At 38.2% G+C, this 72,089-nt stretch overlaps 2 protein-coding genes across 4 annotated transcripts; one reads left to right on the top strand and one right to left on the bottom strand.

The window, feature by feature from the left end:
- Positions 1 to 30,512: 30,512 nt before the first annotated feature.
- LOC311288949 (uncharacterized protein) lies at positions 30,513 to 54,789 on the bottom strand. Of its 2 annotated transcripts, none has more exons than XM_084406656.1 (3): positions 54,736 to 54,789; positions 51,915 to 52,066; positions 30,513 to 34,853 (listed from the first exon to the last, which is right to left on the bottom strand). In XM_084406656.1, the coding sequence occupies exons 2-3, from the start codon at positions 51,997 to 51,999 to the stop codon at positions 33,181 to 33,183; spliced, it is 1,758 nt and encodes a 585-aa protein (XP_084262782.1). In that variant the 5' UTR covers positions 52,000 to 52,066; positions 54,736 to 54,789; the 3' UTR covers positions 30,513 to 33,180. The 2 variants fall into 2 exon arrangements, with proteins under 2 accessions (XP_084262782.1, XP_084262783.1); XM_084406657.1 differs by lacking the exon at positions 54,736 to 54,789 and adding an exon at positions 52,530 to 52,584.
- Positions 54,790 to 55,191: 402 nt separating this feature from the next.
- LOC311288951 (uncharacterized protein) lies at positions 55,192 to 70,261 on the top strand. Of its 2 annotated transcripts, XM_084406662.1 has the most exons (11): positions 55,192 to 55,437; positions 62,009 to 62,192; positions 62,417 to 62,636; positions 62,748 to 63,021; positions 63,112 to 63,289; positions 63,412 to 63,487; positions 63,585 to 63,765; positions 63,923 to 64,171; positions 68,948 to 69,119; positions 69,538 to 69,686; positions 69,806 to 70,261. In XM_084406662.1, exons 8-11 carry the CDS (start codon positions 63,955 to 63,957, stop codon positions 70,051 to 70,053), a joined length of 786 nt encoding a protein of 261 aa, XP_084262788.1. In that variant the 5' UTR covers positions 55,192 to 55,437; positions 62,009 to 62,192; positions 62,417 to 62,636; positions 62,748 to 63,021; positions 63,112 to 63,289; positions 63,412 to 63,487; positions 63,585 to 63,765; positions 63,923 to 63,954; the 3' UTR covers positions 70,054 to 70,261. The 2 variants fall into 2 exon arrangements, with proteins under 2 accessions (XP_084262788.1, XP_084262787.1); XM_084406661.1 differs by lacking the exons at positions 68,948 to 69,119; positions 69,538 to 69,686; positions 69,806 to 70,261 and having other exon boundaries at positions 63,923 to 64,100.
- The last annotated feature ends 1,828 nt before the right edge of the window (positions 70,262 to 72,089 follow it).

Here is a 72,089-nt window from a genome sequence, read left to right as displayed (position 1 = left end):
CACCACAAAACGCACTGACAAACTAAAAGATATGATATATTATGACCCACTGTAAAACAACAACAACATAGTAATTATAAACTTCAGTGTTTATTTTTGTGCAACATGGACTTCAATGTTTAATTTGTGTGACTTTACCAAAGCATTTGATTTGTAGGCATATGTATTCCTTCAGTTGCGAGCCTTTTTCGAGATCCAGATGAGGCTTCTGAGGAGTGGCATTAGGATGAGGGTGAGCCAGAACGACCTTTGTTAATGCAGTGCACAGTTGTTTCGTTGTCGCAATGGACCAGAATGCTTTTAGTTGACCACTCTTTCCCCCATAGGGAAGCTGCGACGACGATCGGATAGAGCTCAAAAAGGGCAGAGGAGGCTGAAGACTGGGGAGTGTCTATGAGCTGGGGGGGCCAGGAAGACGCGAACCAGCGTCCTTGGTAAAATCCCCCGAAGCCAATCGAGGGAGCTGCGTCTGTGAACAGTTTGATATCGAGGGGGAGAGAGATAAAGTCGTCATAGAAAAAAGTTAAGCCATTCCACTGGTTAAGGAAAGTTATCCATAAACTTAACTCGTTTTTGCACTCACAAGATAGAATAATTTGGTCTTCCAGCACGTGAACGGATGACGCGAGGGTGAGGGCGAGGAGATGCGCGATGAAAGGGCGGCCTTGCGGAATTATGCGCATAGCATAGTTTAGGTGGCCAAGCAGCAAGAGTTCGCGTTTGGAACAATTTGGGCAGTCTATGAGATTGGACGCGATTAAAATTTTTCGATTGATTTTTTTCCTTAGGCAGTGAAGCCGAGTGAGTCCAAATTGATGCCCAAAAACTCGATGGATGTAGATGGACCCATTGTTTTCTCCTGAGCTAACGGGATCCCTAGCTCTGCGAAAACTTTTTGCACCGTGAGGAGGTGTGCCGCGGGGATGGCGTTGTACGGTGAAATGATTAAGAAATCATCGAGCAGATGGAGAAAGTAAGGAATTGCGTAATTATTGGATAGAATCCAACATATGGCTTCGGATAGTGTCGAAGATTTTGGGGCTGCTTTTGCAGCCGAAAGTTAAACGCACAGTGAAATAAAACTTTTTCCGCCAGTTCACGCTGAATAAATGCCATGAATCTGGGTGGATTGGCATTACTTTAAATGCCGAAGAGATGTCTACTTTTGCCATCCATGTGCCGCGTCCAGCGATTTTGATCATTGTTATGGCTTGTTCGATATCGTGATAATGAAGAGAATATTCTTCGAGAGGGATAAGACTATTGATGCTTGGAAACTGAGAGTTATGAGGGGCTGAGAGATCAATTATCATGCGCTTTTTTCCTGAAAATGTTCTGGTAGCCACGCCTATGTGGCTAATACGAAATTTGTCAAACAGGGGTGCTTCGAAAGGGCCGATCATGAATCCTGATTCGATTTGATTAGTTCGTCTACTACTTAAGGCTCTGCTAGGGAGGATTGAAGATTATCGCAGATGATGTTTTGAGTGGGCTGACATTCTACACCGGGTTTGAAACCTTGTTTGAGACCAGACAGCAGATAATTTGTAAAGTTGACATCGGGGTGATGAGATAATTCCTCGGCCAGACAGGATACATTCACAGGAGTCGAGAGATAGTTTTTTGCATTTTTATTTACAGACTTTTGTACAGGACATACAGCGTGGGCGTGGGCACCGCCACAGTAATTGCAAACGTGGAGAAAGCGACAGCGTTGTCTTGCCTGTTAGATGTAACATGTGAGGCTCTGCTTCAAAAATTTCTACCGAAAGAGTGCTCCTCTCTTGCCGGTCGCGGAACATAACTGGTAGATTTAATTGGATTCTGTTCTGGGCAGGGAGGAATTGAGGGATTAATTTGAGGGCATGCCGTAGTGGATCGGATCTGCAAATTGCGTATGAAATATTTCGCCATCCGAGAAAAACTCTGTTATGGAGATCAGTATCCAACGCTCCCCAATAAGGACACTGATTCCATTGGGAGATACGTACGGCGCATTTGGCAGAAAACTGTTTGTGGTACGTGTAGAAATGACTACCCCCATATGACAGCGCGAGCTCCGCTATGATGGAAAGATAATCATTCAGCTTGCACCGTCTATGGGGAAAAGCTGAATATATAATTTCAGTAAAGCGGTTGAAAGCAATAAGAAATTCGGCCAATGACAGTGTGCGTGACGAAACCTGTGTGTTGTTTTTTAAAGTAACGGATATATCGCCGCAGTCCACCTGGCGATTGGACTCTGATGGGGGAAACAAGGACAGTAAAGAGCCCAAGTCCACATCCGCACCTGCAAGGATTTGAGCTCTGATGTTGTTCATCATTGGAGGAGGTTCTGCGGCGACAGCGTTTGGAGGAGCTGGTTGAGGTGTTGCTGAAAAGAGAGAGAAGGGAGATTGAGCATGGAGAGGGTTAATAGGAGGGAGGGCCGGGGTTGTCACCGTTTGCGGAGGCATCCTCACGCAAAAGTCGTGCAAAAGTCCACCGGGACAGGTGGAGGAGGAAGAAAAGGAGCAGGGTGGGGAACGGGAAGGGGAAGGAATTGCATCGGCGCTTGTCCAGATAGCGGAGGCATCCTCACGCTAGGGTGAGCACCTGGTGCTGAAAAGTACTGATAGGGGAAAAGGTAGGAGGTAGGAGGAAAAGGGAACGTTTGAGGAGTTGATGCGTAGTTGGTGTTGCAGGGGGCTGGAGCGTGCGGTGCCGTGGTGGGAGGAGCTGAGGAGAAAAGTTGACCCGGAAGAGTTTGAAGCCCTACCGCGACTGGTTCTGGGGCGCGGCCCAGGCTCGCTGAAGGTCTGCGGCGGCGTGACGCTGGGGCAGGACCCGGCCCTGTGTGTGAGGAAGGTTGAGACGCTGCAGGACGAGAGATCGGGGCCCGGCGGGCCTTGCTCGTTCGAGCCGATTAAGTGGGAGCTGAAGGAGAAGGGTGAGTAGATTGCAAGGAGACATATAGATTAAATAATTCTGCTTTATTCAATCTTCGTGAAAAGTTGACGTCAGAATTAATTAGGGCTTCTCTCAGCCCTTTAACAGTCCATTTCCCTATGGCAGGGATGTTTGGATGGACCGGAGAGGAGGTAGACGAAGAGGAATATGGTGGATTTCTCGCCGGCGGTGGTGAGGGGAGTCCTCGGCGTCTTGGCGTGCGTGGAAAGGATCGTGTGAGCCGGTGTCCCCGATTTGAGGATGGAGGCTCGATGATGTTGGTGGTGGGAGAAGGAATGATCCTTGGATCGGCGGATTGCGATGGAGGCTCATCTGTGCCGAAAGAATCGTCATCAGAAGGGAAGAGCTCTAACTCGGACATGACAGCAAAAGGCCGAGGCCAAATACTGTGAAACTTGTCATGAGACAGAGGAGAGGAAAGGCTTTATTTATACCGGCTTCCTCTTGTGCTGATTGGCTGATTACCTGAACGTGCTCCTCCTGAACTTGTTACATAAAACTTCATTTATAATTCGTTGTGGTTAATTATCTATATATAGAGATACAAATATACGGGATATGTATTCCCTTTTTGGGCGATTTAAAATGTGTTGGTAATAATTGATCATAACCAGTATGATTAATTATTAATTATATACAGTGGGTACGGAAAGTATTCAGACCCCTTAAATTTTTCACTCTTTGTTATATTGCAGCCATTTGCTAAAATCATTTAAGTTCATTTTTTTTCCTTACACACAGCACCCCATATTGACAGAAAAACACAGAATTGTTGACATTTTTGCACATTTATTAAAAAAGAAAAACTGAAATATCACATGGTCCTAAGTATTCAGACCCTTTGCTCAGTATTTAGTAGAAGCACCCTTTTGATCTAATACAGCCATGAGTCTTTTTGGGAAAGATGCAACAAGTTTTTCACACCTGGATTTGGGTATCCTCTGTCAGGCTGGATGGTAAACGTTGGTGGACAGCCATTTTCAGGTCTCTCCAGAGATGCTCAATTGGGTTTAAGTCAGGGCTCTGGCTGGGCCATTAACAGTCACAGAGTTGTTGTGAAGCCACTCCTTCGTTATTTTAGCTGTGTGCTTAGGGTCATTGTCTTGTTGGAAGGTGAACCTTTGGCCCAGTCTGAGGTCCAGAGCACTCTGGAGAAGGTTTTCGTCCAGCATATTCCTGTACTTGGCCGCATTCATCTTTCCCTCGATTGCAACCAATCGTCCTGTCCCTGCAGCTGAAAAACACCCCCACAGCATGATGCTGCCACCACCATGCTTCACTGTTGAGACTGTATTGGACAGGTGATGAGCAGTGCCTGGTTTTCTCCACACATACCGCTTAGAATTAAGGCCAAAAAGTTCTATCTTGGTCTCATCAGACCAGAGAATCTTATTTATCACCATCTTGGAGTCCTTCAGGTGTACTTTCATGTGTCTTGCACTGAGGAGAGGCTTCCGTCGGGCCACTCTGCCATAAAGCCCTGACTGGTGGATGGCTGCAGTGATGGTTGACTTACTACAACTTTCTCCCATCTCCCAACTGCATCTCTGGAGCTCAGCCACAGTGATCTTTGGGTTCTTCTTTACCTCTCTCACCAAGGCTCTTCTCCCCCGATAGCTCAGTTTGGCCGGACGGCCAGCTCTAGGAAGGGTTCTGGTCGTCCCAAACGTCTTCCATTTAAGGATTATGGAGGCCACTGTGCTCTTAGGAAACTTAAGTGCAGCAGAAATTTGCCTTGCCACAATTCTGTCTCTGAGCTCTTCAGGCAGTTCCTTTGACCTCATGATTCTCATTTGCTCTGACATGCACTGTGAGCTGTAAGGTCTTATATAGACAGGTGTGTGGCTTTTCTAATCAAGTCCAATCAAACACAGCTAGACTCAAATGAAGGTGTAGAACCATCTCAAGGATGATCAGAAGAAATGGACAGCACCTGAGTTAAATATATGAGTGTCACAGCAAAGGGTCTGAATACTTAGGACCATGTGATATTTCAGTTTTTCTTTTTTAATAAATGTGCAAAAATGTCAACAATTCTGTGTTTTTCTGTCAATATGGGGTGCTGTGTGTACAATAATGAGGGAAAAAAATGAACTTAAATGATTTTAGCAAATGGCTGCAATATAACAAAAGAGTGACAAATTTAAGGGGGTCTGAATACTTTCCGTACCCACTGTATTCCCCTCATTTGAGCTGATTCGCTACAAGACACAATCGCAACGGTCATACACGTCAGCCTTGCGTCTGTTTGCATGGAAAACCAGTGGAAAAGGAGCAGATTGGAATAGAAAAAAGCGTAGAAAAGACTGCACATGCATCAATATGATATTATAAAATACTGTAGCAAAGTTCTTTGGTATGGGAAGAAGAAGGCGGGAACCGGCTAACATTCAAAAAACTTTAATGACAAAATAAAACAAATACAAAATGAAAGTAAAGACAGCAGCCCCTAAAGGCGGGCATACACTGTGCGATTTTCGTCCGATTTTGAGCCAAATTCTGACCCATGCGACTTTTTTTTGGGTCGGGCCGTTTTTTAGCTTTGTTGTGCGTCATTTGTCGTGTAGTGTTCGTGCAGTGTACAGGGTAAAACGAGAGGCGATTAACCTCTCCCGATCGGCAATTGGATGGTCGGATGAATTTCTGGCATGTTAGAAATTTTGGTTGCTCCTCTTGACTATATCGCACAGTTGAAGCAGAGCTACGAACCGATTGGCCTCCCTCACTGCGCCTGCGCGAAAACAGAAGTTTCATCTGCAGCAAAAAAAGATATAAAAAAATCGAAAAAAGAGGGAGATCTTTAAGTTCTGTAGTTCAAACTAGCTACAAATTACTGTTGCTTACCTCCAGTTCGTGTTGCAAAACTGATTAACCATTACCCACTTCTTCCAAGCCACCTGCGATGTACACTTTGCCTCTTTTATTAATTTGTTAAACAATGTTTTAGAAATAAAGCTTTTTTTAATTTTCATTGATGAATTATTGCAGTGTTCTGACATATTATAGACTGTTAATAATTAATGATATGCCTATAATTCATCGTAATCGACCTAAATGTTTTAGACAATTTTCAATGAGGAGGAGTAAGCTTCTATGTAATATTTTATTATGCTCACAGCGCTTTGGTTTTGCGGTGATGCGCTATGAAATTATTGCATGGCAATTTAATTATAATAGCCTATCAATTTAATAATGAAAGTATCCTAGGCCTTCCCTAATAATAATAATAAAATAATAATAATAATAATATAATACATAAATTGGAAATACAAATCTTGATATTGATAGCTGATGCTTGTTTTGACAATATCTCTGGATACATGATATCGTCTATAGGCGCAACCCGGCACAAGGGTTTATCGCGCTGATTTGCGCATATTTCACACGTATAGTGTAAGCAGTGAAGTCGCAGCTCGACGTTCAGACCGTACAGTGTAAGCACATAAATCCTGAGCTTTGGCTTTACATCAAATGCGATCTACTCCTTCATTGTGAGTAGGTACCTTGCTGAAATCGCACAGACATCGCATAGTGTATGCCCGCCTTTATGGACTACTGCTGTCACATATAATAAAACATTAACAAATCACAACATAAATCCAGGCCTGTTCCTCTCTCGTCCTTCACTGTCGTCGCTCCTCCTTTTATGCTTCTGCTCCTCCGTGAGAGATACGAGACTGGTGCGTCGCACAGGTGTCGCTCATTAGTATTCACGCCACCGGCCTTGCGCCATTCTCTCACGGCCTCGCCACAAATACATTTTGTTAATGAGATAAAACACTTACTTTCAAAGCCACCACTTCGTCTGCTCCGCATCGCGAGTAAAAGAAGAAGTCTCTGAGAAAAAGTTGGGCTCATTTAGGCGTGCACAGCATACAAATATCGGTATAAGTACATTTTTTATGTTATAAAATACATATTGTAAATGAGATAAAACACCTACTTACGGTGTTTTCCGTCCTCATATGCTCTGCATCGCGAGTCAAAGAACATGGCGTCTGTGAGAAAAGTGTCAGCTCGTTTAGGCGGGCACAACACGTAAATGTGCCGGATGTAACTAATTACATTTAAAGTGTTAATGGGGTTTAAAGGGGTGGTATAATGCCTTTTTCACAAGATGTAAAATAAGTATTTGATGTCCCCAGAAGTGTGTATATGACGTTTTAGCTCAAAATACCCCATAGATATTTTCATATAGCATGTTAAAAATTTCACAATTTTAGAGGTTGAGCAAAAACCAATACTAACCAACTACAGAACCGCAGAACCATATGTCATAGCATTGTGAAGACGACAGTGCCAGCCTAACAGTCTAATGCCGGAAGTGGGCGGGGTAGCAGTCTGATGCCGGAAGTTGGCGGATTTAATGTAAACATTTAAACAATTAATGAAGATGGAATCATCATGACGGAAGAAGAGAACAAGGTAAAAAGAAGTTCGATCTTTGTTGGATGCAACATAACGTTATACGCTTATACAAAGCAGCTCTACGTATTTTGTAAGTTATTATTCAACAATACTATTGATCTGTCATTGACACTATTATATGAGAACTGAGCTGGAGGATGACATCACTGTTTTCTCCAGAATGGCTATATAGATTAATTAACAACTTTTTTAAAACAGAAATGAATCAACAATGAATTTACTTAAGCTCGATTATGACACTATTTTGTTCTAGATCTGTCGAGACCAGTGTTGGGAGTAACGCGTTACAAAAGTAATGCATTACAATAACATATTACTTTGTGCTGTAACGCAGTAGTGTAAGGCATTACTAATACATTTTCAGTAATATTTTACTCGGTACATGTTCAGTAACGCTTGCGTTACAACACACTTTTAGCCCAAAATTTAACTGTTCAAAAAAAAAAAAAAACGGAGGAAAAAAACATAAAAACCGCGAGACATTAACGAATGAAAAATGCAAGTAAGTTATTACCTGTTCGTGGTCAGTCAATAGCCGCGTGTGGTGTCCAAGTTTGTAAATAAAGACTAAATGACAGCTTCTGATATATTTGTATGGCAATTTATTTCATTCATCTCCCTTTTACTGGTGTACCTTTGCATTGTGTGACATAGTCCAGTAAAGGCGTGTTTAGGGCAGGTTTTACAGGAGTGCCACGAGGCATGATTTCGGTCTCTGTGCTCACGATGGCCAGTGGAAAAGCGGCTAATAGGAGAATATGGTAGAAGACTGTACATTCGCGAGATGGATCATACGGATTACATAAGCAGAGAGCAGTCTGTTTTCTTTCGTTTTGAATTGTTCTGTTTAAAAGTAGACATGTCTGTGAGGCAAGTAGGCGCTGAGTTTCGGTTCAATTATGAGACGGCCTCCAGTTCACGCGCAGACGCCTCCGTGTCCTGATTATCTCTTGTCTACTATATTCTTATTTATTAAGTCCAGGCAATTGGTTGATGAAACATTGATTAAAATTAAGATACAATTAATACAAAACGAAATTCACTTTAAAGAAAGGCTTTATGCTTTCTGTTTGAGGTCTCTGTGAAAGTTTTAAAGCAGTCTTTTAGTGTCGCTTTCAGAGCGCTCACGTCCGTAACTGAGAACTGTCACGTCCGTATAAATTCGAACATTAAAATAAAATGAATATATTATGTTCTGTGGAGAGCCAACCCTTCTTCATCCGGTGGGTAGTATTGCTTTTGGTTTGCTTAGTGTAATTCACAGAATTACTAAAAAATATTTTGCTACCTAAAAGTTAAAGATCACGCCGAAAAGTCACGCAAGCATGCGCATGTCTAGCCTATTTCCCTCATATTAAATATAAAACACATGTGTAGACTGATATTTTTCTAATGTCTGGACTCCTTTATTAAGGGAGTAGCCTATGGATATATAAACAGACATTTCAATATATTGGTATTAAATGCATTTTCTGAGAATTTATATTTCAAGTTTTTACTGCAAATGTCACGTCCATAAAGCTGGAATTGCCCAATTTGAAAGAATTTATCCTCAACTAGTTTTGTGGTGTAGGTCTACATATTTTATCATGTTAACTTCAAATAATACTAATAGTAATTTAAAGGCATAAATTGGATGCCTTTGGATGATCAAAGCATTGGATCTGGACGGGAAGGATAACTCTGGGGGTTGGAAGGGGTGTGAACCGATTCTGCCTTCTCACACCGCGACACAGGTTCGTGGATCTAAGTGTCGTGATTTCGGTTTCATATCGCATATCGTTACAGCCCTAGTCATTTTAGAATGTTAAGTTCTACTCCTGTACTTATTTTGGTGAAAGTAACTCAAAAGTAATACAGGAGTAACGTAACGCATTACAATTCTGAGACAGTAATATTGTAAGGTAAAGAATTACTTTTAAATAACAGTAAGTAATGTATAATGTATTACAGTTTGGAAGTAACTTGCACAACACTGGTCGAGACAAACTTTATCACAGGAAACATGCTGCCATTGATGTGCAGGTGCCACCTAAAGAAATCTGCGACAAGGTATGTTTTTATTGTCTAAAACGGGCAAATGAAAGAAACATAATTTCAAATCATTAATTAACATGCATCCTGATTAAAACACAATGTATTGTTGAGGACACTTCCAATCTCCCCAGGGACAACATATGGAAAATAGCTAGCAGCTAAATGTGGTGCAAACCATCTCTTCTCTTGTGAGAATAATTTCTTTTAAATTAATTACATATTTCATCCCTTTTTTGAACTCTTCTCTCATGAAGAAACTGTTGGGAATTTCTTTTTTTCAAATCAGAGACCAGGAGATGTTTGGATCGCGTTCAAGCAGAAGTTATTCTTTATCGAGCGTTGCTGCAGTTCGTCCAACAATCTAATCTAAAGTAACTTTACATGGTATCTTATAGGCATTTTAGGAGGAGGGACTTCTGGAGGTGGAGACAAATTCAAACAAAGCATACAAAGGTATGGAGGATTTGATTCTATCAAGCGAAAACCGGTTTGGCAGGTTATCTGGCTTGCTCAAGAGAAACAGACCCAATCAGCATAACACTCTATTGCATTGCTAATCCAATCAGCCTAACGATTCAACATCTGGGCCAGGGGCTCCGAAAGCATTTGGGCTCCGAAAGCATTTGGGCTCCGAAAGCCATTTGCAGAACAAAAGGTGAGAGTCTCAGTGATCTGACTCAATTAGTGTTGCAGGGTGCACCGATACTTCAAAAGTATCACGATTCTCGGAAATGAAAAACGTCACGATTCTTACATTTATTAGTATCGATACTTCTAAGAATGACCGCGTTCCAGATTTGTAAGGCCGGCGACACACTGGATGCGTGGCGTGTCCATTTTTATTTCGGCTCCCTTGTTAACAGGTTAGAGCTAGCACACTGCCTGCGTGACACGCGTGCATGCTAGAAATAGAACCAACGCCTATTTTTCACGCGACACGCAAGCGTGTTGGAAGCGTTTCTAGGCAAAATAGAATAGGAAAAGATGTTTCTATGTCATTTTGACACGAATACATAATAATAAATGACATTTTGATGTTTGAAAGTCTCTAGGTTTTGACATAAATGCAGATATAAATGTAATTTAAAAAAAATTATCGATTTTCAAATACTGCACTTGTCGATACAGAACGAAATATTCTGTAGCCTATTTTGCCGTCAACACTGCCGACGTTGTCTTTGCTGCTATATATTTATGTTTAACATGAAGTATAGGCCTTCCACAACTCTCTCCCCATATGTCAAATATATCACCAATGAGGCTTATCATATGTTACCAATATTAAACATTGTTTAATATAATCGCTGTTCAGATTTTTATTCAAAGTTCAGAATCAAGATAAAGTTATTACCGGTAACTCTTATGTTTCTTATGATAACTGAGATAATGCTGCTAAATTTATATATTTTTTTTACCTTGAATGTCATTGCTCTATTTTTTTTTTTATATTTTAATATTTCATATTTCATATTTTGTTCAAATGTTTAATATATCTGCTGTTCATATGTTCATTTATTATTGTGTTATATGATTAGAATGTTGTCCCGGTTTTAAAATAAAGCACAGCAATGATATTTGAGAGTGTTTCTCCCTTTTCAGGAAAAGTATCGAAAAAGTATCGAAATCGCAATTCTTGACTTGGTATCGGTATCGAAACAATAATTTTGGTATCGTGACAACACTACAATGGAGAAAACAGGAATGGCAATTTTGCTGAGCAGAATCATTCGTGTGATATCATCATCTTAACCTTAAAAGCTAAATACAATATTCTTTACCATGATGTTATGTACGGAAGCATATTTGAAATAGATTCTTAAATTTGTAATCCTTCAGTCCCCCGTTTGAGAGTTCTTAAAAACTCTCACAAAATACAAATTTAGACACTTAAAAGTTCATTCTTGTAACTTGTGATCGTTACAGGCACATAGTACTTGTTCTGTGTTGATTTTCTGTAATTGCATGCTGACACAGAAACAAACATGCAATTAGGGTCCGTGAAGTCCTTACGGGTAATAGTCTTTTCTGGTTGGAACTGTTATTTCCTTGTGCTGGACGTGAGTCGTTTGTTGGTTGACACACTTGATACTGACAGGTTTCCGAACCATGAAAAGTTATCTTCAGTCATCTGGTGTAATTTTGTTGAAAAATCAAGAATGTCTTGTTGTATTTTGTTCAGGTTCTCTGATGGATGACTGAAGTTCCCGTAGGTGAGTCTCTGCGTTGTGTATTTTTCTTCTGTGTTGGTTGGCTCGGCAGTGGGTCTAGTTGTTTTCTTGAGGTTGTGGCTTCATATGCAGGTGAGGAGGTCGGTGTATATGGGTCTCGGGACAGCCATCAAGTGGTATCTGCACAGAGGAAGAAAGAAAACAAAAGACAACAGCAGTATTTGTTCAAACACTAGGGTTGTATCCTTTTCTGAGTCTGCTATTGTTGTTCCTTCTTTCCCTATTTCTTAATTCCAGCGACACCTAAAGAACAGTGAGGTAAGGATGGACTAGTGGATGGGGAAGGCCTATGAGGGAGTCTTCACCGCAGGATTGGCCCCCGAAGCCTGTTGCATTCGGTTCTTCCCTGGGCTCCTCACTGGTCCGTGTCCCATCCCCTCCCTGTAGGTGGGGGAAACAACTTTACAGTGTGACACATGAGTCCAGGTTTAACTTCCCTGACACAATACTGCAGCTGCTGTAATCAACATCACTTGATGTGGTCCTTGCCACTTAGGCTCTAATGGCTTGTTTCTGAATGACTTTATCTTGACCCATTGACCTGGGATGATTGTGTGTCCACCTTCTGGTGGAGTCTGCCAACAAGACCCAACTCTCTCTTTGGCACTCTGTACTGCCTTTGTGAGGTTTTCACAGTTAAGTCTAATTTTTCTGCAGCTTGAGCTGAAAAATGATCTGGAAGGCAACCTGAAGCTACCACTTCAGTGGTGGAAGTTACTGCATAACCTGTTCGTCTGTTACCTTGTATGACTTGAGCTGAACCATCAACTAACAACTCAAATTCTGAATTCTCTATGGGAGTTTCTCTTACTTCACTCGTAGGTGGGTATGTAAACGTAACACAATCGTGAGTCATTTCTCCTTCATCCTCTAACACAACTTCAGTCATTGCAGACATCATACATGAGGATGGGTTCATGACTGGCTCACGCTGTAAAACAATGTTCAGAGCTGTGAGGGTAATTAACTTTAGAGGGCATTTTACATTTACAGTCTAACCTAACACCATTACTGATGAATGGCCTGTACTGTAGTATAACATTTAAGGCTGTGAGTCTACTTAACCAGGCTCCCCCAAAGGAAGGCTGAGACAGTCCCTTTCCTTTTGTTCTATCAAACAAAAACAAGTCTTTCATCTCTGTTGTACGCTTCTGGGGAAATTAAGCACTCACAGCCTAAATGGTTAACACCTTATCAAGTTGCCCCACGAGTTTAATGACGAGGGGAGGGGCTGCTTCAGAGTAGCAAGCAGACTGAGTAGAAGCTGAGTAACATTGTTAACTTCTCTAAAGTTCTTTTTGTTTTTCCTGCACTCTTTCATCCAATGCCCAGGTTTACCACAGTAATTACAGCTGTCCTCTCTCTTAGGACATTTGCGTTTCTGTTGATTCTCTGTGTTGACCTTAAAGGATGCTGCTGCAATTTTTACTCTTGCCTTGACATCAGAGTCTCTTTCCCAAGTAGCTAAACTGTCCAAGTTGTTTTGCAGGGTTCTATTGGACCATGTTAATTCTAAGAAAGGCAATGCCTTTCTATGTTCTGACAAAAGACCATCAAACCATGCGCGAACTAGGGGACCATTATCATCTAGCACCTTCTCTGAAGTGTCAGCAATCCCGCTGTGTGCTGCAGCGGTCTGGCAAAAACTTTCAGTGTACTCACACACAGTGTCACCCTTCTTCTGTACACAACTAGTGATCTTTGACCAGTCCACTTTTGGTCCAACAATGTTCTTTAACACTCTCAGAACTCCCTCTCTCAATTCATCTTTTCTGGCATTTTGAAAGTCAGAATTGTTTAAAGCACTTTTAAAATCATTGAATTCTGACTCAGTCAAGATCTGTGATACTAGCTGGGTGACTTCTGCCAACAACATGTCATAGAGACGCATTTTGCTGATCAATGCTCTTCTAAATTCAGAAAAATTAGTGCATGCTGAGGGTAAACTCTGGGATAGTCTCTCTATATCTTTAGGACATAAAGCTGTGTTGACTGCTTGTATGGGGGTTGCAGATGGAACTGGATCAACCCCTTTTCCCCTACTCTGAGCCTTTTGTCTTGCTCCACACACTTCAACTGCATTTACATCTTTCATCAATCCAGCAATGACATTGTCCTCTATTCTATAAAAAGACTGTAAATCAGGATAGCTTTCATCTGACTGTTGGTCTTCTGAGTCACATTTGGTTGAGGCTTTGTTATGGCCCACCTTGTCTGTGAGACAGGACACTTGAGTGTGCAATTTTTTGTTCTGTTCTTTTAACTTATCAATACAACAAGCTTGTTCTTGTACAATGGATAAGCTAAATTCTCTGTGGCAGCAGATCATGCCTTTTATGTTTTTCTTCCTGATACATGCACCCAACACCTTCTTGCAATCTTCAATAGACCATACTTTTTCTGGGTGAATGCCAAATTTCAAATGTCAAATTCAATCTGACTGACTCAGTCACTATGGAGTCCATGTGCTGTCCTAACAATGACTTGAACTCACTGTCTGTCCATAAAGGAGTCGCAAGACCACCTTTCTCAGTTGTTGGAATCAGCCTAGCATTCCTTCTAACCATTTTATGAGTTTACTTCACAATCAAAAACGCTAAAACTTCTCTCTACTGTCTACAACAGAGGGTACAATCTTATTAGCACATGATGCTAATCTTCCCTAGCTTTACAGAGGATAAACCTTGTCTAGCAAGAGGATAAAACAATATTAACATTATGCTAATCTAACAAGTAATGCTAATCTTCCCTGCCTGGCAGAGGATATCTTTCATCTCTAAAAGAAAACTTTAGAGGATAACTTAGCTAACAAAACCCTGCAGCTGTCTGTTAACTCTTCTCTGACGGCGCAGAGGATACACATTTGTACTGGTCTTTAACCCTCTTGGGGTCTAAGGTGTTTTTGGGGTCCTTGAGATGTTTTGACATGCCCTGACATTTGTGCTTTTTTCAGTTGCTTATAAACATATTAATGGCAAAGGTGTAATTACACTCTATTTAGCACAAACAAGGCTACCATAATATGTGAGCAACATGTATGTACATGTTTGTATTTTTGAGAGAATAATGTTTATGCATGGTTATTGAAAAAACTACAAATTAAAGTTTCTGAAATAAGGCCACAAAACACATACTAAATATGTGTCCACAAGACTTCTGAATAATGCATTTTGTCGCCTAGAGTTTTTTCTTCAAAATGATGTGAAAAACATCCTGCCTAATCATTCAAATAAAACAATACATTGATTTAAATTTTGTAAGACACTATTTGTTTGGAAAGGGCCAGGCAATATGTGGGTGGGTGTAAACGATCCAACACCATCATGAATATTGAGTAGTTCACACCTGAGAATACAATGGCCCGCATAATTAGCCTTTCATTCAGGTGTGTCACTGAGCCACAAGACAGGCTCTTTATATATGTAATATAAAATTGGTTCACAGTTGGAAACACAGTTGTTGTTTTTTTCACAAATTGTGCTTGCAAATTGTATAATATCCAAGGTAAACATTTCTAGTAATTGTGCAGTTAATTGTTCTCATACTGTATTTTCAGTAAGTTTTGGAATATATTCTCTACCCAAATGTGTCACTAATAAAGCACAATAAAAATAATTTAAAGAGAAGGCTTATATTGACCTATTAAGATTTTGTTCTATCCTTGTATATATATTTTTTGCTATTTTAACCAGTAAAATTTTAACAATATTTCCAGTGTAATCTTTCTTTGTAAAAACTAAAGTATACATTTTATCATACGTATTTCAAAGTTAAGGATTCATTAGTTTGAATATAGCCTACATTGGAACAAACACTATAATAACATCTTAGTTGATGACTTTATTTTTGACAAAACATAAAATATATATATAGATGTGGCAGTATTTTACAGTAAAAACTTTATAATCTATCCTATTTTTGTAGTCGATTTTTACTCATCTCAGTATAGCAATAGAGTTTGGTAAAAGCTGTTCATTCATTCACACACAGAAACGCGATTCATATTTAAACAGTCTTTTTGCGTGTAGCCTACAGACACTATTGCGATTAGAACAAAGCAAATATTGAACTGACCTATTCCTCAGCTGGATCTGTTGCTCCTCGAAATGAAACTTGCAGCACTTCTGAGGTAAATTTTACAGGATTATTATTAAGATAGTATTATTCCTCACAGTCGTAAAGTACATGACTCTGATAACTCGCTGTGTGTGTTATCCAGCTGATGTGGGCGTTTCACAGGTTTGCCTCAGATCATTTGTTTGAATAGCGTGCGCTCTCCGTGGGCGGGGTCACATTAAAACATAATGAGCTGAAAGAGAACGACTGACATCTCTCTCTTTTCATACATATAAACTTAGAATATTTGTTTTTTCATAAAGATTACTTCATTTAAAAGAAGATAATTCAAGCTTCATGCCTGTGTGTCTGTATGCCTGTTTGACTGAGTATTCGCTGAGTTACGGTTCATTTTCGGACGCGTTTCAGAATGGAATTCACTGACAGAGAGAAGGCAGAGCTCGCATCATGTTTATTTTTCTTTATTTGGCGAAAAGCACAACAGTTTGTTTTTATTGTGAGTATACACAAAAAAAATACACACTTAACAGATTTGAATGATGTATAACACAAGTATGTAAGATCAAAATCAACAGAGTATTTTGAGTCTCTTTTGCACTGATAAGGAAAAAAGCGAGCTGGTATCACCGGCGATACCGCCGATCCCAGGGGGTTAAAGGTTCTTTTGGATAGTGTCACTCACCAACCTGTAGCGTTTACGACTCTGGGTAAATATGAATTAGCTCAAGAATATGGGGAATCTTGGGAATATTAATATTTATGACTCATGGTCATAATTCATAAGTCGCATGTACATTTATTTTATCAATTATCGAGATTACCTTGTTCTATAACTATCTGACCAACATTTAATTCGTCCAGCGAAACAAATGTAAAATCATTACAGTCAAGAAGAGGTATTCACAAACTTCAAGAGAGTTTCATGTCCTGGCCATGGACACCCAACTTTCTGAGTTTATAAATTAAAACTACTGAATGTAGTCTAATATCGAGCTTGTAGCTTAGATCTTTTAGATTCATTGACTTATAAGGTGGATTCTTCAAACACAGAGGCAGTGAAAAGTATTTATGAATTTTAATAAATGCAAAACTAGAGATTATATGAGCTACGAATATAAACGTACGTAAAAATGCAAACAATAAACAAACAACATATAACCAAACAATAACATAAGTGATCAGAATGAAATGAAAGAAAGAAAAAAGGAAAAGAGAAGAGGAAGAAGGGTAACTTAATTCACAGACCTAAGAGATAGACACCCGGAAAACAGCTTTTATCAACTCAATATAGGCCTACTTGCAGAATTCTGTGCTCTTTCTGGTGAGGCTGTAGAAGAGGCGCGCGTGTCCGGCTGGTTTGCGTCTGGCTTCGTCTTCTGGGTCGTTTCGCAAGACGATGTAAAGGCTTACTTGAATTTAAGTTACCGAGAAAGTTAGATCATTTCCCTTTTTGAGGGGAAAGGCACGGATGAGCTTAGTTGCAAAGGCAAGGCAGCTACTCGAACATGTGTTGGTCCGAGGAGAAGGCCCAAAGCCTTCCCAGAGGTTCCTGGAGAAGCGTTGCCAGGGAGGAGAGGAGGAGGTCAGAGCGATCGAAGAGAGAAGAGCGATGAGCGAAGAAGGAAGAGCGGGATAAGAGAGTGTTCAGAGGGGGGTTTCTTCCTTTTATCAGACATCTGTTTACGCCCTTTTCTGTAGGTGACAGCGAATCAGATTGTCTTTTCTGAAGCGGGAAGAAATCTCTTTGTGTAAAGAAAAAACGCCCCCTTTTACCATATGTTTCATGAGGGAAAGGATTCATACTTAGAAATATGATATTTCCTGGAACAAATGCATATTATTGTACTTTGCAGTCAAGATTCGTCTCCGTGAGATGGAGAGGATTACATAGATATCCATTATGACAGGTAAAGATTGGGGAAACATAACGTTATATTTATATGCATAATTACACACAAATAAAGTTTGATTAAACACACAATGAAATGGTCAGTATTTCCGTTATGGCATGTGAAGACACTTGAGAAACATAGGAATACATATCAACATTTTGGTAATGTCCTATGTGGGTAAGTCAATGGAAAATCTGGACGAGTGTGTGTGTGTGTGTGTGTGGAATGTCACGAGGCTGTAAAATCACAGGAAGTCCATGCTGAAATGGGGGTTTTAGAGGAGATTGTCCAGAACAGGTTTCCTTTTGTGACTAAAAATGTCCCTCTGGGGAGCACCAAATTGCCATTTTGACATGTCCAAGCAGACTTAGTGACGCCGTGGACAGACCCGTTGTCTAAAAAGACAACGAAGGATGTGTTTGGAAACAAGGAATTACTAATTGGAACAGCATGTGACCGCATGTCAGGCATTGTCGCTACAAACCCTTGGTTGTAAAGAAAGATTCAGTCTGTAAATCTTTGATCAGCTGGAAATTTCGCTCTGGATTCAGAAGATTCAGTCTGGAATGCAGTTAGATCTTTGTTGAGCTTGAAGTTTCAATCTGGATTCAGGTGAGTAGCTCTATCCGGGTCATGTGGCACCAGAACTGTTGGAAACTTTTTTCCTTCATCGAAGCAAGACCAGGAGATGTTGGGATATCGTTCAAGCAGAAGTTATTCTTTGTTGAGGACTTCGCGGAGCGTTGCTGCAGTCATCCAACAATCTAATCTAAAGTAACTTTACATGGTATCTTATAGGCATTTTAGGAGGAGGGACTTCTGGAGGTGGAGACAAATTCAAACAAAGCATACAAAGGTAGGGAGGAGTTGATTCTATCAAGCGAAAACCGGTTTGGCAGGTTATCTGGCTTGCTCAAGAGAAACAGACCCAATCAGCATAACACTCTATTGCATTGCTAATCCAATCAGCCTAACGATTCAACGTCTGGGCCAGGGGCTCCGAAAGCCATTTGGGCTCCGAAAGCCATTTGCAGAACAAAAGGTGAGAGTCTCAGTGATCTGACTCACTTAACTTACAATGGAGAAAACAGGAATTGCAACTTTGCTGAGCAGAATCATTCGTGTGATATCATCATCTTAACCTTAAAAGCTAAATACAATATTCTTTACCATGATGTTATGTACGGAAGCATATTTGAAATAGATTCTTAAATTTGTAATCCTTCAGAACCACAGATAGTAAAAGACCTCTGGACCGCAGTTGGATGGCTGAGGAAAAACTGCCACTTGTTCAGAGGTTTTGTGGAAGAGCCGAGGTATCTGAAGTTAAAGAAGGAAGAGCAGGAAAAGGCCCTTCTTAAACTTGATCAGGCGGAAATGAGAGATGAGCTAGAACTGGCCAAAGAGCCTTTCATGTTTCGTTTCCAGTTCAAAGAAGACATGGAAGGTTTTTTTTTGCGAGTGTCATGACGAAAGGCGCCTCATGATTAACTCCATTTTATGGAGTTTTGATTTATTTTATTTATTTGTCACTTGAGAATTATTGTTAAATGTGTGCCTGCAAAACTTTTATAAGATTTATTTTCTTTGGTTTGATTTTGTTTTATATTATTTATTTATTTTATTTGGTTCGATTTTGTATTTATTTATTTGGAGCAGGTACAGCTAGTGTGTGATGCCTTTTCTATCAGGACATTCCATTCTTTCCCGGTGAGCCTGAGTTGACCGTCCGTCCTGCACAACCTGACTCAATCGCCCTGTACTACAGAAGAAATTCGACAGGTGATAATCATTCATGTATCAACACAATAGGATAAGTGTAAAAACTGTTTGGAAAATGTAAAATGCTGTAGTCAAAGTAACCAGTTATACTTCCATGGTTAGTACAACAAAATATTTATTTCAAATTGCAATAGTAAAATGTTCCTGTTATTAAATTTTAATATGGATGAAATTAACACACTGTAGACATACACAACCTGAATTTTTCTTTTTCTTAATGACTGTGCATGGAGTTGCGCAAACTGAACATTTAACATTTTTAACAGTGTCATGCTCAGTTACAGCAACTTAATTACAAGCCGAATTAAATAATGATAAACACCTGTGCAGATTAAATGAATTACCATGACAACTAAAGAGTGTTGGGAAAACTGAACAAAGGAAGACAGGAAACCAGTGAAAACAAACTTAAGTCCATGATAATGAAACTAAGAATGAATGTTTGTGACAAACAGTACATTACAGTAATACAGTGGCTAAATTAACGAAAAATAAAGCTCCAACACCGGACGTTTCCAAACAGCACAGCATTATTGACTTTATGATCTTCTTTACTTACAAGGTTGATAATATTAGAGAGAAAATTATAACTATGCAACCATCTACTACAGTATCGCATCATACAGTGTATTGTAGTCTTCCTGAGGAAGCGTTTCATTCATTCGTTGCTATAGGAGAGGAAAAATTGTCTAAACTCGTTAAATCATCTAAATCAACATGTATGTTAGACCCTATACCAACTAAGCTATTGAAAGAGATGATTCCAGAGGTCACAGATCCTCTTCTTAATATCATTAATTCATCTTTGTCACTAAGATATGTACCGAAAACTTTTAAGCTGGCTATTATTAAACCTCTTATTAAAAAAACGCAACTTGATCCTAGAGAATTAGTCAATAACAGGCCAATCTCGAATCGACCTTTTCTGTCAAAATGTATAGAAAAGGCAGTATCCTCACAACTATGTTCCTTTTTAGAAAGAAATGGTATCTGCAAGGATTTCCAGTCAGGATTATGAACATATCATAGTACTGAGACAGCTCTCATTAAAGTTACAAATGATTTGTGTCACAGTCCAGTGTCGGCTCCAGCCCCAGACCAGAATCCAGTGTAGGCTCCAGCCCCAGACCAGAGTCCAGTGTCAGCTCAAGACCAGAGTCCAGTGTCGACTCCAGCCCCAGACGAGTCCAGTGTCAGCTCCAGACCAGAGTCCACTGTCAGCTCCAGACCAGAGTCCAGTGTCGGCTCCAACCCCAGACGAATCCAGTGTCGGCTCCAGCCCCAGACCAGAGTCCAGTGTCGGCTCCAGCCCCAGACCAGAGTCTAGTGATGGCCCCAGAACATGAGTAGTGTAGTGCCAAGCACAACTGAAGTATTTATCGCTAGTTTCAGTCCGACGCAGTTATCATTTTCACGTCCTGTGCCACGTTGTTTAAATAGCAAATGCATTTGCGCCCATTTGTGCGCCAATGGGCGTGCTGGTCTGAAAACGAGGTGTGTTCTAACGCATTGTTGGCACGTTGCTATTTTGAGGCAACAAAAATAGACTGCGCCATTGACCAACTGAAACCTCCATGAAAGTCAATGGTGCAATATTTTTTTGTTATTTAATGAACGCGTACACTCTGCTTATTAAACACACAGGGATGCACAGCAGCATACAAACATGCTAAATATTTAAAATAAAAGGATTACAATGTAAAATATTATTATTGTGTACATAAAGATATGGTGGAATCCGGCTAGTCCCGCAGATGGTCTGCTTGCGCACTTTTACCTCGCACATGAGCAGTTCCGTTTGCGCTCTGGAGACACGTTCTGTCTTTCCACTATCAAATTCTGTCATGTAAATAGCGAATCTACCATGGCGCGAGCGCAACTGGCATTTAAAGGGAATGGGAGATGAGACTCTGATTGGTTTAACGCAGGTAAATCCTAGGTAAATCCTAAAACACACCCATTACTCATTATGAGAATAGGGACAACCCTTTTAGACCATGCTCCTTGCACGCCGACCATTTTCCCCGTCATTAAACTAGCAAAAGTGGATTCGGACACGTCCTAATTGAACTTGCGTCGTGCGCTTTAGACCATGTGCTTAGATTGTTAAAATAGGGCCCGAAATGTGTTAAACTTTTTGAGAAACGTGTCTTTGTTTTTAGAACAAATTAATGGTTTGGGAAATTGGGCCAACTGAACCAGTTATAGTGTGTTAGCAATCGAGAAAAATTGTAAAATGAACATGAAGTATACTTCTTTTTAGTAAGGGTTCACATGTTTTCCCATATATGTAATGTGCCATAAATATCACTTAACCAAACCTCTTTCAAGAGACCTTGGCATTGTTGTAAATTACCAGTATATGACTTTCTAATTTACAATACAGACAAAGTATTGTACTGCAAGGAAGATTCCTGGTCCAAGTAGATGCCTCAGCCACAGGAGCTGGAGCAGAAAATCCAGTGGTCTACATCAGCAGGAAGCTATTGCCAAGGGAGGCCAGGTACTCAACTGTGGAGGAGTGTCTCGCCATTAAGTGATCCCTTGAAAGTTTAAGATATTATCTCCTGGGGAGGCAGTTTGATTTGGAGACAGACCACCGAGCACTAACATGGATCCAGACAATGAAAGACCACAACTCCTGAGTAATGAGATGGTACCTAAGCCTCCAACCTTATAAGTTCAAGATGCAGCACAGACCAGGACGACAGAATATGCTTGCGACTACCTGTTGTGGTACCCGGACAGTATGCGGCCAAGAGAAGTGGGAGGTGATAAAGTAGACATTCCCGCTGGGCACAGCGCACATACACATAAGTATATACTCGCTTAAGCTGTGGTTAACACAGAGTACATCAGATGACCACTTCCCCCCTCTCTAGTTTGGGGCACCAGTCAAGGTAATTTACCTTGGCAGTATGAGAACACTCCCAACAGGGGGCAGTTCAATCATTTAGACCAAATGTAAACTGGAGGGAGTCAGCTGATTTATCGGAAAGATTGGTGAGATTGTTAACCCTCTGAGGTCGGCAAACGCGCCCCCGCGTTTTGCTGGACTTTTTTTACATTGTAGCACTTTAAACTTAAATTACTCCGTCATTTATGGTCATACAGAAAAAATAAATATAAAAAAAGAATCTGTGATATTTCTACTTTTGTATGTGTCCACTTAGAATCAAATCAAAACATTGTGCTTTTGAAAAATAAAGAAAATAAACAGGGTGTGCGTTCTGCCTCTCCGTCGCGGTGAACTTTTTTCTCTTGAGCACGTCTATAAACTGAAACAAAACTCAGCGAATACTTGTCACACATTTATGAGCCATATACCTTTATAAACATTTAAGTGTGTACTTTTAAATGATCGGATTCAAACTGAAAACAAATATTTTCTGTTTAAGTAATTTGTATAAAACCAACAAGATGTCCAGCTTCTCAAACGCTTGCTCATTACAGTTAATTTGGCCACGCCTACTCGCGCAAAAGATATTCACATGCAAATCTCCACATGGAACGCGAACGCGCTCGTTACCTCAAAAACAAAACACTTCATCAGTCTCTGCTTTTCGTCGAGTTTGAAAGACGTGAGTTTACATTGGCTTTACCCCAGAAGAAGAATGCGATTTCAAGACAAGAAAGATAAGGTAAGAAATTCTTACATATTAGTTTGTTATTGTTGCATAAATTTCACATTGCAGTTGAACTGTTGCTAGATATATGGTGAATATTATAATATTTAGACCCGTGTTTACTGTTACTGTGTTTGTGGATATCTGCTCAAACGTAGATATGTATATGGTAGGCCTAACCATAATGTTTTATATTTGAGCGCGATCGCGTTTGAATGTATCATATTTTTTATCGCGATCGCGTTTGAATGCATCATATTTTGGAAAAGCAAAACGCTCCAAACGGCTTCATGTTTTACTATTATCTCATTTCATATCATCATAACGAATGGAAACATTTGAAGTAACATGATAATCAATATATTTTTCTCTAGCTTAGTTGTTACTGAAATCTTTTGGAAGATTTATATAGGCTGCTATATTGTTATTATTTTATGCAGCACTGCGCATAGCCTATACCTACAAGGCACAACAAACCTGTGTTCATTATATAATATATTGTTGGAAACATTTGTGTGAGTGTGTGTGTGTGTATTCTGTGAATTTTAAAAAGCAATTTTAACCAGAAAAATCTCAAATGTATTCCCAAAATCGTGCAGGCCTTTCTCTTGATATCAGTATGTTCACTTTTTTTTTTTTTTTTTTTTTCAGGGCCCAGATGCCACTGAGTCCTGCTGACTTCAACATTCACAGTACATGTCTCTGTACATGAACATGGTAAAGTGAAAATCAAACACCTTGGAAATGAAAGGTATGTACAATGTTTTTAGGAATGGCACAAAGGTCTCTTTCTTTGGATCATTGTTATCAATAAGTGTTTTTTTTTGTTGTTGTGTATCTTTGGATTATGTTGTAAATAAATCCAAACAATTTTAAAAGCCATTCTTTTTTTAATCTCCTCATTCTTTGTGCAAGGTTGGTCAGAATGATGGGCCCTGATAAGCTCCTAATAGGGCCATTAGGGAGTGTCTTTGTCTTTCTCAGGTGTAAAAAGCCTTACATATTAATGAGATGATCCGCCCCTTCGCATATTGCTTTTTCACACAAAACACGTCGTAAAAATTTTAAATCAATATATTGTCTTCTCTGAATGAGCAGTCAGGGTGATTTTCACATAGTTTTAGAGCAAATATTCTAGGCTACGTCATACAATTTTCAAAAGTCTTGTGAAGAAATAATAAGTATGGGTTTCATGACCTTATTTCAGTGAGAATTTTTTTTTTTCACAAACCACGCATAAATGTCATTATCTCAAAACTACAAACTTTTACACACATGCTGTTGATATATTATTGTAGCAGAGTTTGTGCTGAATACAGTGTAATTAGACTTTAGCCATGAAAATGTCACAAGTAACAGAAATAAGCACAAATGTCAGAGCATGTCAGAACACCTCCAGGGCCCAGAAAACAGCTCAGACCCCAGAGGGTTAACTTATTGGTGAGATTGTTAACCACAACCAGAATACCTTTGGCCATATTTTCCAAACAAATAGTCCAAACAAGATGGAAAAAGTTTAAATTGTCATGCATTTATTCATGTGTACATTAACAGATGGTTTTGTGTAAGATGTTGCACTACAAATAGCTGTCACTGAAAATACTTAATTCTTTCAATAAGTATGAAATGAATGTGTGTAGTTTGCATCAGTTTTAACCCTCTGGGGTCTGAGGTGTTTTCTGGGTGCTGGAGGTGTTCTGACATGCTCTGACATTTGTGCTTATTTCTGTTACTTGTGACATTTTCATGGCTAAAGTCTGATTACACTGTATTTAGAACAAATTCTGCTACAATAATATGTCAGCAGCATGTATGTAAAAGTTTGTAGTTTTGAGATGATGACGTTTATGCGTGGTTTTCTTCACAAAACTTTTGAAAATTTTATCACGTAGCCTAGAATATTTGCTCCAAAACTATGTGAAAGTCATCCTACGTACTCATTCAGATAAAAAAATATATTGATTTAAACTTTGTAAGACATGTTTTGTGTAAGAAAGCTTTATGCATGAATCATCATGAATATTTGTCATGATTCTGCCATCTAGTCCTTGTCGTTCTTTAATTCTTGAGGCAGGATCATGACAGACCCATGTTTTGTGTGCAAGCACATGGCCTTTTGTTTGGGCCATGTGCTTGTGTTGTCTTGTTCTCTTGCCCCGCCCCCTTGTTATCCTCGTTTTGTCATTATTGCTTTACCTGTGTCACCTGTTGTTTTATCATTAGTCTCTCTATTTAATCCCCTTGTGTTTGCTGTCTTGTGCCGGTTCTTTGTGATTCTCAGTGTGTGTATCCTGTGATACATTACCTATGTGTAGACCTTCCTGTCAGTACCTTGTGAAGAACTCTGTCTTGTAAAGTCCTAATCTTGTTGCTGTTGTTAGTTATTTGTCTAGTTATCTGTCAAGACTTAGTCTAGTGTAGTTAGTCTTTGTTTTTGCCCACCAGCCTTGTTTTGCCCCATTGTGGGTTTTGTTTTCCCTGTTTTGTCTGAATAAAACCGTGTTAGTTGCATACTGTCTGCGATTGGGTTCATCTCTCCACAAACCATAACAATATTGTTGTGTTTCACACCTGAGAAAGACAAAGACCCTCCCATAATGTCCCTATCATTATGAGGAACCTTGCACAAAGAATGAGGAGAGATTTAAAAAAGAATTGCTTTTTGATTGTTTGGGTTTATTTACAACACAACATAATCCAAAGATACACAACAAAGGACAAAAAATCACGTTATTGAAAACACTGATCTAAAGACAGAGGCTTGAACAGTCACACACCTTTGTGACATTCCTGAAACATAGTACATACCTGTCATTTCCAAGGTGTTTGGTTTTTCATTTTACCATGTTCATGTACAGAGAGTCATGTGTATGTTTAAGTCAGAAGGACTCATCAGTGGCATCTGGTCCCTGTAAAAAAAAAACTGTGAACATGCTGATATCAAGATAAACTATAGGCTGCACGATTTTGGGAATACATTTGAGATTTTTCTGGTTAAAATTATGGTTTAAAATGCACAAAATACATATATATATATATAAATTTCAATTTCAATTTCTATATATATATATATATATATATATATAAATTGAACTCCAGGTTTGTTGTGCCTTGTAGGCATATACGTGTAGGGATGCATAAAATAATAACAACAATAGCCTATAGCAGGCGGCCTATAAATCACTGGTGATCCCAGATTATTTTAGTTCAAAATATGTTTGAGCTTATATATCTCAATATTAATAACAGTCTGGTTAATTTTGAGTCTTGAACTATAAACTCTCAAGTGTTGGCTTTCTAAATGTATGTGTGTTATGTTTCTATTCAGAATTACTTATGAGCAGTAACCTTTTTATTTTGGGCAGTTCATTTATGCAGCACTTGCCAAAATTGGGGGTGATGGGGAAGGAGTTAAAAATGAACACTTCAGTAACACTACACTATAAAAAATGTTACTTCATATGTTTACATTCGTTATGACATTATGAAATGAGATTGGAGTAAAAACATGAAGCCTAATGTTTTACTTTTCAAACGCACAGCACGAGTGACTCAAACTCACAGCGCATGCAGAGAACATTTACTGAAGCGATCGAGCCGCTCCAAACTATGAAACATTATTGTTACCACATTATACATATCTACATTTGAGCAGATAAGCTCTATATAGATGCTCTATATAGCACAAACAGGGCTACCATAATATCTGGTCAACATGCTTGTAAATCTTTGTATTTTTAAGAGAATAATGTTTATGCGTGGTTATTTGAAAAAATTAAAATGAAAGTTGCTGAAATAAGACCACAAAAGACATACTAAATATGTGTCCACAAGACTTTTGACTAATGTATGTTGTCGCTTCGAGTTCTGGCTTCAAAATGATGTGAAAATCATCCTGCCTAATCGTTCTCATGAAACAATACATTGATTTAAACTTTGTAAAACAGTTTTTTGTCAGAAGAGGTTTATGCATGGGAGGGGTAATGGCCCATCAATATTATTCAGATTCAGACCAGGGGTGTGACAGACACTCCCCCAATGGCTAATGGGCCATCAAGTGAGGCAGGCTGAACAAAGTAGAGGAGATTCAAAGGTTTTGTTTTTCAATCTGTTTAATTGTAATTCCTCTATGTGGAGGAACTAAATGTTCTAAATTTGCAGGTATCTCACAGTCTATATGAATAACTGATGCGAATAATTGTAGACACGTGTGGTGGGCAAATATTGCGTGTCAATGGGCCATTACAGAGATAGCACAACACAAACATTAACACATTTGCAATTCATCAGCTGGGCATATTTACACATTTCAGCACATACACACATTTGCAATAGATATTTGCAAGCACTCTTCGTTGATGATAATGAGGCAGCATAAACACTAGTCAAAATATAATCTAAACATACATAATATTTTCTAAATTAATTTCAAAATTCTAACTTTCATACAGGCCTATGATCTAAACATATCGTTGTACATATTATACAGCATGTCTAGGCTATGCTGTATAAAGTCTTCTGAAGGCACGCGCCGAAACGCGTTTGTGCAAATAAGTTTATTTATGCATGAAGCCTCTCTCCTACTTTATACAGCATAGCCTAGACCATTTAAATATAAATTACTCTGAATGGCAAGTATGGAAATGGTCCAACCAGTCAAATCTGTAGCCTACGTTTATATAAAATAGCTTGTCAACTAATGCAAGTAAATTTAAAAAGACTTACTCATCCGAAATATTATCCACGGCTGGATCAAGTCGCTCTTCAAAATACAAACGTTCGTCGTCAGAGTCCCGCTCTTCTTCTGAGGAAAAAGTTAACTCTTCATCACTATCCAGGACTAGCTGAAGGGCTTCCTCACCAGTGAACCGTGTCATCTTCCAACGGCGCAGGAAAGTGAATGAATGAAACTTGCTGGTTTTAAGGCATTTCAGGGGGCGTTTACCTTATTTTGCATAGATCACCTCAGCACATTATCTTATGAATAGCGCGCTCTGCGAGTGGGTGTGAACTCATTACAGATAATTAGATGAGACGGGAGAAACTGTACTTCTCTTTAGTATCATACAGATTACATTGCAGGAGAATATTTGTTTTGAATGTGAATTGTTTTATTTAAAAGTAGAAATTTAAAGCTTTCTTTAGACACGTTTCATGGTTGTGTGATAAGTATTAGCTGAGTTTCAGTTCATTTTCCAGACTTGTTTCAGAAAGATTTTTGCGGAGACAGAGTGTTACGATTCGGTTGAAACATTCGGAGGAAGCAGGATCCAAATGCAGCACACTTTAATAAACAAACTCCAGACTTACAAACTCAAATACAGGAACAGGGAACAGGACTCAGGAACAGAACAACCAACATCCACTTAACAACATCAAGAACTCACAAAGACTGAACTAGACACAGGGCTTAAATACATACTGGACTAATGACGAGACAAGGGACACCTGTGAACATTTAAACAATCAACCAATGACAACATGACAACAGACATGGGAACACAAGGCAAGATCACATGACTGACAAGAACCAGGAACAATAAACAAAACCCAAACCGTGACACTGGGTGAGCTGAAAGCGCACCCTGTTTATTTTATTTATTTAAAAATAAAAACAAGGTTTTGATGTTAATGTGAGTGTACACAAAAAAAAGAAGACCCTCTATAGTTTATAATCATGTATTTATTTTATTTATATGACCATAAATGGCGGATTTTTTTAAGTTTATGTTGCTGCTATGTGAAAAAAATCCAGCAAAACGCGCCGGCGCGTTTGCCGACCTCAGAGGGTTAACAGTAAAATACAGGTCTAAACATTATAATATTCACCATATTAGAGTAAACGCTCATACTAGCCTACTTTTATATCATGCTGTGTTTTATTATCGAACATAAAAACATCCTTGTGTCGTACATGTATATAAATTTAGCATTAGGCTTCATGTTTTTACTCCAATCTCATTTCATAACGTACATTTTAGTCTGGCACCAGTTTGACTAGTTGCTACAATGAAAAGTTCATATAACAATAACATGCTTACTATTATGAGTGGACATGTCGTACCTGAAATATCTTTCTCATCTTTAAATCGTGTTCTAATTCTTCTGAGGTAAATCCAAGGTAAACAGCACAGCACAAACACAAACATGCCTTCCAAACTTGATGAAAAGCAGAGGAGTAGGCTACTGAAGTCTCTGATTCTTTGTTTTTGAGGTAATGGGAGTTTACAGGTCTGCGTTCCTTCACGTGGACTATTTGCATGTGAACAGCTCTTGCGCGCATGGGTGTGGTCACATTAGAGCTAATGAGCACGGACTGAAGAAACTGCATGTTGCTTTCATACGAATTACTTAAACAGAGAATATTTGTTTTTTGATATACAGACCCTTTCCAAAAAATTTGAATATCATGGAAAAGTTGATTTATTTCCATAATTCCATTTAAAACGTTAAACTTCCATAGATTATAGATTCAGGGCCCACATCTTAAACGATTTCAAGTATTTCGCTTTTTATTAGTACATAATTTGGGCTTTCAGCTCATAAAACCCACGAAAACAGGATTTAAAAAAATTAGAATATTACATGAATCACACAGTAATTACACAAGTGATACCATGGTCATTGAACCCGATTTTGGTTCTTTTGGCAGTGTGGGCAGGTGCAAATCCTGCTGGAAAATGAAGTCAGCATCTCCATGAAGCTTGTCTGCTGAAGGAAGCATGAAGTGCTCTGAAAATGTCCTGGTAGACGGCTGCGTTGAGTGGACAGCTCAGTGGACCAACACCAGCCGATGACATGGCTCCCCAAACCAACACAGACTGTGGAAACTTCACACTGGACTTCAAGCATCTTGGATTGTGTGCCTCTCCATTCTTCCTGCAGACTCTGGGACCTTGGTTTCCAAATGAGATGCAAAATTTGCTCTGATCAGAAAAGAGGACTTTGGTCCACTGTGCTTTATTAAATCCAGAGTCAACGCAGCCGTCTACCAGAACATTTTCAGAGCACTTCATGCTTCCTTCATTTTCCAGCAGGATTTGCACCTGCCCACACTGCCAAAATAACCAAAACCTGGTTCAATGACCATGGTATCACTGTGTAATTACTGTGTGATTTCATGTAATATTCTAATTTTTTTAAATCCTGTTTTCGTGGGTTTTATGAGCTGGAAGCCCAAATTATGTACAAATAAACAACTAAATACTTAAAATCGTTTAAGTTGTGGGCCCTGAATCTATAATCTATGGAAGTTTAACGTTTTTAATGGAATTATGGAAATAAAAAAACTTTTCCATGATATTAAATTTTTTTGGAAAGGGTCTAAAATTTACATAATTTAAAAATACTTCAAGCTTTGTAAAGACATGTCTCAAGTCTGTGTGACACATTCGCTGAGTTACAGTTCATTTTCTGTCGCGTTTCAGAATGAACTTCACATTAAGAGAGACAGCAGAATGTGCATCGTTTATTTTCTTTATTTACGAAAAACACAACATTCTGTTTTTATTATGAGTGTACACAAATAAAGGAAGACATTTAACAGGTTTGAATGATGTATAACACTTATATGTAAGATCAAAATCAACAGAGTATTTTGAGTATCTTTTGCACTGATAAGAAAAAAAGCGAACTGGTATCGCCGACGCGACCGCCGACCCCAGGGGGTTAAGGTTTCCAAACATGGCTCTGAATGGATTTGGATGGATCAATGTGTCTCTGTTTTACCCACTGCTGCTGCATCCGGAAGTCCTGAGGAATTTTGATGGCAGTCACAGGTCTTGGGAATTAGTCTTTAGATGGGTGAAGGGCAGAAACTGCATGTGGACCAATGAGAAGTCCTGTCCTTCCCAGGCTTGGTACTAGAGGTCTTCTTCTTGCCCTCTAAAAGGTGTCTGGCTGTTGTCCTAGCATCTTTATCTGATGTGGTGTTAGTCCACCAAGACCCAATCAAAATGTATCAAACCTTTGTCCACTTCTACAGACATAGAGGGGCCCGGCCATAAGCCAGGCCCTGAAATTGCTGTTCACCACAATGACCATGGGAAAATGTGCATCCATGGCAAAACCAGGTGAGAACCACTGCTGTATTAGATACATAAATAAAAAAATTCCAAATATCTTCACAAAAATGTTTATTGCATATATTTGTATAATTATATGATAATACCTAAATAAATGCAACATTACATACAGAGATGAGTAGTGGTCACATGACAACTGAACGAAAGCGACTCGGACCGAAGGACTCTGGAGGTGAACCAATTTCTTTTTCCTGCTGTAATGATTATGTTCTGTTTGGGACACTAAAGCCGGGGACACGCTTAATGATTGTAAGGCCGATTATGATTGTAATTTGCGCTTTTGGGCATGATCAGTTGTAAGTATCAGAGTCAAACACAGTTGCGTTTAGTTGGTGTTCACAGTCGTGTTTAAAGTCTGCAAGTGTCTTCAGTTCAGTCTTAGAATTTTTCAGCTAATCGTCAAGTGTGTCCCTGGCTTTATATTGTATTTCCTTTATTCCCGTTCCTTTATTCCCGTTCATCATTTGTTGCCAAGGTTTTTGATTCTTTACTTACTGTTAATTATCTTTCTATTTCATCTGTTTATTCAAGTCTGTGTTAAGTCAGAGTTAGCTCTCGCCTGTGTTAAGTTTGGTATGCTTATTGGTTCTCCTGTTGATTGTTGTTATTTTTAGTTAAATAAAGACTGCTGAAATTGAGATCCTTGCTTCATAATCCTTGGCTAACCGTGACACCTACAGAGACTAATCCTTGAGTAGGCAAGTTCGGTCCTAGAGAGTCGCTGTCCTGCTGAGTTTGGCTCCAACCCTGAAAAAAACCCTCACCTGCCTGTAGCCTTAAGCCGGGCGTACACGGTGCGAGTTCGTATACTCGGGAGGTAGTGGGATATTGCACATGTTAGGAGTCAGTTAACTTGATAATCGCTTCAAAGCAGGCACGACTGTCCTGCACAAATTGTATCCCGAGCCGGCGGGCACTCACGTGAGCTTTCGCGCTAAACACATAGACCAGAGCTTTCAATGTTGCAAGCAACTATAGCTTCAGATAGAAAAATTACAGAAATGTGCGTGCAAATGATTTGTTGAAAAGCAGAGAACAGTAGCCATTCCTTTCAACATAAACAACATAGAGAGAGAGAAAGAAATGTGTGTATGTGTGTGTGCGTGACAGTGTATGCACATGCTGTATGGTTGCTGCCACTGAGCTATAGCCCCATCGATCTAGCCTGTGACGTGGTTGTGCATGATTTGGCAATAGGGACAGCCTATACTAAACACTTGTGAAAATCGGGACGACTCCCCGAATTTTTTAAACCTTTAAAAATTATCAGGAGGTAATCGTAACGTGCTCGGCTCGGAATTCCTCTCACACGTTGCGAGACACGACCATGTGAGCATCACCGATTTCCCCGAGATCATCTGCAAGCTCGTAAAACAGCAAAAATCGCACCGTGTACGTCCGCCTTTAGGAATCCTGAAGACATTGATTAGCTTGCTCAGGTGTGTTTGATTAGGGTTGGAGCTAAACTCTGCAGGACAGCAGCTCTCTAGGACCGAACTTGCCTACCCCTGGCCTAAGCCTATGTAGCTGTCACGTGACAAGGAATGATTCTGACCCTAAATTAATAATTCCGTTTCTCATAATTTGTCAATAGCTACACTATAATTTTCCCCAAATGTGAAAATTCACTTCTTTTACAAACAGCTCACTGTGTGTGTCCAAGAGAGAAAAAGAGGGATGCTAGTATGCTGATTTATTTTTACTGTTTGTGAAATTAGTCAGAGAAAGATTTATTCAAATAAAAATAAAATTGCATTATAAGCGCATAGCTTATGTTATAATTATGCACAATAATTCAAATCCTGAGCTGAAATTCAGGCACTGAAAAGATCGATACTTGGCACCTGTGTATTGACACAATATCCTCACAAAATATTGCGATACTATGCATGAATGATTTTTTTTTTTTTCAACCCTCTAATATTTACCTGTGGATTCACTCACTAAAGTTGAATCAGATAATGCAGTGCAATGTTCATTATCTTGTTTCATTCAGTTTGTCTCTTTATTTCTGATATTTGTTTCCGAGGTATTTAACTGAATCAAATAAATAAACGAGGGCACATTAAAATTGAAATTAATTTCGTACTATACATATTTTCTGGTGCCATTTTAAACTGCCAAGCCATTTAAATCTCCTTCCACACAAGGAACACAAATAGGGTCTCACATATGCATGACTTTTCAGGTGTATCTGTAAGTGTGATGGCAAAAGGAATTTTTTATTGCACTGATCACAATTAAATCTCCTTTCTCCAGAGTGAATACACAGGTGATTTTTGAAATTGCTCCTTTTACGAAATCTCTTGCCACACTCAGAACACTGCAATTTCTTTCCAGAATGAGTTTGCAAATGACGATTCAGGTCTCTTTGATATGTGAAACTCTTCTTGCACTGAAGACACGTAAAAGGCTTCTCACCAGTGTGAACTCTCGTGTGAACCTCAAGGTTTCCTTTACGTGTGAAACTCTTTCCACATTGAAGGCAGATGAAAGGCTTCTCTCCAGTGTGAACCCTTATGTGAATATCAAGGTTTGCTTTGTTTATGCAAGTCTTTCCACAGTGATGGCACATGAAAGCCTTCTCTCTAATGTGAGTTATTACATGATTCTCAAGTTCTGTACTGTTTGTAAAACTATTTCCACACTGATGACAGAGAAAAGAGTTCTCTCTTGAGTGAATCCTCATGTGGTAATTAAAGGTAACTTTATGTCTGAAATTTTTTCCACACTGATCACATGTGAAAGGCTTCTCTCCTGTATGAATTCTCATGTGAACCTTGAAGTTTCCCTTAAGAGTGAAACTCTTTCCACAGTGATGGCACATGAAAGGCTTCTTTCCAGTGTGAGTTATTACATGATTCTTAAGGTGATTCCTGTTTGTGAAACTCCTTCCACACTGATGACATGGAAAACGGTAATCTCTTGTGTGAATCTTCATGTGCTGATCAAGATTTTCTTTACATCTAAAACTCTTTCCACACTGGCCGCATATGAACCGATTCTCTCCGGTGTAAATTCTGACAGGAGTCTTAAGACTTTCTTTATGTGAGAAGCTCTTGCCATTCAGTTTGCAGGTGTTAGGGCTCTCTCCGGTGTGACTTCTTTTGTGAGAATTAAGGGTTCCTTTACGTGTAAAACTCTTTCCACACTGATCACATGTGTAAGGCTTCTCTTTGGTGTGACTTCTCATGTGAGACTTAAGACTTTCTTTTCGTGTGAAGCTCCTTCCACAGAGTTTACAGATAAAAGGGCTCTCTCCAGTGTGGCTTCTCATGTGGGTATTAAGGGTTCCTTTACGTGTAAAACTCTTTCCACACTGAAGGCATGTGTATGGCTTCTCTCCAGTGTGACTTCTCATGTGAGTCTTAAGACTTTCTTTTCGTGAAAAGTTGTTACCACACAGTTTGCAGGTGTAAGGACTCTCTCCACTGTGGCTTCTCATGTGGGTTTTAAGGTTTCCTTTAAGTGTGAAACTCTTTCCGCACTGAAGGCATGTGAAAGGCTTCTCTCTGGTGTGAATTCTCATGTGGACGTTAAGGTTTCCTTTTTGAGTGAAACTTTTCCCACAGTGAAAGCAGGAGAAATCACTTTTAGTTCCTGTCTTTCGCGCTCTTTTTTGCGAGGCAGTCTTTTCATTCTGTGAGCACTGAGACTTATCTCCAATTATGAAATCATGATGTTCCTCATACTGTTTTTTTTCTTCCACTTCATTCAATTCTTGACTCTCCTCTTTCAGTGCTATCAGGCCTAAAGTGAAAAAAGACAAATACAGATTAAAGTTAACCCCAGTTTAAAGGCAAAGTAACAGACATCAAAACCAACATAAAAAACCTCCCTGCTCCTGAGGAGCTACTGTCCTGCAGATTTGAGCTCCAACCCCAATCAAACACACCTGGACAAGCTAATCAAGCTGTTTAGGGTTACTTGATAATTACAGGCATGTGTGTTTGAACAGGGTTGGAACTGAAGTCTGCAGGACAGTAGCTCTCCAGGAGCAGTGTTGGAGATCCCTGTTATAGATCAAAGAATGTGCAAGACCTTGATCATTTTCTGTAGAACAGTGGACAGTTTAAATTCTCAGGACAAACAAGGGACTCATGAACGACTATCCAAAATTGCAACAGAGATTCCTCTGAGAGAAAGTGCTTATTGAAAGTTTGCAAGTTTATGTGTGAAGTTGAGAAATGCCAGGACCTTGGGAAACACTGGTTTAGATCAGTGCTTCTCCAAAAGAGTCTATATGGTCTACTCACAGGGGCGTCAGACAAGGGTTCAGAGCCGTCGCTGGTACACAATATTTAATATGTAAAGCCACGTTTCCACTGCAGGAACTTTGAGGTGGTACTCTGTGTGTTTCAACCGCAGGAACCAGGGTCTAATAAAGTTGCAGGTAAAAATTTCCCCCTCAGAAAGTGGGGGAACTACCCTGCTTGCGAGGTAGTGCATTCAGGAACTTTCGGGGGTGGGACTTGGGCACTGAACATGCTGATTGGTTGACTCCATGCAGCATTTCATTTCAACCACCATTTTTAAAAATCTGTTGCGGTGCGTGCAGTCTTACATCCCCGAACTGCCTAATCTTCACGGTACTTTAGACCGCGGTGGAAACGCAGAAAGCAACAGGTCTGGGGTAAAAAAGTTCCAGGGACAAATTGTTCCAGGTAATTTTTGTGGAAACGCGGCTTAACATGCTACTTGTAGGTCTCTAGTTTTCTCTAATCTGTTTATTGTTAAATTCAACTGAAGAAAATTTCAGCCAGTGGTGCAGTGTAAACACAACCTCTGATTGGTAACTTTTTTAGTAGCTAGTTTTTAAATGATGCTACAAATGTGTATTTGGCATTATGACAATATTATTTAGCTATAATTAAACAGATAACTTGCAGAATCATACACAAGCTAGTCTCAGTCTCTCTGTAAAAATCCATCCGTTTTAAAAGATCCTTCAAGACTATGTTCCTCACATTTAAATTGAGGGTCTTAAAGGGTTAGTTCACCCAAAAAGGAAAATTCTGTCATTAGCAGGGTTCATACAGATACTGTATAATGAAATTCCAGGACTTTAAGCACTTTTTTTGTTTGGTTTTTTGGTTTTCAAGGACTACAATCAGAGATCTCATTTAGCAAACAAATTCTATATTTACTTTAAATTCTAAAAAAGGAAAATAGCTAAATTAAAAACTAATAAAACAAAATGGTAAAAATTAAGTACAGCACGTTAAAAGTATTCAATGACTGTGCCAACTTGTACACTATAAATATGAGAACATGAACAAAGTCAATGAACTTTCAATGCATAAAAGACATCAAACTACTTATTCAATTCTTATTCAAAGATGCTATAACAAAAGGTATAACTCCCAAAAGCTATAACTCCCAATTAAACAGTAGCAACTTTATACATATTCAACAGGGTTTTGTCTTATAGTTGTAATTATTTTATTTTATTTGTACTGGTATTTCTTTGTTTTAATTATAAACCCTATCAGTGTGGTACAAGTTGAGGCAGATTAAACAAATCTGTTTAAGTTAATCTTTTTTTGTCTTTCAGGGACTTTCTAAAACTATTAAATGTAATTATGCATACTCTTGGTTTGGAGGAGGTCTCAGCTTCAGTGGCTGCCTTTTCTCTTTCTTGTTCCAAGTGGGCAATGTCAGATTCAAGCCTCCTCTTTTTTTTTCCACTTCGTTCCTCCTCTTGGTCTCTGCATTTGGTTTTCTGTAAGCTCTCTTTTCTCTTTGCTCGATGAAAATCCTCGTATCTTAGACAAGCTGCTTTACAGCTGGCAATCATTTTGGGAGTGATCTGAACGTTCTTAATTCCTCCAACACTTGAGACATAATCACAAACAAGTCTCTATGATGCATAGCTGATATTCTTTTTGTTTTCAGTGCTCATGGCTGCATTCACAGAAAATTCTCGCTTCTAAGTAGCCTGACCATGTGAAAAAGAAGCAATTTTTTTTTTTTTACAACCAGTCATAGATATTTGAGTACAGATTTACCCTGTATGGTTTCTGAGAAGCAGTGGTCAAGAGAGTGTGGCTGGATAGTACAGTCCCTATACATTGACAGGTTTCTAGCCATTTCATCACCTTAAATGAAGGTCTTGTGCTGCATTTGAGCATCATCCCACTTGATTTCCCACTTATCAATGTTATGATTTGACACGATTGTATAATAAAAAGGAAGAGTTGTAGTTAAAAGTCTCATTGTTTTGATTAACTAAGCTTTACATAAAACCAATAAAAACAAGCCCTAAATTTTTTTTTTTAAAAATTCATATTTAAAGTCTGCAGTTTTTCCTCTCTGTTCGAAATCTGCAATTGCAGTTATTCGCGGAATTATCAACTTTACGTGCATTGTGCCTCGGCATGCCACAGCGCGGATGAATCCAATGTTTTGAGGAGAATGTGCGGCTGTCAATCACCGCGCTGGTGGTGTGGATACTGTCATTCGGATTCACAGATTCTACTTTTTGGAAGTATGCCCAACATAAGAATTTTCACCGGAAAATGTCATCTGAACAAGTGGGTAACATCCACATTTGTTCTGACCAACTAAGGGGAAAAAAGCATTGTAGTAAATCGCGCCGATTAAATCTAACGATGGCTTTTCATATCACATCAAACCGTGCAAATTATACTTTGTTCTTGAATTGTTAACGTTAACAACATCAGCATTGCGTGACTACATTTAATGCCCTTCCGATATTATCCTTGTTTTCGCATGGACCCAGTTGCCGTCTCTTTTTTTCTCCTAAGTCTTTCGCGTTTTACAACGGGTGAATCTCCAGTTGTCACTGGTGATTGTCGTTTGAACCTTTCTGGATCTGCCATCAAATTGATAAGTTTAATTATATCAAGTGCTGTGAGAAAAGGCTATAAATCTCCACCTCCAACATCCTCACACGCAACATAGTCTACTAGCAGTGGTGTAGTCTAGTTTTTTGTAGCAAGTATACTGTGAGCCCCCCACATTGAGCGCTCATTCTCAGAGACGCGTAGAACAATTGCGGTCTCTTTGAACTTTAATATTCACAGACACTAGTCCATTTCGAGATTTGATTCATTGTACAGCCCTACTTTTGATTTATGGCCAAATTCCGTGATATTCTGCCTAGGGTCCTTTGCACCATGACGCCGAGCCAAACACCCCCCCAGAAGCCTTTTTTCACCTGGTCGAACATTATTAAAGTTAGAGCTTATTTAGAGATATCAGCCGAATGGCTTAGTGCAGGCACTAATGGATCCAAGGATGTTTCTCGTAAATTACCCCACTAATAATGCCCAGAATGGTACCAAACTTCTACAGTAGTAAAAACAGGGCTGGAAATGGGGGGGGACGCGGGGGGACGGAGTGTGGGGAGTGAATTTCGAGGGGGGACGGCGTTCCAGTAAAAAAAAAAAAAAAAAGGTTATATAGGCTATATGAAGAGCTCTTTTCCAAAACACCATTTAAAAAAAAAAAAGAGTTTGTCATGTCATTTTGCTGTGTACTGAACCTATTCACTGCTCCATCAACGTTTCATGCCAAATCGCTATATATTTCCTTGTTTAAAATGTACTGCAAGATGCAGTTCCTTTCCAAACAGCGATAAGCGCCGAACCTATTTTTAGCCTAAACGCGATACATCCTCTGGACTAATCAGAATTCTCTCTCTCTCACCCTCAAATCACTCGCGCGCATCGCGCCAGACGCTCAATTCGCCTCATTCGCGCGTCCGCGCCGCGCTAAACGCCTCAGCTTTGCGCCGCAGGACCTCCAGATGCGCGTAAGATCCTCTTTGCATTGACGCTCTATTCGCGTTTGGTGTGAAGGCCACTCACTCACGGTACGTGTCCACTACAGCGGCAAAACTCCGCTCAGTGCCGCTGGCAACACTGTAACGTCTCCGCTTTGGGGTGTGTCTGTTGCGAGTGTGTTTAATCTAAGTTTTTTTCAACACACGGACAGTATAATCATCAGCGATGCACGCGATTACATTTAGAAATAGACAAGCTTTGTTTCCAAATGCACCAAGCAAAGATCCTTTAAATTTGAGAAACTTTTATAAACCCAGCCAATATAATCACAATGAACACATCCAAATTAAAATATTTAACATATATATAACAACTACAAAGCGTCTAATTTGTAAACAAAATGATTTACGCACTAAATCCAGCATAAACTCCGGCATAATTTGCATATTTTTAAACTCAAAACAGACGTCACATCCCGAACCTCACAGCAATTGGCTGCCGACTGCGTTTTTCGCTTGATATTTGCATAAAGTCGAGAACTGCCCAACCTTTTGACGCTCTCGGTCGCTCTCAACGCTTTCTCCGGTCCGCTGTCAATCCCAAAATGCACTGCGCGAGCGTGAAGCTCGACTTCCATAGGAATGAATTGAAAACGCTCGCTCCGCTCGCACCGCGCCAGTGGACACGCACCGTCACTCTCTCACTCACACAAGGTCATGTCGTGATTTGTTTTATGTAAAGTGGACAATGGTTCTACTTTTTATGGGTTCGACACTTGACTGAATGCCAATGTATTTATTACTGACTGACTTGCCTTTTTTTGGGCTTTTTTTTTTAAGACAAACCATACATTTTTGGAAAAAATGGATGGATTTATAGCGTTTTGAAAAGAAGAAAAAAATAACTTTGAATTTATTATCAACAATTTTGTTGTTTGATAACTTTGAATTTATTATCAACAATTTTGTTGTTTGATTTAATAATCATTGTTCAACATGTTCAGACTGAGCAAAAAAAACAAAAAAACAACAACATTTTAACAGGATAAATTGAATATTCACAAAATGTGTGGGTCTGCGTAAAAAAAAAAAAAAAGAAGTAATTTTCCTGAAAACTATTTAAATGGATTTATAGCGTTTTGGGAAAAGAGCTCCTCATATATATTTTGTGGACATTGTAACGATTACTATATTTTATCTACAATATAATAGCTACATAAACGTAGCACAATATATGATAATAAAAACTTAGAGGGATATTGATATTTATCAATGGCATTCTGTAAAATTGGCTGCGCTATGTCGTCTTTTGTTATTGGCCAATGCCTGCAGACTGCAGCCAATCGAAATGCTTCTCTATCAGTGCGCGTCTTTCTTACTACTCACAGAACTTCAAAACAGACCGCTTGAGGTAAATAAATAATCTTGGATGATGAACTGTAATATTGTTCGAAAATCTGAATAGAAACCATTACTTTAACAGATGTCATAACAGAAACTTTCGTATGGGTAAGCTGTATTAACGTAGCTGAAATGATCCGGTCTAAAATAATAAAAAATGGCCATCTTAAAATTAACCGCTTGTTTTGTTCGAAAAGAGCTTTTCAATAACAGATCCAGAAACACACACTGTAGGCTAATCCAGAAATACATGCGTGAGATGCACAAAACACACAAAAATGGCGACACATGCTGGTCAAAACTGTAAATGTAATACAGGCCAATCATGTAATGATTATACAAACCAACTGCAAATGTGTTTAACAGTTACAAAGTGAAATCTATTAAATACAATCTACTGGTAATGTAATACTGTATGGATAAATAAGAACAGTCTATAATGTTTGTTTATTAATTGTAGGGGTTTTCAAGCTAATGTGTTATTTTAGTTATTGATTAATAGGCATTTAAAGGTGCATTAAGCAACTTTTCATGTTAAAAATACCCGTTTTTCTAACCCATACATGCTTAAACAATTGCCTGATGGGCTGAATGAGCCCTTCTATGATCACTGCGATTGCCTCTATAATCCTGTACAGTAAAATAAATAAGAGGGATTCGGGACGGAATCGACTGGGCGTGACGTCATGCGCGTTCACGCTCACCTGGTTATGTCTGGCAGGTTTGTGTATTCGCCGCCATTATCCGCATCAGCGAAGACAACTCGAGCGACTTTTGCAAAAGTAGAAGATGGATTCAAAGAGACCGGCTTCTAGTTCATCCCAAACCCCAACGCAAACTCCATGTAACCGCGTGCACAACTCTGGTTGCAGTTTCGCGTGTCGCCAGAAGGGGGCATAGTTCTGCAAAAACTCAGAGACTTGCGCAATGCACCTTTAAGGGAATAAAGAAAAAAATAATTACGTTTTTGTGGCTAATTGTAGCCTTGTTGTGAGGTAATCAATTTAGGCTAAACTCTTTGTAAATAATATTTCATTTAAATAATACCCCAGACCCCATCCTCCCTTGTTTTTGAGGTAAAGAGTCCATTAACAGCTCTGCGTTCCTCCACGTGGATCATTTGCATGTCAATCGCTCGTGCACGCGTGGGCGTGGTCACATTAGAGTTAATTAGCTCGGACTGGAGAAACTGTACATGTCGTTGCTTTCATATGGATTACTTAAACAGAGAATATTTGTTTTTTATATGGTTTACATCATTTAAAAATGGAGACTTCAAGCTCATTTTCTGTCGCATTTCAGAATGATCTTCACTTTGAGAGAGATGGGACAACGCATCATGTTTATTTATATTTTATTTTACGAAAAATTTTTTTTTTTAATTTAAGCCGACCCCAGGGGGTTAAATGAAACATAAAATAAATAATTTACATAATTTAGTTATTACAGATTATAAAGGTTTTTAAACATCTGAAAGGTCATCTAAAGCCAGATGATCTCTATTTTTTTTTTTTTTTTTAATAGTGAATTTAGCCCAGTGAATTTTGCACATTTCCACCACTGAGTACAAATAGGTTCTGCTGTACTCATAAAACGAGGCAGTGTAAAGTTTGTAAGTACATCAGGCGTGTTATTTTTTCCGAAGTGTTGACAACTTATGCTGGGTACACACCAAAAGATTTTTTACATCTTATAAGATTTTCAAAATGTGACAGACCACAAACATGAGGACAAAAAATCCTAGATTTAAGCGTTTTGCTCCTATAGTGTGTGGTGTGCCATGATGTGACAAAGACAGCACACCACACACAAACAGATTTTTAACCAGAGTCTCAACTATGAACACAGGGAATCTCGCAAAATATCGTGAGACTTCAGAATAAGCATGACGGACAACATGCAGGAAGAAATTGCGATAGTGTTTGGAATGATTTTCACAGAAAATTCACGTGAAAAAACCATTGTAGGCTACCTACCATTATATATAACCTTTTATACAGAAATATATTCATTCTTTATTGTCTTTATTTATTCTTTATTGGATTTATTGTCTCTTTAGAAAAAGTTATTTAATCCCTCTATAGAACCTCACTGATCCCTTAACACTCAGCTTCTTCTTCTTCTTCTTTTTTTTTTTTTTTTTAATCTTTTTTTTATTGATTTTAAGAATTACAATTACAGTCAGGGGGGTACAAAGAGTAAAGCCGATAAACAAACATAAAAAGACATATACATAAACAGTGACAAACTTAAAAGTTAAACAAAAATTTGAAAATGTTTACAGATTGAAACGCACTTTGCAGCCTTCTTATTTTTCAAACCCAATATTGTGTTTAGGTATTGTAAAATTTCTGCACTTAAAATGAAAAACAAAGGCTTGTTTCCTCGAAATTTATACTTATGAATCCTAAATCTTAACATTAAGCTTCTTGCAAGTGTGTGTGTGTGTGTGTGTGTGTGTGTGTGTGTGTGTGTGTGTGTGTGTGTGTGTGTGTGTGTGTGTGTGTGTGTGTGAGAATGACCGTGTCTTCCATCATCTCGCTTTCTGATTGGATATTGTTTTGTTTCACGTGATAATCTCCAGAGCGTGCGCGCGTTTGTCCTCGGGGTTCCCCCCACACATCAGGATTTCTGATCGTAAATATTAAACATGTTTAATATTTACGATTCGCGATCGGAGCGGCTCCGACGTTCTTCCGAGCAGGTTCGGACACTCTTAACACACCTCACACCAAGGGAAAATCTGATAAGATAATCTGTTAAACCATCAAGATAATCGGGACATAGCTAGGATTGTCGGAAGGGGGGAAATCGGCCCAAAATCAGCCCGATTATCTTTTGGTGTGTACCCAGCATTAGTGTTAACTAATAATTGTTGCAAACTGGTACTACCAACAAAATATTAGTCCATTCCTGGAACTGGGCGTCGTTACACTACATCCTTATTAGTGGTCGACTGAAATCGTTTTTTTGATGGCCGATATCTTAGAGAGCAGGATGGCCGATGGCCGATATAAAGCCGATATTTTTATTATATACTTTATATTTATTTTAATCTATATTTTATCAATTTTAAATAAATTAGAAAACAAATCTTTAAAATAAACATGCTTATAGTTTAGATGGCAACTTCTTGAATCTGCAATCCTATTACAGTATTTTTCACAAATAAAGTAATTGTTTAAAAATATATGAATATGTGAATAAAAAGTAAGTAAACACTAACATTGCACTCAGTAATCTGGAAAAATTGTGCGCACTGGTAATCATATTTTTTCAAATAAAGACAATTACATACAGCACACAGTAAAAACGATATGAATATGACACAGTGGGCAACTGGATATAGCACAGCATATTTTAAAATGAAGGATTTAAAGTTTTTCGATCGCGTCTCCTGTGAAGCTGATCTTCTGTTTGCATTCACTCACTTCGCACGGACCGACCGTCACTCGCAGTAACACGTTTATCCAGGCTACAAATGCACACTTCACAAGATATCACAGCTGGATTTGATTAAATTTGCAAGGTTTGTGAAATTAAATGTTTATTAGATATTCAGAGATTTGTTTAAATGATGTAGATGCGCATTTGCTGAATGTTGACAGTAAATGATAAAGTATTTTAGCCTAATTGTTTGCCTTTTCTGTAACAAATAATATAAAAGCAACACTTTACTTTTTCGCATACCATTTACTTTCTTTGTTTACCAGTTCTGTCTAACAAAGTATTAGATATGACTGACAGAGATCGTAAACGAATGAAGACGGAGAATGTGAGTGAGCGCTGTGTGAGCAGGCGCTGCCATTCTCTTCTCAGGCACTGGTGTTCTCAGCACCGCCCGTCAAAATAAAAGTCCGGAGCGCCGTCAAAATAAAAGTCCCGCTTCCAACACATCAGCCAATCAGAAAAACGTATCGGCCAATGCAGAGATTTTAAAAGTGCCAAATATCGGCCGATATATCGGCCTTGGCGATATATCGGTCGACCTCTAATCCTTATGCATCGCTTTATATGCAACCATGAACTGCGCACTCCACATCATGTTGACTGAAGGTGCGTTCCATTCGACTGTGAGTGGACTGCAAAGTTAAAGATGGCGCGACCACCACAACGTTGCCCAACATCAAATAGCAAACGTAATGAAAGCAGAACGAAACTGCGCTACTCGTTAATTTGTGCTTCAGGACTGTTTATCAGTTTGGACCAATGTCAGTGCAGCGCGAACCGATCTTGATCAAGCGACACTGTTACTAGCAGTTACTACACAGCGCTAAGAGATCCAGTAAAGGAATCATTTGAGCATTTGAATTCGCCACTGAAGTAATAACATCGCTGCGAGATCTAGTGAGAAGCATTCACATTTCTCCGTTATTAACGGATCAAACAGCGCTGACGTGGAAACCAGGAGAAACATTGTGCCATGAATGAACTAGTTATAGGCTTTAAGTCCACAGATCAGCAACATTCACCATGGATTTAATGTAGTAACACTAACTGTAACCATGGAAGTTTGGCATGAATAGTAAAATGCTTTCAAGTATGTCACACATCTTTTCCCAGCACTTCAAAACTCAAATATTATCATATTTAAATGTTATTTAAGGGTTTCTGCAGGTATTTTCAAATTACATTTAATGCTTTTTAAAGCTACACTGTGTAATTTTTTAAGTTGATTCTTAGCAAAAAACACTTTGTTCTTTCAAAATTATATGTGCTCATTAATGTGTAATTACTTTTATCAACTAATCAAGTATTCTCGTAAGCGTAGAATCTGCCATTTAGAATACATACGAGCGAGTCACTCGAATGGCGGAAGCCATGTTGCGCCTCCATCTTGAAAATGCATTAGCCAAAGAGGGACATACCTGGAAATTCAAGCTTCGCCCTTCGCGTTTTACACTCCGTGGCAACGTGACGAATGCGAGGGGTAGATTTATATATATATATATATATATATATATATATACACATACATACATACATACATACATACATACATATATATATATATATATATATATATATATATATATATATATATATATATATATATATATATATATATATATACATATACATATATATATATATATGTGTGTGTGTGTGTGTGTGTGCCGTCAATCGATTAAAACAATTTACTCGATTAATCAAATTTTTTTCTAGGAATTTATCGCAATTAAAAACACTTAAAGGAGCCGTATGTAAGATTGTGGCCAAAACTGGTACTGCAATCACTTTCAAATTACTGTAGAGCGGTGTATCCCCTCCCCCTCCCCCCCGACTCGAGGTTGCCAGATAGGCTGCAGGATCCAGCAGGAACGTAGGCTGCTACGTAGCTGTGGTAACTAGAGCAGAGCTGGCAACCCCGATGCCGAAACACTACTGACTTCGTGGTTGGTAGATAGGTGGAGGGTGGCGCATCAGGCCAAAACACAACATGACAACATCAACATCAGTTGAGGGCTGCAACTTCACTTTTTAAATGACAATATCCTGGCCGGACTACTGTTGTCAGTGATATAAGTATTTGAAATGAACATGATTTCTTAATGTCTAGTGACATATCAGGGCCATTTTATGATTAATTGAAATACATTTCTTACATACGGTTCCTTTAAATCTGTATAGGTTTATATTAGTTTATATATTTTATAATGTAATAATTTCACAGTTAATCTACGAATGAATGTAGAGACAACATAAAGGCCAGTATCACTGACACTAATACAGCTATTGATGTCTGGACAAAGATATATATATTATATATAAAATTGTTTTTACCACGTGCAGACAGTGATCAACAATTATACCACTCAAGTCAGTCAAAAGAGACAGTGACCGTAATTACTGATCGTAGTTAATTGCTGTCTGTCTTATACCGTCGATTTGTGGCTGTCAGACTGCATTTGAGATTTACGCAGTTAATTCCCATTGCATTAAAATGTAATGCTTTTTAATGCCATTTAAGGCCTTAATTTTCGCAAAATCCATTAAGTGACTTTTAATGCTTTTTAATACCCTGTATTTTTAATGTGATGACCTAAACATTATTTGTTCATCCTTCAAATATTACCCCCATTTATAAAACGAAAAGTTTCAAGATGTAGAACTCACACTTATTTAAAAATAATGTTTCTTTTGATAATAAAAAAAAAAAAAAAGATTTCTTTACTTTTGCTGTATTGAAAATGTAGGCCACCTAATGTGACACCACTGTGTCGTATCGAACCGAACCGTGAATTTTGTGAACCGTTACACCACTGCTTATTACAGATGTTGATCTACCTCAAACTTTGCCTTGTTTGTTTTACATTTACACTTTTACATTGCACACATTTTGTAACATTTTATTTAAGATCAAGAGGTTTTTTTAACACTTAATTTTTTTTTTATCTTATCCTCCTAAGACCCAGAAAAAAAGAAATGTTTAGATTTTTTTCTTCTTCATGTCATCACACTGTTTAGAGCATAAGAAACAAATGGTAAAAAACATTTTTGAAAAATGATATTTTATTCATATGTTATGCTATGTCCTCTGTAGTGGACACCAGGACTCAGTTGTTAAAAAAATAAAATGACATTAAATAATATGTATAGGCAAAAACAATGCGATTTTTTTTTTTCAATCACCAATAAATGTTGGGGTTTCAGGATTTATTTTAACTCAAATTTGCATAAAGATGATTCTCAACTATGTTATGAAAGATATAACGGAATGAATGTGTGGGTAAAATGGCCATAAATTAATATTCCCATTTAATGCAATGTATCTATACACTGTGCACATTAATTCTTGGAGTTCTTGGAGCAACATTTAATGAAAAAAGAAGTGTAATAATTGGAGTAATAATTAGCAACATTTTAATAATAATAATATCTAATATTTCATAGGAATATTGATGTATAACTTATTTCCATATTCACTTGTTGTGTCTCCCAAAATGCCTGATAGACATGATTTAAGTCCTGATGTCCTTTACAGTGGACATGTATGAAATCAACGTCCTGCTCTGTAACAGCAAGTCATTTTTTTATGTTAAACCCCATGTTTTCCTGAGATGTTGGTTTATGAAATACAATTTGAAAGTAGTACAATTTAAATTATAATTTCAATATATTATCATATTTCCACAAGAGTGCTACATTTGATCGCAATTAATGTCAGACATTTTTAAAAGTGAAAAAAGGTGAAACCTGCAAACATTTGGTATCCCTGAAAAGTCCTGAATGTACTCTTTAGAGGACACCCAGGTTGTGACATGTGACATGCATGGTGTCAAAGAAATTCACTAAAATATAATGTCCACTACAGTGGACAAAAGTCTATTCCTGGGTCCCAGGAGGTTAATATAAGACATAAAGAAGATATTTTTGTTTACATTTTTATTTTTGATTGCTAAATTTTTTATAAATTGTTGTTTGCCTTAATAATGTGGATAAATAAATAAAAAACAGTGGTTTAAATTCAAACTTTTCTACTTGTCAATAATTAAAATGTCAAAAAATTTCAATAATTATCGATACCGAACGATATGAAACATTATATCGTGATAAATTTTTTAGCTATATCGCACAGCCCTACGCTGTTATTGATACAGTTCCTGCATGTGCACCGCAAAAAATGTGAAACATACAAACATGAACATATACTTATGAGTAGCTTATCACTGAGAAATGTCCTGGGCCCGGTTTCCCGATAACGCTCACTCTTAGCCTGCTAAGAAGACTCGAAAGATATATCTTACCAAAGTAGTTTATGTTTTTAAGTGTGTTCCCCGAAGTGTCTCTTGGAAGCTTCTTAAATCGCTGCCGCTTAAGTTCAACTTAACAAAGGCGCTGTCCCAAGTGAAGGTGCTGAATTAGTTGGCATCGATTGCTCAGGAATCGATTTTACACTTCACACGGTGCATTACAGCGTTAAGAAAGACAACACGTTCTATCCAAATGAAACATTCCTCAAATTATTCCAGTAACTTTTATTTTAACATAGTGTAAGTTATCAGTAAAATATAGCCTATTAATTAAATGGTTAAATTGTCAGTAATATGTTCACACAATATGTTGTGACGGGTAGACGAACTGGGTATCCCTCGCTAATCATCCACCCTCCTTATCCCGTTGTGCCACTTGTGCAGCTTCTTTACATGGGTTTAACGACTTCTAAAAATTATGTAATTATGCTCTATCTAGATACCTTATTTATCCAGAAGGAAATTAAACAGTGTCATTCTAAGTGCACATTCAGATATAAAGTCTCATTTGAAGAGGCTGCGTAAAGACATTAGTTTGTAATGTACATTATCTGTGTGTTTGACGTAAAGCTATGCATGAGGCAAAGCAGTGGAAAGGGAATCCTCTGACAACCATGTGACCTGCGTTCAATGCCCTATAAATGAATGAAGATGAATCAGCTATGAGACGTGGTCATTTGGGCATATGTCAATTTTTGATGCAGAAATTCTAACGTGTACGCTCCTTTGTCAACATTAACCCTTAAAGAGTTTCTGTATCTTGGGGGATACAGTCATTTAACAGGCTGTGGGGGGAAGGGCCATGGGGGGAGGGGCATTATGTGGTTGCAGTTGATGAGAAACACTGATGGGGTGAGTGGTCATGTAATCAGGTCATGTGACTTTATGCCAACATTCCAAATATTTGTATCAAAATCCAAAATGGCAGCATACGTGGACAAAGACACTGGCTATGAGGGAAGTGTTTTTATATTTTTCACGATTATGATATTTTAGAGTGATTTTGTTTTAGAAAATAGTTTAAGGATAGTTTTACATGTTCTTGTGGATATTTTTTAAATAATCTTCTCACAACTTTGATTATCAGGCATTGAATGCCTGTATCCTGGGGGATACATTGCCCATATAAGGGTATTTAACAGGGCTGATCACTCACAGATATTCTTATGTTTTGAGGCCTGTTCTCTACAGATATTGAATAGGATAAAGGTTTTTCTTTAACTTGTAGTGTAGTGTAGTGTAGTGTAGTGTAGTGTAATGTAGTGTAATGTAGTGTAATGTAGTGTAGTGTAATGTAGTGTAATGTAGTGTAATGTGGTGTAATGTAGTGTAGTGTAGTGTAATGTAGTGTAGTGTAATGTAGTGTAATGTAGTGTAATGTGGTGTAATGTAGTGTAATGTGGTGTAATGTAGTGTAATGTAGTGTAATGTAGTGTAGTGTTATAGTGTAGTAGTGTAGCAATTAGAGGCAAATTGTTTGCCAGATTATAATTATCAAAAGTGAATGCCAATTATAGATTGACAATCATTAATGCTTTAATGACATTAGAAAATAGCCAAGGCTAATTAGCACCATTTTAGTTCTAATACCAAATAAAGTCAACTTCATAAATAGTCCTGTATCCATTGCGGACATTTTTTTTATTAGTATATATATCATTATATATAGCATAAAATCATTGTTGAGCCACAACATTGTCAACATACCATAGTTTGACTTGCAAACAACGCTAAGAGAGAGCTTACGAATGGTCTGGACCAACCTTACGAAAGTGTGACTTACAGAAGATATACTTAGCGTACGAACATGTCGGGAACCGTGCATTAAGGTTAAGAGAGAACTTAAGTACTAGGTTAAGAACTACTTAGAGATAAGAACGCTTTGGGAAACCGGGCCCAGCTCTAGTCGTCTTTGCGATGGAGGTTCGGGTTGAATAACTAGTTCTTCCAATGTTTCATCATTGGGCTCGCGCTCAGATTGATATGGGCTGGGTTTCCCGAAACCTTCTTAACACTACGTCGTTCTTAAGTTACACCTTAAGCGAAACGTTCTTAGTTAAGTATACCTTCTGTAATTCATACGTTCGAAAGGTTGGTCTGGGCTGGGTTTCCCGAAACCTCCTTAACGCTACGTCGTTCTTAAGTTACACCTTAAGCTGTACCTTATCGTTAATACGTGTTTCCCGAAACCTTCTGTAAGTCATACGTTCGGAAGGTTGGTCTGGACCACTCTTAGCTTTACCTTATCACTGTTGCAGGTCTATACGAATATAATTCTGAAGTTTTAATACACCCAGACAGTGTTCAATTAGGCTAATTCAAGTGTTTTCATGCAAAGAATAAAATTGTCATTATATGGATTGCTGTTATATTTTTAATTACATTATCCAAAGGTACATCAGCTGCCGAATCATTAAAGGCTTAATAGTCTATTTAAAGGGAATGATTGTGGTGGGGAGTTTGCTCAAACTATGGCAGCGATACAGCGAATAGTTGTGCTAAAAGACGGCGCCGTCCGCGGAGCGCTTTTAAAGGCCAGTGAAAGCATAGGCTACTGTCAGTTAAGTCCTATTCGGACACTAATTGTTTATTATGGGCTCGTACGGTATTTTAAACATTTACAGGGGTAAGTGATTTTATTGCCATCCGAATCCATAATGTCAGTGTTTTTTCTCACCCAACCCGCGTAAAAATCCCTGGCCAAATTGTTTTTTGACAAACAGGTCGTGTGGGAATTTAATTGCCATCTGAATCCACATCTCTTAGTTTACAAGAAGAGATTCAAAATTCACTGTTTAAATCCTTTTTGATCACTGCCAAGCACCGTATGTAAGATGTACACTTTTATTACTGAAATGCTGGAAAGTATTTACAAGAACAATATTTCATCGCAGCTCCACCTCAGCGAACAAAAATGGGAAAGAGAAGAAAGCACGTAAAAATTTGAAATGGTTATTGTGGCAGCAATATATGATACAATTTAAAAATATGTAGGCTAGGCTATTATAGTTTGGATTATTTTTTATAATATCCCATGAGTCCTAATAAATGCAATTTCAACTGTTTCTGAAGTGCTTCTTTTATAAAGAACACCGCTTTCTCACATAACGCAGAGAAACAGCCCCTGCACGAGAGAATAATTGATTCTCGAGCCATCGATATTAACCAATTCAGCACCATCGCCACGGCCAGCGCCGGGTAACGTCGCACGTAAGAAGGTATATCTTAAACAGCTTCCTAAGGTATAGTTCGGGGAACACGCCTATCAGTGGTATACCTATACCTTTAGTTAAGTTATACCTTAAGAGTCTTCGTAGCGCGCTAAGAGACAACGGTATCGGGAAACCCAGCCATGGTAAAATAGACGGCATCGTTACGGTTTTTAGAGTGCGTATAATCACTGAAGACTGAGGAAGCCTCTGGACAGAGCTGACGTTCAGTTATGGTAATGGGCGTGTAGCTTCCAACAGGCGCTTGTAAGCGGTAGACCAATTACAACAGACTGGGCAATCTGGCCAATCAGAGCAGGCTCACGGAAAGGAGGTATTTAGAGAGAATGATTCATCCGTCGAGTCGTTTGAGAAACATTGAACATTGTGGTGATGTGCAATGTATATTATGAGAAATTTTTGTGTTTTTGACCTTTGATGCATGTAAACCTGTTGTAGGAGACCTTCAAAACAATTAGTTACCTTTAAAATAGCATAGGGGCACTTTAAGGAACTCCAGAGACCCTGCTGAAGGCAGCATTAGTATTTGGCTGGGCATGACTGTCCACATGCTCCATATCAAATACAACCCACAGACAGGACACTCATATGACATTCTTCAAAAATATTATTAATTTCTGTAGAGCTGGACATTTTAATAAGGATGAAATTAGAGTTCAGCTTTAAGAATGAAACCAACCTGTTTGTTCCTCAGTATCTTCTTGTTTCATTCTGAATGTTTCTTCAATCCTCACGTCTTCACTCTCCTCTTTAATCAACGTCATCTTTATAATAGTGCGTCACATGGATCTCAGCTGCTTCACCAGGAGTTTTTCTGTATGTCCGAACACTCTGTCATGATTAAGATGAGAATAATTAAAAGAAAGAAATTTTTTTTTTGAAGTGGCAAGTGAAAGAGAATTTAACTTGCCCGAACGGACAAGAAGCCTGATTAAAACGTCAATAACGAAAAATAAATAGGGAATCACAAAACCGCAAAAATGATACAGATTTGATTTCATTTAGTGTACGAGGCGATTGATGGTGGAGAATAATATATATAGTATATTACCGTACTGACGGTAACAAGGTTGTTCTGTTGAAGCTTGCGCGGCCTCAAGGACAATTTGAATCAAATGAGTGCAGCACACAGAGTTCACAGAGTTTTTATAGCCTTTTTGCTATTTTATAGCCTATATTTTATAATATTTAAATTAAGCAACATGACTCGAACATAAGTGCTGGTTTCCTGAAAACCATCACGATTGAAAATGTAACATTGATTTCATACAACAGGTCAAATTAAGTCACTTACATTTTTGACACAATATTGACTGTTTTTGTTCTGTTTCAGCAGCAACAGTCCCAAAGATCACAGCAGAAACCTAGCGCAACTCACAGCAACACAACCGTGTTTCCATTACTGAATGATACGCCGTTTTGAACAAATCGGTTGAGTCAAAGAATGAATGACCCATTCCACTGCATCATTCTTGAATGAATCAGTCACTTGAACGAATGACTTAATGCCTCACTCGTTAAGACGGTCACTTGCCGCCATCTACTGGCGGTTTAGTTTCAAGTTTATGGCTACGTTCACACTGCCAGTCCAAATCCGATTATTTGTGTATCTGACTGGAATCCAATCTAAAATGATTGATGTCCACACAGTGTATCGCAACTGTTCAGAACCGATTTGTGTGTCCATGCAACTCTTTTGTTTTCTGGAATATTTGCATTGGTTTATATGGCAATGATGTTGCATTGGTAGGCATACATTAAAAAAACAACCGCAACATGGAGGGGTTTGCAATAGAGATGTTGTCTTATTTAAATTATGTGTAGCTGTCGCGCTGAGGCAGCGGCAGAACCGGAGGCTTGTATGTGCAGCTTTTTTTCTGCGCTGTTGTCTCTGCCAGTTTTAAAATAGCCTATGTCTCCGTTATATTGTCATTTCCTGCTTGTCTGGCACTTTGTAACAACACAGCATTGTTTCGGCAGCACCTTTCTGCATGTTTCCTTTAACAACGTCTGACGTTTTCGTTTTACATGCTGTGAGAAAGTCACATAAACCACCCAAAATCTGATCACAGTGGTCAGACTGAAACAGATTTTCCAAAATGTGATTTAAATAGGATTTCAAACCACATAGGGATGTAGCTTGAAATGGATTTGTAAAAAAAATCTGTTCACATTAGCTAATTCTGATCAGATTTCAATAAGATATGCAGAAAAATCAGATTTGGACTGACAGTCTGAACGTAGCCTTAAAGTGTCATACTTTTCAACATTTCTTATTTGTATATTCAAAATATATTTAAACCAATTTTTAGACAGTTGTAATTTTTCGGTGTAAATGTTTTAATTTGATTGGTAACAGCCATGTAGGTGTTTTATTATTCTAATTGAATTTATTGATCAAATTTAAGAATTTAAAATGAAAGATGAAGCATACATTTAATACAATTAGGAAAATTTGCCCTTTATAAAAGGTAAAAAAATAATAATAATTTTTTTTATCACAAACATGAAGATTTACCTGTGTCAAAAATGATAGAACACTGATGAGAATATTGCTTCAGAATAAATTAGGCTATATCTACAACACAAATATTCAATTTTTTCCAGACAAGCAACTTTTTTTACTCGGTCAGGCGAATGACTGATTTACTTACTCATGCCAAGGCTTAATGTCAAGCCCTAAATACATATTTAACATTTTAGCTGTGGCGGTCCTAATTTTTGGGGAATTTGGGAAATCCTAAAAGTTGGGAGAACCAGTGCTACCAAGCAAAAAAGTACAATTCTAGCCCTGTGATTACAATCGCAACAAATACATTTGCAATACACATAATTTCTACTTAAAATAAGCCATTTAAATTCATTTTTAAGCACAAACGTTACAAAAAAAATTTACGTTTTAAAAAGTAATCTGGTCACATTATTGTAGGCTATATCTCAGCAATGAGTCAACTTCGCTGGCTCTCTCTCTCTCTCTCCTTTGAATTCGTTCAAATAAATGAAATACACCGCGCTAATACAATAACAAAAAGGACATGCCGTTATCGGTCTAGATCCGTTCAGTCACATTTTGCGCCGCAAACATCAGTGACAGCTTTTAACTTATCCATGCTGGCAAATAATCATGACCACCCGAAAGTGAATTATAAAATAATGTTATTAGGGCCATTCACAACCGGAGAGTCAACAATGTCGCATAGTAAAGCGATCACCAACAGAATAATTCTGGGGAGGCATTAATGTAAACACAGATATAGGATAGCAATCTAGTCTAATGTCAAAAAAATTATATGGTCAAAAGATCAGATCTGTGCATCAAGACTTGCAGTGTAAACGCAGCTTTTCTGTTGTGAGCTTTACTCATACAAATAGCGTTCATAAATATTAGATAAAGCATTGCCATGTTAGATTCACAAAAAATAATTCATTTTACAAAACTATAAAATTAAATGAATAGTTTGTATCGATTAAAAAAACTTTAAATTCTTAATATCACAAACCTTTCTTAAGCCGAATCCCAGACGCAGGAGCGCGGCTCCGACATATGACGTCACATCACCAAACCAAAATAAAAGTCCTGTATAGTTCATAGAAACCTAGAGTGCATAGAAATTTAAAGGGGTGGTAAAACACGATTTCACTTTTCTAACTTTAGTTAGTGTGTAATGTTGCTGTTTGAGCATAAACAACATCTGCAAAGTTACAACGCTCAAAGTTTAAAGCAAAGGGAGATATTTGCTTTTAAAGAAATTAATTTCTAAGGACTACAGAAAACGGCCGCTAGGGACTACACGACATTCCTGCGGGCTTGCTGACGTCACTAAGCCCAATATTTACATAAACCCCTCCTCCAAGAATATTAAATAATGGGGGCGAGACAATATATTGCTTTGGAGAAGAGTTGTTGTGTAGTAGGCTGGAGTGTTGTTACTGCGAGGAGACGTTGTTATTTTCATCCGGATTGCATGTCCACTTTGTTCAACCTTCCTAGGGACGAGGGAGTTAGAGATCAATGGCTGAAATTTATTTTTAACTCGGTCCCTCTTAATTATTACCCAAATCTCGCTCTCTGTGCTGCACATTTTATGGAGGAAAGCTTCCACAATCTTCGCGAGTTCAATGCCGGATTCGCAAAACGGCTTGTTCTGAAAGATCGAGCAGTTCCAACGTTAAAAACAGAAGCTGTTTACGGCCCACAACCTGTAAGTATGATTTATTTTTCGTCGTTGTGTTTTCCTGTAATAGTTCGTATTGTTAATTGTACGTTGTAGCCAGGAAGTAAACAAATGACAATGCTGTTTATATTTATCCGACAAACACCTAACGTTACAAACTTTTTTTAAATCTCAACAGCGAACTTTTAATTAGTGTAAATTATTCTTTGATTAGAGCTTTTATGTGTTTTTTTTTATCTACATGCTTGTTTATCTACAGTCATGCTAAACAAGGTTCTGTGTTTGATTTGGCTAACGTTACTGTAGTAAAGCCAATGTTTAGTGTTCGTTTTGAGGTTAATAGTTCTTGTGACAGATATTTGGCTAACGTAGACTCACTGTATTCCGGACATCACGGTATTCCCAGAGAATGTCTAATAAGGCGAGAAGTTTCACTCTCAGTACACTTCCGGCTTCTGAACTGGTTGCAGTTCCACTCTTGTTCCATATGAGGGCGCTCACAGGACGAGTGCAGAATGAATGGAGGTCTATGGCAGTATACCCATCAAAATCCACTTTTCTCAGGATATAATTTTTTGTCTAGTAATTTGAATATTGTATTCGAAAGGAGATGCAAAGAAATTACACATTGCTGGGTGTTAGATTTTTTAGAGTCACTTATTTGCTTTAAAAAGTCTTTTAAAGTGTCAATGACGTCATACACATCGTACGACCAGAGATACTGCTTTACGGCAATCCTTCAGTCACTTTGGTGCTTTCGCGCTCTGCACTTTCTTTTCTCTCGAGGCATCGACAACACAGCTGACACAGGTAAATACACGTGCTAGAAGAGTTTTTATTTTGTTTGTTTCTGGTCCCACTTCGGATGCCACGATGCCATCAAGCGGTATCTCTAGTCGTAATCAGTCCTTCACTGACCAATCAGCGTTCATTAGCAGAATGCTAGCGTGTTATGGGCAACAACAACTCAACCTGTAAGAAATCGAAAGGACATAAGTACTCGTTCATTCAACTTTCGACCTATAACCCATGTTGAACTTGCAAAACCTACTATCGAATCTGAGATTTCTCAACGGCAATCGGGTGAAAGAGACAAATTTAGCCGTCTAGCCCCATAGACTCCCATTCATTCTGCACTCATGGGCGATCGCCCCCAGTGGAACTCTGGTGGAACTACAACCAAAATTCGGTACAAGAGGACTTAATAGGGAGTGGGCAGGCTCTCCGTAGACGGGCTCTGGTATTCCGGACACTTGACCTTTTCCCGCAAATTCTATAAATAAACACTGCCAGGTCACGGCATCTATATATATCTGTGTCTTCTTTGCCTCCTCCTCTTTCGACTCAGACCAACCTTGTGTTTCCAGAGCCAGTCATTTCAGAGAAATCAACGTGAGTTTTTAACGTACACCAATGACTGTTCAGAAAATGGCGGGGGGAGGGTTTTCCGGCTGGACAAAAGGTAGAGGGGAGAATACCTCGGCTCTTAAAACATGATCACCCACCAAAAAATGTCACACAAAAACATTCTTATGGTCTTATAAAATAATTAAAGAGTTACAATATGCAAATATTTGTACTTTAAGGTATATACACGTTCAATGGAGCACTTTGTCCTACATGAATTTGAGCGGCAGCGGCGCATCACTGCACCATCATTAAATCACCTCAAGTTAAAGTTACAACGGCACACATTGTAATAGCATGCAATTTAACATTTCATTAAGTTAATATAAGCCATAAAAGTAAATAAATTATTAACTTAACGTTATTAACTTTACTTTTATTTACTAAATTATTCAGTAAATAAAGGTAAAGTTAATAACGTTAAGTTAATCATAATTTCTATAACATTAACGTTAACTTAAGTTATTTGAGGACCCAATAAAAATGAATCAATCTAGACTTCATTTTATAAAAGGAACTTTTAATGACATGGAAAAGGTGAACATCAACAAACAACTATAACATTTAATAACATGGAAAAAGATGATCAACAAAAAACTATATACATATAACGTTAATAACATAACATGGAAAAGATGAACATCAAACAACTATAACATTATACATTTAATAACACGTAAAAGATGAACATCAACAAATAACTATATACATTTAATAACACGGAACTATATACATTTAATATAATATACATTTAAAGGGATAGTTCACCCAAAAATGAAAATGCTGTCCTCATTTACTCACCCTCATGTTGTTCCAAACCTGTATGACTTTCTGCTGAACACAAAAGAAGATATTTTGAAGGAAAGTCGGTAACGTTAACCAAACGACTGATGGACCCCATTGACTTCCATAGTAGGAAAATGGAAGTCAATGGGGACCAGCAACTGTTTAATTACCAACCTTCTTTAAAATATCTTCTTTTGTGTTCAGCAGAAGAAAGGAAATCATACAGGTTTGGTTTACAGGAACAACATGAGGGTGAGTAAATAACAGCATTTTCATTTTTGGGTGAACTATCCCTTTAATGTTAGGTTCCCCTTTCCCTGGTGTGTCCAGGCCTGGTGTGTCCTCTCCCCGCCTGTTAAATAGAAAAACATTAATGCTTTAAAAACACTTAACGTTAAAGCCATAAGTATAAGAACTCAAAACAGTATTAACATTACAGAAAAGCTTACAAATGCATGTCTTCTTTTGGTAACGTTATGTTAGGGAAGAATGTCAGGGAAAAATAAATACAGCAGGGAAATGCTAGACGCAGCATTAAATGCTTTAAAGTCAGGAGTGTGAGGAGTGTCTCACAGAAATTTGGGATACCGAAGTCTACCCTGTCAGACCACAAGCTGGGGAAATCTGAATGTGGTCCTCATCCAAATAGGGCCCTTACCCTGGAGGAAGAGGAATCGTTAGTCAATTATATTGTTTGGATGGCAGATCATGGTTTTCCCCTAACAAGAACCATTGTCAAGTGTCTTGCCCTGGAGATAATTAAAGAGAGCAGCCGGAAGACTATAGTCAACCTGGAGACGGGGTTGAGTGACAACTGGTGGGTCCGCTTCAAAGCTCGCCATACAGAGCTGACCACCCGGACACCGGACTCCCTCGATAGGGCCAGGGTCCTTGCCGCAACACCTGAGGGAATAGATCATTTTTTCAATTTGCTTGTTAAAATTATCAACCTCCACAGTCTCCATGACAAACCTCATCAGCTGTGGAACTGCGACGAGACGGGCTTCGGAGATAAGCCAAAGTCGAAGGAGAAGGTGATCTGCCAGAAGGGAAAGCGCCACATCTACCGGCAGCAGACCACCACCAGGGAGCACATCACTGTGCATGTAGCAGTAAGTGCAGCTGGTGAAAGTGTCCCTCCCTTCATTATATATCCCCGCTGCCTTCCCAGTGTGGCGTATAGGGATGGGACGGTATGAAAATTTAATATCACGATTATAGTGACCAAAATTATCGCGATTATCAATATTATCACGGTTTTGTTGAAACGAGATGAAAGTGTTCAAAAAGAGTTGATGCTCACACTGAAGACATTTCAACAAGTTTTATATTTGAAAATCAACAAACAACAAATAAAACAAGCAGCTCTATGCACTTTTTAAAGCATTTCCTTACTTATAATGACGGTCGTCAATAGCAACGCATTATAACACCGCGCACATCCATTGTAACGGCCACCTAGTGTTAAGTAGTGTTCATGACATGAATGTGGATGTGCCTTTAAGATAACTTCTTCTATGGCGTAAGTTATTGTATGCATGCTATTTTTATGTGAGCGTGCACGCAAAGTGAGAGTGAGATTGATCGCGCAAAGAGGAAGCTGACCGCTCTACTGCTGACCGTTGTTTTATAATGTGTTTACTTCCACTTTGATTTGTAGCGTGTTTTCGAGTGTTTTCTTTTCCCTTTTAACATTCGCTCTTCGACATGTATGTGAAGAGTGTGCTTAACTGAGAGAAAACATCTATAAAAGTCTCGTGGAACTACCAGTTCATTTGCACTGTCTTGTATCTGGGCAGACTTCAAACTCTCTGACAGACGTTACACCATGTATCACAACGGACGCGCTCTCTCGTTTAATTCAAATACAACTTGCCGTCTTGCGTCTCCGTTTTTAATTGTATTGAAAATTAAATCGGAGTTGATTTATTGTTTACAGAGTTTGATAATATTGTTGTGATCATCTTGTCTGAACGATTGTTTTGTACGCTGTACATAATGGATTTATAAACAGACTGTTGCTGGCTGAACAGGATCTAAAATCGCGATAATCAAACACGGTTTTAATGATAATTAAATTTTAAACGATATTACAAACCGTCAGTACATTTTATCGTGGTTTATAGTGAAACCGGTAATCGTCCCATCCCTAGTGGCGTATGCCTTGGATGGGCCAGAAAATAGCCTTTATGGTTATGCGGACAAAGGCTACATGACGGCAGAGCTGTTTTTGAAATGGTTGGACCATTTCATCAAGTATGCCCCTCCTGCACGCCCTCTAGTACTTATAATGGACCAGCATGAAACCCACTGTGGCCGTCAAATAATAGACGTCTGCAGGGAAAACCAAATTGAAATTCTCCTCTTACCCCCCCACACAACTCACATGCTGCAGTTTTCAACCCCCTGAAGGGAGTGTTCAGCACCCTGGCCAGTCGCATGGGCCTGGTGAGAGGAGACATGGTAATTGGCAAGAAGCACTCCTCTGTGCTGAAGCATGCCTATGAAAAGGCCGTCACTCCAGCCAACATCAAGTCAGGATTCCGGAAGACCGGCATCTATCCTCTGTCAAGAGAAGCAGTGGACATGACACAGGTTAGGTTCTTCATTGTATTTCCTAAAAATATTCCTATTAATTGTGTTATGCAACTTAAATCTAACATAATGTGAAGAATACCAGTTTTTAACTTGAGCACTCTCTATCTAGATTGTAAAGCTTGTGCCCAGTGCAGCTGCTGTGCCCACCTCCTCCACAGCAGCCACTACTTCCTCCTCCTTCACTGCAGCCGATGCGCCCTCCTCCTCCAGGGCAGCCGCTGCTCCCTCATCTGCTGTGCCCAGCTCCACCACAGCAGTGGCTTCTTTCTCCTCTGCTGTGCCCACCTGTTCCACTTCCACTTCATCTGTCTGTCCTACTTGCAACAAGAGCACAAAAAATCACTTGGTGGAAACTGGCCTCATTCCACAATATTTAGCGGACATCCTGGTCACACCCACCTTTGGCCAGAGAGCGGAAGGGATACGGCGTCTGGTGCCACTGCAAGCCCGGGTCATGACAAGTGACGATTATGTGGCACACCTCGACAACCTAGAGGCCAAAGAAAAAGAAAAAGAAGAACAGAAGAAGAAAAGGAAGGAGGAACAGGAGAAGAATAGGGAAGCAAAAAGGGCTAGACAGGCTAAGGCAGCGAGAAGAGGAGCGCCTGCGATGGATGATGGCAGCTACTGTTCTGTTTGCAAAAGCAGCTTGCCACCAGGGTCCAACGCAGAGGTGGACGAGTGGATCCAGTGTGACCTCTGCCAGCTGTGGTTCCACATGGCGTGTGTGGACACAGACACTGTCCCTGACGGAGAGTGGCTGTGTCACAAGTGTGGTGTCACTATGTAAATATGTAAATAGATAGCCTATAGATAGATAAACAGATAGAATAGATAGATATTGTTAGATATAGACATTATATATATATAGACATTATATAGATAAACAGATAGAATATTGTTAGATAGACATATATATATATATATCATTATAAATTGCTATTGTTAAAATTAAGTTGTTATTTGTTATATTTGTGTTCATTCTGTTTTTGTTTTGATCAATTTTATGTGTTAAGTTGTTTCTCTTTTGTAATAATTAAATGCGTTCATAATTCACCAAATTGGCAGAATTGTGTTTAAGGTAAATAAATCCTCCACATGACTTTACATGTTTAAAATTCTTAAATATAATGTTAACGTTAGAATATACGTTAATGTTACTGCCATGTGCTTCACATGTGCAACCGTCGATGCCAGTGCTTCACGTGAGCAATCGTCGATTAAAAGAGTGTATAGACGCTTATAAATAATACATATACAACATATGAAGATTAATATCATTATTTTACCAATTTATAGTTGTTAAAATGTATGTGTTTTATATTAGAAACGACTCCTCCTTACCTGTCCGAAACACAGTGAGTAAAAAAATTCAGCCGTCCGGAACACAGTGAGTCCTCACGGTAATCCCGGCGTTTTTTTCAAGATTTCTCCAAAATGATTGGTCCAAAATGTGTCAATCAAACTTAGGAACGTGTGGAAGGCATGTCCCCAGAGACAGACAAGCCAATCAGGTTTCTCTTTCCGCGGATTGATATCTTACGGGACTTTTTACTGTGCAAAGTGTCCGTGAGTCTACGTTACAATCGTTCAAAAAATACAAAAGTAACGGTGCCATTCAGTAGTGATCACTATAGGTCCGCGGTCTTTACTCAAAAAAATCCATTTGAGGACTGTAGTATTATTTGTTAGACCGATTAGCCTATATGAAATTCTTGTTTATGAAGCTTATTTTTTGTGGTGTAATGATTATACAGTAATAAAAATCATTTGATCATTGATTACATATTGTCATTATTTCTTACAGACAACATCTCAGCAGGGTTCGAGTTCCCAAGAGATCCCCACTACATCTACACTCCATGAAGTTGGATGTCAGTCAGACCCTATAGAGACTGAAACTGTAGCCACAGAGATAAAGCCCAAGATGAGATCAGTGGGCACACAACTTTCAATGGGTACATTCAGCAATTTCCACTTCAGGAGCAAAGGTATGAAATACAGACATTAAATGTGTTTATGTGTTACTTTATCATACGCAGTACTAGAACATAATGTTTTTTTAATAATGATTGTTATACAGGCTATTGAAAATTATGTGCATTAGAAAGTGGCTTATGCGTCTCACTTAAAAAAAAAAAATTGTAATAGCATGACAGATGTTTTTGATTAATTGAATTTTTTACATTATTTTTTTTTTTTTTTTTACTTGTAGGCATTCAGGCAAAATTGTATGGTCATGATGTGGACACTGAAACAACTGACATGTTTCCTGATGTGCAGCTGTCATCAACACCAGTAAGGGGCTCAATTTTTAGGCCCGGCAAGAGACCTCGTCTGGTGTTAGATGAGGAGGAAGAATCAGAATTACATGTCGAACCCAATGACTCCACATATAACCCAGATTCTGTTGTCACTCAAGAATCTGAATTGACGTAAGATATAAATACATATTTACATAAATTTTTACCAATACATTTGTGTTTTCAAAATATATATAACATGAAAGCAACTTCCTAATATTTATTCATTTTATATTGCCTTAGGATAGATCCACAGCCCGACCACAGCGATAACAAATACATTGTTTTTGAAAGCTGTCTTCGAGAGCTGTTTGTGTCATGTCCAATTTGTAAGATGAAGTGTGTTGTCCAGAGCAGACGAAGGGGGACATTTGTTGCATTCACCCAGCTTTGTGAAAAGTGTAACTACCACAGACAGTGGCAGAGCCAGCCCATTGTAGGGAGTACCCCACTTGGAAACCTGCTATTGTCTGCAGCAACATATTTTACCGGTGGATCTTTTAAACAACTAGAGAAGGTATTACAATTACATTAAAATAAAATTAAAAGTACTGTGTTGTTTCAGTATACGTACTGTATCAATGTTATTTAATTTCTATTTTCATAGATTTTCAAGGCCATGAAGCTCCAGATGATGTATTATGTAACTTTTAGGATTCATGCCAGGAATTTCATTGAGCCTACCATAATACACAAGTGGAACCGAGATCAACTGAATCTTATTAGGCAGCTGCAAGAGGGAGGAAATGTTGCTGTGGCTGGAGATATGCGTGCTGACACACCAGGTACGTTTAGAGTATAAAAAAAAAATCATGCTGTTTATTTTATAGTCTTTGATTTTTCCTAAAATATTATGATACTGATGTTCTCAGTAATGTTCTATATATGATTATGATGTTTACAATAGGACACTCAGCCAAATTTGGCAGCTACACCATTATGCACATGGAACCAACAAAATTCTGGATCTTCAACTAGTCCAGGTTAATAATTCCTAAGCATATAAAATAATTTTGACGCTTTCTTTAATCTGTTATTGTTTATATTGCTATATTTGAATTGTTGTGTATCCAACAACAGAGCAACGAGGTTGGTGGCAGTTATCATATAGAAAAGGAGGGATTCAAGCGTTGTCTCGATAAGCTGGAGTCTAATGGTTTAGCTGTTGACTACATAGTCACCGATCGCCATCCGCAGATTCAGAAGTACCTGAGGGACCGCAATATCACTCAGTTCTATGACGTGTGGCACTTTGAGAAAGGTAATTATTTATCTTTGGGCATTTAATCAAATACAAAGTTGATTCTTGTTCAATTAATTGTGTTCAACTGTTCAACCTAACTTGTTCGTTTTTATTTTTGGTGTAATTTGATTATCTTGAAATAATGATTGTACAACCGAGCTTTTACTTTGTACAGGTTTATCTAAGAAGCTTGACAAACTTTCAAAAATGAAGGACTGCGAGGTGCTGAAAAAATGGTTGCACAGCATCAAAAACCATGTTTACTGGAGTGCGAATTCATCTGAGTCTGGGCCAGAAAAGGTGGCGAAGTGGAATTCACTGCAGAACCACATACAAAATGTACATGTTCATGATAATCACCTCTTCCCCAAGTGTGAACACCCAGACAAAGTTTCAAGGGATCCAACAAAATGGTTCCAACCAGGTACAGATGGTGGACAACCAGAGTGCCTATTACCCGCGGCGAAAATAAACCAGCCGCATTTCAAAGTCGTTCCCGAAATGACCGCCAGGTGGCGCAAAGGGACATTGTGCAAAACAGCAGCAATTGCCGTATTTTAAAATGTAAGTGGGTTAAATATAAAACCCTAAGCCTAATAGGCATATTTTTCATATATATAAATAGGCCTATTAGGCTACAACAGAATAGAACCAAAGATAGAATCAATTTTAGAACTGAAAAAATTTAATCAAAAGTTAAAAATAGAGACGATATTAGGAGCAATGACGCGGAATATTTTTACTATTCTATTGAGGAATTAGATAAATGAAGAGCTCTCGTGAGCGATACAATTGCATAGTAATTTATAGTGATTTCAAAAGCAGTCCTTAAAAAAAAAAAATACATGGAGTAGTGTGGCATAATTTTTGAGAGATTACTCGGAACGCATTTTAGTTAAGATCCTGGTTTCAATGCCCTTAATGTATAGGCTAGGCTACTGCTTTAAAAAAATGTCACAACGCGATTTGAGATTGTTTTGAATTAAACATTGAAGTTTAAAATGTAGTGTTTTGGCACACCAGGCCGAGTGGCGTTACGCATTGTTCAAAAATCAGGTTTTATTCTGGCATGTTGAATTGACGTTAATTTTTTTTTTTTTTGATTTATTAGATTTAGATTTTAGATTTCGTTAGATTTATTTTTCTCATAACAGCTAAAATAACTAATATATGCCTTGTCTTAATATGACCTACTTAATATAGGCAATAGGCATATAATTTTGTAATAATTTTATTTTATTAAATTGAACAAGCGCAACAATCAGCATTTAATCAAATATTCTAAAAGATGTATTATTAATAATAATGTTATTTCAACATAATATTTCGTTTTTTCGACATAATGTGTGCGTGCAACAAGCAAGATGTGTATTTGTAAATCCGGTGATGCGTGCATTGATTTTTATCAATAAACTAGTGTTTTCTGACAGTGTCGACTGCAAAGATGAAGTTGACGATCGCCATATTTGTAGTGAACGCACCTAGAGAGAAATACACATAAAGACATAATCAGAGAGTAGCCTTTTTCTTTTCGTTTTGAATTATTTCGTTTGAAGACATTTCAAGCTTTGTGTATTTGATGTATTTATCATGTCTGTGTGAGGCATACGCTGAGTTTCGTTAAGTTAGGAGGATGAGATGCGCTCCAGCTGACGTGCAATGCAAGTGACCGTGCGGGCGCCTCCATGATTAGTGTCTGTTATATTTGCTTCTCTTACTTATTTAAATCCAGGCAATTGGTTGATGAAAAATTGATTAAAATTAAGATACAATTTATAGAAAACGAAATTCACTTTAAAGAAAGGTTTTCTACGAAACAAAACTTAATGAAGTGGTCAAAATCATGTCTGACCCACTCCATATCCATCTCTCGATATAATGCATCCTATCTTACTCGTGCTGTTCACTTTTCATATTCAACATAGATGGAAAAAAATAACATTATAATATTTTAACAAATATGATACTAAATGAGATTATTTAATGGCTACAACAGTATAGTAGGCCTATAGACTTTTTTTTTTAGAATAGAATTTTGCTGTGCACTTGTATATTAGTGTCAGCTGGGAAGGAAATATAGAGACCAGACCTCTTGGAACTTTAATTGAATACATAGCGTTGGTAAAGCATACTGAAATTACATCCCTACAAATTTATTAGGCCCTACTGAAAATAAATGTATCGAATTTAAGCAAAGTAGCCTAAATGTTAAGACTGTAAGCCCTTTGCTTTTTTACGTAGCCTATAAAGGACTCTTATAGCCGACTTTGTGTTAATTTAATTTGTAGAGGATTTTTTTAACTCAAACATTAACACTGAAATAAATGAAACTAAATTATTGTAAATTTTTTGGCACACCACGACGAGTGGCGCTATGCATTGTTCTAAAGCCAGGTTTTATTCTGGCATGTTGAATTAGTTGAACACACACTGGAACGTTAGGCCATGAAGCAACGAGTGAATCGTGGCCGAGTGGTTGAACTTACGTTACGATCATTTAGATGACACGGGTTCGAATCCCGAACAAACTTGGACTACTGATATTTTTATATTAGCCTATTAATGCATTTTATAGTCTATTGTTGATGCAGAGAGATTTGTCTAGCTCTAAAACATAGTTTTTTGCTTATAGCCTATTTACAAAATAAAATCACCATGCATTTCCATTTTACACTAAGGAACAAATATTATACAATGACTTTACTTATAGCCTATAATAATTCCAATCGTAATTTCAAAAGCAGTTCTGTTAAAAAAAGGATATATATATATATATATATATATATATGACGTTTAAACGACAAACAATAAAATCAGAACCAGTATTTGCGTTCATGGTTCCAGTGGCAGTAATGCATCCACGGCTTTTCAGAATGTCACAAAGCGTTTTGAGATTGTTTTGAATGAAATATTGAAGTTTATAATTAAGTGTTTTGGCACACCACGACGAGTGGCAAACTCTTTGTTTTGTTTTGCAAACTCAGCTAGCCTGTGGGGGGTTTGGAGAAGGCAATAGTTGCTTTATCGTGGGGGTGCAGGACAGAGGTGTTAATGTTCCGTCTTTCATATGGAGAGTGTCGGAGCCAGCCTGATGAGCAGGCAAAGGCTAAATTCTTCTAAGGATTAATCTCAAAATCTCCAAAAGTCCATAGCCTATGTACAGTAGGCCCTATATCTTATTAAATTATATATTGTAGTTTTATTGATTGTATTTAAAGGTTTTCCACACACAATTTCAATTTAGCAGATACAGAGCTCTTTAATTCGCGACCCACCTCGTTTTATTGTAAGGTGAATTCAGCAAGGCATGTTGTATCTTTGAAGGAACAAAAGCTATTTGTTACAGTTTTTTTCTTTCGTGATTTGTGTGGATGACACACAGCGACATATACAGTATTATCAGCTGTATGGTGTTTTTTACGCTGAAATGCTTAATTTCGAGAAAGACCCGGCGCGCGCAGTGAGGGAGACCAAACTTACTAAAAAAAATATCCAGCGCGAGAGAGGCAAAGAAAAACGCCTGTTCTTAATTTATGTTGCTTTGAACTTTTTTCGTTTTGTACCGTTTTAATTTTTTAATTTAGCTGCAATTTCTTTGACAATAGAAATTTAAAATGTTGCAAGAATAAGATTCTGTGTTTCTTATTTTGCATCACAAAGGGAATAAACTCTATCGATGCAACCCTGTTTAAATAAATAAACTGTCCCGACACTTTATTCATACCTTGAAATGTGCGATGGGTTTTCAAACTTAATTAATTTTCTTTTTCTTTTACATTTTCATTGTTTATTTTTTAATTGAAAGTAATACTGTAGGCTATTGAAAGTATTTTTCTGATTTGTCCGATCTGTTTTGAAAAATGTCTTCCGTTGCTATGGCCGGGTATCACTGTCAGTCATCTCAATCTCGTGAATGATTCACACACACAAAAAAAAATAATTTAGCAGATTAAAGACGAGCTTCATCATCTTCATTTTCTGGTGCAATCGGCTTACAGTCTTCCTTCATCAGACACAACTGGAATGTTGCAAATTTATGTTGTAATGTACAATTGATAATTAAACAAGACGATTGACTTTAAACAGATGCATATTTAAGCATCAAGAACGGAAAAACATAAACACTGTCGGCTACACTGAGATTCGATCTCAGATCATTTGAAGCTCCGAGAGGCTATTGTTAATGCTTTGACCACAGATCTATCGTCTGAATTGCCTAGGTCTACTACTGTTTGGTCGGGATTTGAACCGATTTGAATTCGGCCACGAATTTGTTTTGTTTTATTTTGTTTTAAATGTATTTTTACATATTTTTCTTTCGTTGATGTTAACCAATTCTGTTGTAGCATAATAGGCCTATATTTTTTCCCTAAAAGTTTGTTTTATTCTCTGCTTTGTTTGTTTATATTTTTACATATTCAATCAGTCTCATTTTTGTTCAAATAATGAAAAAAGTTGTTTTTTTTGCGCCATGTTTCTTTTTTTTTCAATTTTTTTTTTAAATAAACAGATAGGAAACTTACCTTTTAAAATGCCGCAGTTGCTGCTGTTTTGCCCTGTCACTTGCGCCACCTGGTATAGCCTAGTCATTTCGCGAACGACTTTGAAATTCGACTGGTTTATTTTTGCTGCGGCAGTAATAGGCATTGTGGTTGATTATTTATTAAATAATTCCATTGATAATCATAACAACATGTAAGCCTATTTAATTCTGAATATAACAAAGAATGCTTAAACCGACTAACATCGGTTAGTAACTGCAAGTCCTGAAAATGTTTTAATTTTACGTAAGTAAATGACAAGTAACCTATTGACATAGCCTTTCTAAATTATAGAAAAACTGGGCACACAATTTTAACGTGTCTACTTTGTTTAAATTGAATGAATTTGAATTCGTTTAACCACAATATTTATCTTGAATCTGTGGCCTCTCAGCTCAGATTACTGCCGCGGCAGATTACGTCATAAAGAGAATAAACTGACACTTTTCAAAGTCTGTGATTACAGCGCCACTCAGCGGTAAAAGGCAGCAAATACACATCCCAATTTTGCCGCCGCGGGAACGGCGGCGGTAAAAGTCTCATTCTGGTTGTCCACCATCTGTATGACTATATAGAGACACTAAATAAAATGACAGTTAAATTTAAATTAAATTGTTAAATTTTGTATATTTTATTAATATTTTTTAATCTGGATACAGGATCAATAGCACTCCACAAAGTGGAAAAGCTATTATACAACAAGAGAGTTCTCAAGGATATAGAAAAGCTCAGCCACCACTTTCAGACGTCGTCACTGGAGGCATTCCACAGTCTGATTTTGCGTTTTGCCCCAAAGAACGTCATCTTCCCTTTCATAGGAATGTTGTGCAGGTAATAATCTTTGACATAATCAGTAATATTTATAAACATAGTTTCTAACAATTGTTATGGAAATGTTTTTTTATTCATTATTTTCTTCATATTAATGATCATTCCCTATAATAAATAATGTACTTTCCTAATAAGGCAGAAAAAGGTTCAGTTGGCTAGGAGCATTGTCTGTGGCCCTATGTTATCTATGTTATCTATGTTATAAGTAGCAGAGATATAAAGAGGTAGAGAGCCTCCTGTCTTGGCGCGCACTCTCACATTCTCTTGACTGGCTGTGCGACTGTGAGCCTTTCTTGCAAGAAAGTAACCATTATAATCATTGATTGAGCATTTGTCTCTTATTCAGAATTGTTTGTTTATTTCCAACAATACAGTCTACTAATCTTTGCATATTTTATGGATTGTGCAATGATTACAGGCTGTATCTTGCAGCAATGCACTATAATGAAAATGCTAACCGTGAGCAGGCAACAACAACTGAAGGACAGGCTGTGTATAAATTCATTTTTCCAAAGTCCAAAAAGGGGGAATGCACAGCAAAGCCAGTGAAAATAGACCCAACATACAGTAAGTTGTAAAAAAATATATTTCTAAATATTACACAAATGTAAATTATACAACAAAGGTAGATTGTTTATCAGTAATTATGTAAAACCATAGAGTGACTCGGTATTCTCTTATTACAGACTATGTTGATGACCTTATGAGCCTTCTACTACATAAAGTCTTTGTGGATCCCAAGCCATATGCTGACGAGCTGCACACAATCCCCATTCCACCTCCTCTGTCATCACAGTTTGAAAAACCCACCAAAGAAGAGGTGATTGCCCACCGTGTGTCACGATTCAGTCGAGGGGTGGCCGGAACCCAACATACTGTCCAGCTGGATCAGGAAAGTGCAGGCGTATCCGGCGAACAACACATGACGGGATGACAACCCTCACACTACGTCCTAGGTAGCCCCAGCACCAGCTGACAAAGCTGCGATAGGCCAGATAACGGAAACGCCTATGGCAGGAATAGAAAACCTCAATATTGTATATAAAACCAGTGGTATATAGGAAACATGTATATGTGATGTGTAAATATGTTAGATAAAAATTGATATTTTGATAGTTTTTGTCTTTAATACAGAACAAATGTTGTAAAAAAAATTTTTATCATTAACATGTCTTGTGTATAGATATTTTTGAATCTATTGTCTTTTATTTATATTATTTTACACAACATAATTTCATTAAATTTAATAAATACTTACTCCTCTTCATTTCTGCGCCTCACTGGTCCATAGTCGGCTCTGTAAATATTATTGATGTTTTGTAAAGTATACGGATTTAAGCAGTTTGGTTCGAAACCTGGATGCTCAACCATACATGTAGGAGGGTCTGAAACCTGCATTATTCGTTTTACAACCTAAACAATAATGTAAGACAATGAGTATATACTGTACAACTAACCTTTGTTCGTCTTTTAAATATGAAAAAAGGACGATAATAACTATAAATACATTATGCATAATTTTGGTACTAGCTTATTACACTACCTTCTGTATTTCTTTGCAGCAGATGTTTTCCACTTCAGTTGGCATTTTTTGCACAGTTATTACATGTACACCTAATAGAGTATTTTTTAATAAAAAAAACGTATTGAAAAGACTTTTATTAATAGACAAACACTTATTATTGTTATAAATTAAACATCAACTATTATAATTGGTACAATTATATAACAGCGTATCTAAAAAGTATGAGACAACAACAAAAAACAAACCATTCTGAAATGTCGTTTAACAGCCGTCCTTGAACAGGTTCTGCTCGATCATCTTCACTAAAATTTTCTGGGTCCGATTCGAGCTCAAATTGGCATGGTTTTATTGACACCATTATTTCTAATACCACCAAAGCACAGACTACCGGTAAAGGTAAGCGTGACGTTTCCGAAAAACGTGCACTAGCCGGTTAGCGAATCACATCACACTGGGCCAGCTAACCAATCTGAGCCCATTGCGTATTTTTGAGGGACTGGCTTCATAGAACCCGGAAACCATCAGACCGTTTTTACAAGGAGGGACAGAGCAGTGTGGAATAAAGGTAAAATATATGAAAAATAATGCTTTTTTTTTTAAACGAAGCATGAACACATGTTATAGTGCACCCCCACAAACACAATCAAGCCTTTGAAAAAATGTGTTTTACCACCCCTTTAAGTAAGAAGAAAGTGAAAATTTAAGGAAACGACAATTGTCAGAGGTATTCTAAGTTCTTTTTTTCTTTTTTTAAATACATGTTGTCCAAGGATGTGCTGAAAATACCATAGACAGTAAAAGAAATGGACACAGCGACCCCATTGGAACTCAATTGAGACAAGTGAAGCCCATTTTTAGCGATTTCTTAGCACTTCCTTTCCTGACGCGCAGACTCAAACCGAGCAAAGCGTTACACGGACCACGTGAGCAACCCGTCTGTCTTCTAGTAGCTGTGCCAAGAGAAATCTGAATCATTCCCTTCCGAATCTTGCAGAGACGGAGAGAGTGAGTAGGAGCTGTCCATGAGCTGGAGCAGGAGAAACTTTTGCTAAGTATTCTGATTAATTATATTGTCATTTTGCCTCCACGTCCCCCCGATTGCCCTCGAGCTTCTCCTCCCGTCCATACGGTAATCTCTCTACTGTGCGACAGAGAGTCGCGTGGTTATGACGCAATCGTTAGCCTACTTTTACAAAAACTGCATCTACAGGGCCATAACATAAGCTACAAGGTAATGGAGCATTTTATACATTGTCGTGTTTCTTTAGAAATAAATAATGGACAAATGGAGTCTTTAAACGCCTCAGATGTAAAGTTATTCGCTGTCAAAGTGACGCTAAAATGAATGGGAGTCAATGGGATGCTAACTGCAGGTGAAGTTCTGCTACAAGATGGCGGCACGCGGCCGACTTCAACTTCCGGTCGACTTCCTTCCCCCCTGGAAA

This window comes from Rutilus rutilus (genome assembly GCF_951802725.1).
Source record: "Rutilus rutilus genome assembly, chromosome: 4".
Lineage (NCBI taxonomy): Eukaryota > Metazoa > Chordata > Actinopteri > Cypriniformes > Leuciscidae > Rutilus > Rutilus rutilus.
Note: the sequence above shows the minus strand (reverse complement) of the source record. Positions and strands in the feature narration are given on the sequence as shown.

What these genes read in the sequence shown, in the direction of transcription:
- LOC311288949 (XM_084406656.1), bottom strand. Translation starts at nt 51,999, where the DNA reads ATGACGTTGATTAAAGAGGAGAGTGAAGACGTGAGGATTGAAGAAACA. An exon ending in AGATACTGAGGAACAAACAG is followed by an intron (nt 34,854 to 51,914) that starts GTTGGTTTCATT and finishes TTTTCACTTTAG; the next exon opens with GCCTGATAGCACTGAAAGAG.
- LOC311288951 (XM_084406661.1), top strand. Translation starts at nt 55,201, where the DNA reads ATGTCCACTTTGTTCAACCTTCCTAGGGACGAGGGAGTTAGAGATCAA. An exon ending in CTTTTAAACAACTAGAGAAG is followed by an intron (nt 63,022 to 63,111) that starts GTATTACAATTA and finishes CTATTTTCATAG; the next exon opens with ATTTTCAAGGCCATGAAGCT. An exon ending in TATGCGTGCTGACACACCAG is followed by an intron (nt 63,290 to 63,411) that starts GTACGTTTAGAG and finishes TGTTTACAATAG; the next exon opens with GACACTCAGCCAAATTTGGC.